General features: G+C 42.0%; 6 protein-coding genes and 1 long non-coding RNA gene across 9 annotated transcripts in view; 3 read left to right on the top strand and 4 right to left on the bottom strand.

The window, feature by feature from the left end:
* Positions 1–2,269, bottom strand: part of LOC141631527 (uncharacterized) — a 2,277-nt gene extending 8 nt beyond the window's left edge. Inside the window, exons 1-2 of the mRNA XM_074444189.1 lie at positions 1,570–2,269; positions 1–838 (exon numbers count right to left, since the gene is read on the bottom strand). The exon at positions 1–838 is cut by the window's left edge and continues 8 nt beyond it. Coding sequence (XP_074300290.1) covers positions 244–838; positions 1,570–1,970 — 996 coding nt within the window. The 5' untranslated portion in view covers positions 1,971–2,269 and the 3' untranslated portion in view covers positions 1–243. The remainder of the gene's footprint in view (positions 839–1,569) is intronic.
* Positions 2,270–13,916: 11,647 nt separating this feature from the next.
* LOC141631522 (uncharacterized) lies at positions 13,917–19,095 on the top strand. 2 transcript variants are annotated; one of them, XR_012537648.1, is made up of 3 exons: positions 13,917–14,020; positions 18,667–18,850; positions 18,978–19,095. It is a non-coding gene; the product is annotated as an uncharacterized LOC141631522 (long non-coding RNA). The 2 variants fall into 2 exon arrangements; XR_012537649.1 differs by lacking the exon at positions 13,917–14,020 and adding an exon at positions 18,321–18,523.
* Positions 19,096–19,270: 175 nt separating this feature from the next.
* Positions 19,271–20,162, bottom strand: LOC141641754 (70 kDa peptidyl-prolyl isomerase-like). Its single transcript, XM_074450403.1, has 2 exons — positions 19,731–20,162; positions 19,271–19,288 (listed from the first exon to the last, which is right to left on the bottom strand). Exons 1-2 carry the CDS (start codon positions 20,160–20,162, stop codon positions 19,271–19,273), a joined length of 450 nt encoding a protein of 149 aa, XP_074306504.1.
* Positions 20,163–24,308: 4,146 nt separating this feature from the next.
* On the bottom strand, positions 24,309–27,327 carry LOC141643630 (tubulin alpha-2 chain). 2 transcript variants are annotated; one of them, XM_074452860.1, is made up of 5 exons: positions 26,909–27,159; positions 25,764–25,998; positions 25,296–25,666; positions 24,695–25,155; positions 24,351–24,612 (listed from the first exon to the last, which is right to left on the bottom strand). In XM_074452860.1, the coding sequence occupies exons 1-5, from the start codon at positions 26,999–27,001 to the stop codon at positions 24,471–24,473; spliced, it is 1,302 nt and encodes a 433-aa protein (XP_074308961.1). In that variant the 5' UTR covers positions 27,002–27,159; the 3' UTR covers positions 24,351–24,470. The 2 variants fall into 2 exon arrangements, with proteins under 2 accessions (XP_074308960.1, XP_074308961.1); XM_074452859.1 differs by having other exon boundaries at positions 24,309–25,155; positions 26,909–27,327.
* Positions 27,328–44,112: 16,785 nt separating this feature from the next.
* On the top strand, positions 44,113–46,288 carry LOC141641753 (uncharacterized). Its single transcript, XM_074450402.1, has 3 exons — positions 44,113–44,528; positions 44,932–45,556; positions 45,644–46,288. Exons 1-3 carry the CDS (start codon positions 44,113–44,115, stop codon positions 46,286–46,288), a joined length of 1,686 nt encoding a protein of 561 aa, XP_074306503.1.
* Positions 46,289–46,983: 695 nt separating this feature from the next.
* LOC141643628 (malate dehydrogenase, glyoxysomal) lies at positions 46,984–52,017 on the top strand. Its single transcript, XM_074452857.1, has 9 exons — positions 46,984–47,360; positions 47,557–47,775; positions 48,746–49,060; positions 50,213–50,302; positions 50,382–50,465; positions 50,979–51,014; positions 51,266–51,355; positions 51,583–51,677; positions 51,782–52,017. The coding sequence occupies exons 1-9, from the start codon at positions 47,289–47,291 to the stop codon at positions 51,852–51,854; spliced, it is 1,074 nt and encodes a 357-aa protein (XP_074308958.1). The 5' UTR covers positions 46,984–47,288; the 3' UTR covers positions 51,855–52,017.
* A 509-nt stretch (positions 52,018–52,526) lies between these two features.
* On the bottom strand, positions 52,527–54,476 carry LOC141643629 (transcription factor bHLH18-like). The gene is made up of 3 exons (XM_074452858.1): positions 54,016–54,476; positions 52,806–53,192; positions 52,527–52,722 (listed from the first exon to the last, which is right to left on the bottom strand). The coding sequence occupies exons 1-3, from the start codon at positions 54,388–54,390 to the stop codon at positions 52,660–52,662; spliced, it is 825 nt and encodes a 274-aa protein (XP_074308959.1). The 5' UTR covers positions 54,391–54,476; the 3' UTR covers positions 52,527–52,659.
* Positions 54,477–70,364: the final 15,888 nt, after the last annotated feature.

The raw sequence follows: 70,364 nt of genomic DNA, 5'->3' as shown, positions 1-70,364 counted from the left end.
ATTATTTATAACATTTCAAATCCGATCTAATACTGTACATACAATAAGGAAAATCGATCATGTCAAAATTTCTGATGAGACCATCTCACAATAAAAGTACCATCGTAATCTAAATCAAGACTGTAAACTCTACTCGATCAACCCTACAAAATTCCCAAAAAAACTGTCCTATCTAAATCTAATAATCTTTTTTTTTTTCATTGACGAGAAATCCGCAACCGCTACCTTATCCTAATTACACAATCAACGACTCAAAACAGGAGAATTATCCTTAGCAGAATGACAATGAATATCAACCCAATTACTCTCCCCATCAACAAACCCACCATTAACATTATCTCCACCACCTTTACCCACTATATCCCCAAGTGAATAAACGACGTCGTTTACACTCCACCCACCTTTAAGCAACTCAATAGACAACCCTCTCACGTGCCTTACAACACCCTCCTTACCACCACTCACGTGCCTCACATCACCCCCACCCCCGCCCCCACCATCCATCATCATCATCTCCCTTACATCATCCTCACACCATCCACCTTCCCTTAACCGCCACGTGACTTCTTCCATACACTCTCCTAGCTCTCCTCTCCACCACCGTCCTCTCCGCTGCCTCGTGTCGTTGTTCTCGGCCGCTTCCGTCCAGAATGATACCCTTCTGGCTGTTTTTGTTAGAGTGTTGTTGTTGCGGTGGAGTAGTTTGTCGTCGCTTTTCCAGAATTGTGGTGTTTTATAGAAGTCGCCTACGTCGAGGCTTAGTATTTGTATTTCTCCGCCATGCACGTAGATTACCGGATTTCCTGCTAAACTTGGCTCGCAAGGTACGTAGCAATGCCTGTTCGTTCATTACATTTCTTAAGATTTTAGTAAACAAAACGTAAAATCGAGTGTATTTTTCGTAAATAACTAAATAAAATATAAATTGGATTTTTTAATTGTGTTTTGGCTAGGGTGTACGGTAATGTGGTACTTAAAAAGGACTTTTCTTAGCTTAATCGATAGTGTAACGAGTACATATAATTTGGCTGGACTAAAATGACTAATACGGGGTACAAAAAAAAAAAAATATTCGCGATTTCTACGATTCTATAATTAAATATTTAGTGATCATATTTGATACTCCGTCCGATCCCTCCCTTTATCTGATTATTATCGTCTTTCTAACATGATAAAAATTACTCGTAAAACATTGTAACAAAATATTTACATTCATCATATAAATTTTTTTTTAAAATGAATACAAATGAAGGAAAAAAAACCGAGTTTTTAGTCGTGTTTTAGAGATTGTGGAACAAATTTAAATGCAAAACAAACTCAAATAATCTTCATTCTTTTTCGGATTAATAATAATTAACTTGATTAAAATTATGTTTTAATGCAATCTAATAAATTAAGTATAATGACAAATCACATCGAAATCACGTCAAATATGAGTTTCAATTCCTCCCTCTCGTATATTTTAATTTAAATCCTAAATTAAATAAATAAAACGAGAGGGTGGAACTGATTTGCACCTGGTGACATTATCTCGTTATCCATAAATTAATGGACCAACAACAACATTACCTAAACACAGGCACCAAACGCGGAACATTCCCTAAAAACTCCTTGGCCACCGCAACTGCGTCCTCGTCGTGACGAGGACGCGGTCCCCACGCGTCGGACCAAAAATTTCCCCGGGAAACTTCCTTAACGAGAGAAAGAACAGGAAGGGAAGATAACAAACAAAGCTGATGCCGTGATGAGGATCGCCAATTAGGAAAACCCGGTCCAACCGGCAACCCTTCGGCGAGAATAGACCGGAGGTCCGGAGGAAATGTAAAACTTGCTGTGGATTCTATCGTGGCTATTTCCGAGGGTTTTAGGCCTTCGGTTATGGTTACGGTTTCATTTAAGACGGATATAACTTCCTTTGCGTATGCTGCAAAGGAGAATATGACTTTACGTGGTTTTGTTGTTGTTGCCATGGTTGTTGAATGAAATGGAGAATTATAAGGAATTTGATATTGATATATTTTGTTGGTGTATTTATTTGTTTATTAATTTTTTTTTTAATTTTTTTTTTTGGTTGGGTTGATTGTTGCGGAAATGGGGGAGATGTATTTGAATTTGGATGGGAGTATATATATGTACATTAAATGGGAAAAAAATAGGTGTATAAGGAAAGAAATGTGATTGATTAATTATGGGATGAAAAGCATGAAATTCTTGCTATTTTCTGTTGAATTTTTTCGGTTTCTAGTTCCACCTTGATTTCTATTTTGGACTTGCGTAATCTCCCAAGTCTAAGTAGTCGGTTCGAGTTCGAATCCTCTCTCCCATTTTTATATCTTATTTTTTATCTCCTACATTAATCTTCTTATGTTTCACCCTTTTATAAAATATATTCCCTCCTAATCGCTCATATCTTCCCCCTTTCACTTTGCACAAAAATAAGGAATTGATTTTTTACCATACAAAACACTCTATCCCACATGCAATTAAATTCGGACTATCCCATTTTCTCCATTTGACACATAAGCAACAAACATTAAAAATAAGTATATAGATATTGGTCATGTTTGGTAAACAGCATATTGAGCGAAATTAGTAGATTTCGGCCTAATTAGTAGTTCGACCAAACAATCTACTATTTTCGTGTGTTTGGTAAACGGCGTATTCTGATAGCATATTAGTCAGAATCTACTATTTTTGATGATGGGGCATATTCTGCACCGCTGACCAAGTCAACATATTAAGCAAGGTCAAAGATATCCACAGCAAAGTCAACGACTCAGACAGCCTAGTCGATGAAGCCCATCGGCCTGTCACCTGGGTCTCGGCCTGGCAACCCGCCAGCCGGGGCACATATCCGCGTACTCATATCCAAGACCCCTCGGTCGGCCTGCCATAGGTCCATCGGACGAGGGTAGAACGGTCTTTCCACCTGCTAGTCACTTGGCCACTTGGCCACTACGTGACAAAAGGTGAAAGCCTATAAATACTCCTCAACCTTCATTGAGGAAAGGATCCACAATTTAACCTAATAATCACTATTCATCTGGTAATATCTTCCTTATCTCTCTACAATACGCATTTAGCCAAGTAACAACCACTTATCCCTCTAAGTTAACTGACTTGAGCGTCGGAGTGAGTACGCTCGGCCAAAGCCGAGCCCTCAGTTTGTTCATCGTTTCAGGAGACCGCAAGGAGAATTCAAGCAAGGACGTCATTCTACAAGCTACGAGTGGTAACACTTATCTGCTCTGGAATTACACCCGGAACAATTGGCGCCGTCTGTGGGGAAAATCGACACTAGAAGCTAGTCACTTTCATTCCCAAAAACAAAACAAAAAAAACACAAAAAACCCACCCCAAAAGCTAAGAAGATGTCGAAACAACAAGAGGTAGTCGTGACCGACGAAACCGCACTCTACCAAGATGATACCTTTCACAATTCTGGAGTCGTGCACCCCTCCACCGGCGGAATAATCCAACCGGAATTCGGGATGCCGATAATACCAGATACGCCGCTGCCCGCCAACCAGGTCACCATCATGGGACACGTGGTTGACGTAGCAAAACTGAAGATGCTCCTGGACCTAGTTGGGAGTACGCCACCACACCGTCACGCCGACAAGAGCGGCGGAAACCATCCAGGAGACCAGGGCCCAAAACGTGACTCCGAGAAATTTGAACGGAGCACTAGGAGAAGCCGACCCTACCAAGACGCCAGAGGAGCCCAGATTGCTAGTGGTGGACCTGAGCCCTCCCCGTATTCACGCGAGGACAGCGTCGCCACAGCACCGACGAGACCTGCCTCAGAGAAGCCAGAGAAGTCCGACCCAGCAGAGTCGGAGAAGTAGCCCGAGTCGGAGAAGGAGTCCTTCCCGCTACGAGGAGAGGAGCCGGACCAGAAACGCAAGGAGCCGATCGCCGCGTGTCATTCGACACGTGGTCAGACAGCCCCTCAGTGCTTATATCCTCGACACCGCCGTGCCAACTAAGCTGAAATTGCCGGTGTTCACATACAAAGAAGATAGTGATCCAACCGACCACGCCGAGGCTTTCGAGTCTTACATGTCGGTATGGGAGCAGCCCGACGAGGTCTGGTGCCGAGTCTTCCCAACAACTCTGCACGGGATGGCTCAAAATTGGTACAAGGGGCTTCCCGACGGTTCAGTATACTGTTTCGCCGACCTAAAGGACGCCTTCGTAGCCCAGTACTCTTGCAACAAGAGGAGGGCCGTGGAAACATCGGACCTCCTAACTATCAAACAGGAGGAAGGCGAGTCTCTACGAAGCTATGTGAAGAGGTTCGACGGCAAGGTTCAGCGGATTCGGGAGATTAATCCCGAACTAGCGGCCTTCGCACTGATGAAAGGCCTCCCAAGGGGAGACTTAAAGGATGAGCTCATCAAGTACGGGGGTTTGGGCCTAGACGCCGCTAGGAAGATGGCCGACCAGGCCATCAAGGTGGAAGACTATCACAAGACCTGGGTAGGCCCCAGCGAGGTCGAGCCCTCGAAAAGAAGAGCCAGGGATGACAACCCGGATGAAAGACGTCGTGACAATAACGGGTCACGGTCCGATGAGAGACGCCGTGACAATAATAGGCCACGGTCGACGATCCGCCAGAAATGGACTCGACGGCGCCGGGGAGTTCGGGAACGTTTTACCAAAGGCATTAGCATGATAAAACCCCTCTGGTTGTATCGGCCGCCGAGGTCTTCACCCTGAGCAAAAAGGAGGGCCAGACATGGGAAAGGCCCCCCAAGCCAAAGGGGGACGGTGACACGAGCCAGTACTGTGAGTACCACGGCCACACCGGTCACCTCACTGATAACTGCCGGCATCTGAAGAATGCCATTGAAGAGCTGATCCGTAAGGGTAGCCTCGGCAAGTATGTTGCCAAAGGCCAAAAAACTGACGCCAGCGGTTCAGATAAGAAATCCGTCTTTCAACGGATAGGAGTGATCCATGTAGTCATCGGGGGCAACGAGAACGGTGGGTCGGCTCACGGGCACAAGCGGCACCGAACGAGCCGTATCGGGCCATCAACTTTGTGCCCAACACAACGATCCCCGCTTCCAACATTCCCGATATGACTATTGGAAGGAAGGACTACGAGGGAGTCATCGCCCCTCACAAATGACCCACTTGTAGTCAACTTGGACATATCCAACCACCTGGTCAAGAGGTGTCCGATTGACACAGCGCCTACACGAACATCATGTTCGGGAGTGCTTCCACGGCCTCGGCCGAAAATCAAGGACTTGAGCCCCCGCACCCACCCACCGTACACTTCTCCGGGCCGGCCCGGTACCCCCGGGTTCAATCAAACCCGCCGTAATGCTCGGCGAGGGAATGCGTCTAAGAATGTCCTAGCCGAGTTCGTAGTCATTGACGGCTCGTCCGCCTACAACGTTCTCATAGGCCGAGTCACTCGAGCGAGGCCGACGCAGGATGTCCATCCGGCCCCGACACTAATGTATGTCTCGGACCGTGGGGAAGCGCATAAGCTCGTCTCCAAGGACGAGAAGGACGAGGTGGTCAACGTCCAGATATCTGCCAGGGATGCAACATGAAATCCCTCAAAGTGGCAAAACAATCCAGAGAGGGGGAAAAGCCCATCCTTACAACAGAGGGCGACCTCATGGATGCAACCGACGGTGACCGGACAGAAGGAGCGCCTCTAATGAGGCATTAGGAAACTGGTAAAACTTGTATAGCGGCGGAGGTGTCCAAAACAGCTATGGGCACCCCGACGCATGTTTATGTATAATGTAAAATCGACCAAGTCTTCCATCAAAATGTTCATTTTCCCCATATCCATTTGCAGGAAGAAGACGCCGGCTCATACTGTCATACCGACAAGAGCGGCAGTCTCTGCCAAGAAGCCGACGCCGGCTCACACTGTCATACCGACAAGAGCGGCAGTCGTTATGAAGAAATATAGCGCCGTCGCAGTCACCCCAAGTAGTAGACGCTTCGGCAGTCACTCCAAGTGGTAGACGCCACGTAACACGCTACCAAGAAGCCGACGCCGGCTCACACTGTCATACCGACAAGAGCGGCAGTCGTTATGAAGAAATATAGCGCCGTCGCAGTCACCCCAAGTAGTAGACGCTTCGGCAGTCACTCCAAGTGGTAGACGCCACGTAACACGCTACCAAGAAGCCGACGCCGGCTCACACTGTCATACCGACAAGAGCGGCAGTCGTTATGAAGAAATATAGCGCCGTCGCAGTCACCCCAAGTAGTAGACGCATCGGCAGTCCTCAAGTGGTAGACGCCACGTAACACGCTACCAAGAAGCCGACGCCGCTCACACATCATACCGACAAGAGCGGCGATCGTTATGAAGAAATATAGCGCCGTCGCAGTCACCCCAAGTAGTAGACGCTTTTGGCAGTCACTCCAAGTGGTAGACGCCACGTAACACGCTACCAAGAAGCCGACGCCGGCTCACACTGTCATACCGACAAGAGCGGCAGTCGTTATAAAGAAATATAGCGCCGTCGCAGTCACCCCAAGTAGTAGACGCTTGGCAGCGATCCTCCAAGTGGTAGACGCCACGTAACACGCTACCAAGAAGCCGACGCTCACTCACACCGTCATACCGACAAGAGCGGCAGTCGTTATGAAGAAATATAGCGCCGTCGCAGTCACCCCAAGTAGTAGACGCTTCGGCAGTCACTCCAAGTGGTAGACGCCACGTAACACGCTATCAAGAAACCGACGCCGGCTCACACTGTCATACCGACAAGAGCGGCAATCATCCTCAGGAAGCAGACACCGTGACAGTCACGGCTAGCGCAGTTTATTCTCGCAAAAGCAATCAAAATGCCTTAGAAGCGTTCGACACAGTTGAGGTACGCACTCTAAACTGCCTCGGCCAAGCCGAGGCGGAAACAAAAGAGACGCTCAATTAATAACGTAAGAGGGCAACTCAGACGAAGACGAGAAAAGACCTCGGTCAAGCCAGAGGCAAAGTGAAAACGCTAAAAACAGTTGAGACGCTCAACTATTAGCGGAGGAGTAAGAAATGAGATAAAGACCTCGGCCAGGCCGAAGGCAAAAGAAACGAACTCTTATTAAAAAAGATAAACAAAGGTTACGGTGAAGAGAATACGAGACGACGGCGTCCCCATAGGGATAAGCCAAAACACAACCTACCAAAGTTGTACAAAATACAAGGAGAGAAAAGCAAAAATTACAAATATGTCATTTGGAGCGCCAAAAGATGGCAGGAAGGAAGGGCTTAATAATTGGCTCCCGAACAGCTGAAGCTATCCGAGACGCCGGGTGAGCCTGGTGACAACCGCCCGTCTCCCTATGCCTGTTGCTGCTCGTCATCAGCAACGGTAGCCGCATATTCTTCGATGGGCAACCCAGCAGTCTTCCCAGTAGCCTCAGCTTCAGCAGCCTCAGCCTTAGCCTCGGCAGCATCAGCTGCCCTCATTCTCTCGGCTTCCTCCTTGGCCGCCTTAGCCTTCTCAGCAAGAGCTGCTCTCTCCGCGGCCGCCTCTTTCTCTATCCTCGCCCTCACCGCCTCCTTGGCCTTCTCCGCCACGGCTTTCTCCTTAGCTTCGAGCTTGTCGTCAAACAGCTCGTCAAATCTGCCCCACGGAAAGGAACCATCAAGAGGGAAAAGCTCCCCAATCACTTCCCTGGCAGCTCCTTCGGCCAGATCCCGGAATTCAGCGCACATGTTAGGGAGCATGACGGTTTGGAGCATCTCAACGTCCTCCTCCTTTTGCCTAATGATGGCCTCTTTGCTCCGAACCACCTCCCCCTGGGCCTTAAACAGGTCCCTGGATTCGTTCCTCTGCTGGAGGTAGAGGTCGGCGTGCCTCTGAACAAGGTTACACTTCTCCAGCAGCTTCGCAGCTTCGGCCTTGGCTCTCTCAGCAAGGACCTCCTTTTCAGCGTCCTCCCTGAGTTTTCTCTCAGCCAAGAGCGCCTTCTCGGCGTCTCTCCTAAGCTTCTGCTCATTGAGGAAATCTAGCTTCGCCGACACAGCCACCCGCTTAATGGCATTACGCTCAAAAACAGATTGAGCCACGGTTTTCTCCTGCTCTATGATACGAGCACCGGTCAGCTCGTTCCACCTCGCCAGCTCCTTGATCAGCTTCGTGCCTTCCTCTATAAGCTGGGAGACGGAAACCTTCTGGGATGAAGAGACGGTGGTGACGTTTTGATCACCAGCCTGCAGCTGGGAAAGGGAAACCTTCTGGGATGAAGAGACACTGGTGACGTTTTGATCACCAGCCTGCACGGGTTTCTCCTCCACTTGCTGCCCAATAAGAGCAATGGCCGACAGCGGCTGGTCTGCAAAAATTTAATGAAAGCATCAGTGCCAACGCGTATTGACATGCCAGAGAGCCTGTCATCAGAAGCACCTAATGAACCGACTAAATCTGAGCCATAGGATAAAGTCGTACCATGCTTGGCCTTCTTGGCCGGAGGACGCATTTCCTTGCCAGCGGTAGAGGCTGTCTCCTTCCTCTTACGGACAAGGGGAGATTCTTCCGCATCAGAGTCCTCCCCATCAGTAATATCCACGATCTCCTTCTTAGGGGGGATAATGGGAGGTGGAACCGGTGTCGACGCTGTCGCCGCCAAAGACTTTGTTTTCCGCGTCCGGCGCGCCATGCTGCTAACAACCTTCGCCTGGGCCTCCTCCATGTTCAAGCCCTTCAGCTGTTGTTCCATGAGATCATTCGGCGACGTCCTGCGGTCATGGGCTAGAGCCTTGGGATGCAAGTTAGCAACAGTTTTATCTTTGTGCAGCCCCATTCTCCGGAGGATATCCTCAGACAGGTCCGGTCCAAAGTGGTCTGCGAAAGAAACAAAGCAAGAGTTAAGTAAAAGAAATAAATCGAAATTCGAGAAACAGGAACATTGAGAACGGTGATGGGCCTCACACCGACCCCACTCACCCTGTGCTAGGGCCGGTATGAGGCCGACATGGCAAAGCGGCTCATCCTGAAGAATGATCTGCATTGGGGGGATCCATCTTTTCGGCACCCCACTCTTGTCCGCCTCGAAAAGCCTCATCGCCAGCTTCTCATCCTCCTTAAGAGGGACCTTGCTGGCATCCATTTTAAGCTTCTTCCGGGTGACCCATCCGTCATGCTCCGCCTCCGCCTCGCACTCGCACCGCAAATTAACTCGGTGCTGGAAGGAGCGGGGCAGCGGATAGTCATCCGGCACCCTAACGTACACCCACCGACCTTGCCAGTCCTTGCAAGAAGAAAGTTTGTCAACAGAGACATAACCCTGCTCCATTTGCACACTGTACCATCCGACGCGGCCAGAGATTGATGGTTTGAGATGGTGAAGCCGGCGGAATAAATTCACCGTTGGGGCCTCTCCCTTGAAGAGACAAAGCCAGACAAAGCCGACTATGGTCCGCATAGCCAACGGATGCAGTTGGGCAACGGCAACGTTCATGGCTCTGATGATGGCCATAACGTACCCATTCAGCGGAAACCGGAGCCCGTACTCCAAATGCCGCATGTATACGCCGGTGTAGCCCGGTGGAGGGCAACAGACGGCCTGACCCTCCTCAGGGATAACAATTTTGTATCCCCTACCAAAGAAAAAATGGCCTTCGAAAAGTTTCTCGCCGGAACAACTGGCGAGCTTATGGGTCCAAGCACGGTCGAGACGGACCTTACAGGCGTCGCCGTGATCCATAACGTACTGCCTCCCCTCATTAGGACGAGCCCTTTCCACATCATCACCAAAATCATCACCGAAGTCACCGACATCATCATCATCCTCCCATTCCTCCAGAATTTGAGGATCAACTTCAGGAGAAGGGGACCAAGAACCCCCCGGCGCAGAAGTACTAGTCCCGGCGTCAGCAGAAGACATGTTCGCAACAATTACTAACAAAATAAAAGAAAATTTGTTTGTTTACCTTGAAGAAAAACACTCGCCGGATCAAAAACTCGGAAGATTAGAAGAAGAGGAAGCCCTTGAAAGTTTAGAAAGGTGATGATTTTGGAGAAAATTTGAGAAAATGAAATTGGTGGCCAAAATCACGGAATAACTGCCCTATTTATAGGGAAAAGCCCATGAGGAAGGACCAATCAGGGCACAGCCCATAAAGCGCCAGCCAATCAGCGATCAGACACGCGTCAGACATGCAACCACGGAATGTCAATCGTTGCAACAGTTGAACGTCAATCAATGCAACAGTGACCAAGCGTCTTCAACATGCCCATTCACATCTCTTCGCCTATTCATCTTCCTCAACAAATTCCTAGGTTTCTGCTCTCCGTCGGCCGCATGATCAACCAAGCTAGGAAGCACCGGCCTGGGGGCAATCAAATACACCCGGCCCTCTCAACCCTGGTCTCGGCCAGCGTCACTTTCTTTTCCACATCAGATGCCCTTTACACATCCATGTGGAGGGGGGATATGGTACGGCCCAACAAGAACCAGGCCGAGATAGAAGAAGCCGATGCAGGAAAAATTTTCAGAAATTACTTATGCAGAATATACGCTCAACATACATCGGGCCCATACCACGGCATAGACTACGGGGGGGCAAATTGATGGGGCATATTCTCGCACCGCCGACCAAGTCAACATATTGAGCAAGGTCACGATATCCACAAAGAAAGTCAACGACTCGAGACACCTAGTCGATGAAGCCCATCGGCCACACACTGGTCTCGGCTTTGTGGCAACCCGCCAGCCGGGGCACATATCCGCGTACTCATATCCAAGACCCCTCGGTCGGCCTGCCATAGGTCCATCGGCCGAGGGTAGAACGGTCTTTCCACCTGCTAGTCACTTGGCCACTTGGCCACTACGTGACAAAAGGTGAAAGCCTATAAATACTCCTCAACCTTCATTGAGGAAAGGATCCACAATTTAACCTAATAATCACTATTCATCTGGTAATATCTTCCTTATCTCTCTACAATACGCATTTAGCCAAGTAACAACCACTTATCCCTCTAAGTTAACTGACTTGAGCGTCAGAGTGAGTACGCTCGGCCAAAGCCGAGCCCTCAGTTTGTTCATCGTTTCAGGAGACCACAAGGAGAATTCAAGCAAGGACGTCATTCTACAAGCTACGAGTGGTAACACTTATCTGCTCTGGAATTACACCCGGAACATTTGAATATGCTGCTAATAGCAGGCTTATTGCATTAACATATTCACTTTATTCATGATATCATTCTAATTATCTTAAAATCTGCTATTTATCAAACACCCTTTTTTAATTCTGCTGATTTGTTTAATAGTCAAACCTCTATTATTGAAATCTGTTAACCATATTCTGCTAACATGCGCTATCATGAATCTGCTTCTGTTGTTTGTCAAACAGTGCCATTATCAAAGGATGAGGTGTTAAAATATTAAGGTAGTGGGATACAAGATGGGACACGAAACTGGAACAGAAGATCTGAATTGTAAATTTGGACCACATATAACATTCCAAAAAAGGAAATAAAGAAGAAAATCCGACTAGTTTTGGAAAGGAAAGAGGGAATAAATGATTGACTAAGAGGGAGTATTTATTTATTTTTAATGTATAATGCTTATGTATTAAATGTAGAGATAGTGGAACATAAGATGAAACACGGAAATGGGACAGGAAGTCCGAACTCAGTCTAACAAGCCAAGCACGGTGCTGGAGTACTCCCTTTATTCAATTGAATTTCATACGTTTAATTAAAATAGATCTAACCTACGGAGTAGTATATTGCTCCTTTCACAATCATTTTATCATTTATTTTTGAGGCATTAATTATTTATAAGTAAATAGAATATTTAAACAATTTTCAATATATTATTAAAAATATAGATCTAACCTGCAGATTAATGTTTGTATACATGAAATATAAAGGCATAAATTCTAGTCTTTTCATATTAAATGTTGTTTTCCTCATTTGTGATGGCGGTCTATAAACAGAAACAGTAAATGACTTTAGTCTATAAACAGAAACAGTAAATGAATTTAATGATTAAATCTTAGATATCTGCCTTAGACTTGGGACAACCAAGCTTATCGTTGGACACAACATAGCATACATACTTTAATTACTCACCTAATCTTTGTTATGTCTTGTAATCAACTATAGGTAGCTAACAATTACATTGGATCTTATGGAGTTAAGGTCAAGTTTGTACATAAATTATGCCGCTCTTTTGGAAGGCAGACATAGTCCCTTGATTAATTTATGTAATGACGTTTGATTATGACAAGGTTTTGCTGAATATCATGCGTATTAACCTAATCAATCATGAATCATCGCATATTCGTATGAATCATCGTAAATCTAACGGAATTGATTTGGAATTTTATCGTTGTTTCAAGTTTGTGTTCTCTTTTTTTATTAATAAGTTAATAGTAGTTACAAATCTTACATTATCGTATATGGATGATTTTTTTTTTTTTTTTTTTTTTTTTTTTGACAGCAGTAAAGAAAATGTTCTTACAAAGTACCTACCCGACTCTCGGAGTCGGATTTATTACTACATTATTAGGAAAAGTAAATAAATTACAGATGGGGTTGACAACCAATAAAGGCTTCTTAGCGGGACGATCAGAGCTGGCCAATTGAGCGAACAATTCTTTTCTCTTCTTTAACAACTGAGCCTCAGAGGAGTACCAAGACACACTTACGCCACGAGGACGTAGAAATTTATGGGAGAGAGATCTACTTTTTGAGAAAGTAGATAAATTGTGTCTTGGAGTTTCCTCCCCTTTACTTTGATTCTTCTTGGACGTGGTGATTCTCCGTCTCTCGTGCACATGATGAGTAGAGGGGTACCTGCAAAATAGAGGAGTAAAAGGGGCGCCTGATGGCTTCTCAACTGAGAGAGTCTTACACTTCCTAGGAGAAGCAAAGAAAGACGAAAAGTCGATGGTCATTAGAATCATCCCGAGCTTGGGAACATGAGTACGGGAGGAGGGAAGTTGTCACAAATCGAAGATGCGCAAGACGTCACGGCCTCGGTAGTGGACGAGCTCAAACTTACGCTAGGACTATCGTTTCAACCTTGATAACATCGGAGGGGGTAATGTCTTCCTTCTTTGCCCCCATCATCTTAGAATTTCCCTTTTTAGAACCTCTCCTCTTTTTCTTCTTCCTCTTCTTCTTCTGGTAACATTGTTCCTTTATAGAGTCTATCTCCTTAGCAGTCTCACACTTAAGGATTCGAATTGTTAAAGTTGACAAATCACATTTTCGGTAAAAACTCACCGTTTTCCCTTCCAGCAACTTTTGATAAGAATTTGCTGGGATCCTTAAGGTAGAACTACCACCTCCCTTTTTGGAGAACTGGAGAACTGACTTATTAGCACATATACTTTGAACTTCCGTCTCTTCCATATTCACACTCTCAGTATCCCTTATACTCACATCACTTTGCTCTTCCATCACCTCCGTAGCCACGCTTTCACCACTATCATTTATACCCACACCAGACGCCGAAACATGAACAAACTTCTTGTTCTTCTCCACGCAATCTTCATTAGCCACCTCCAGCATTCTTTTTCCATTTTCCTTTATGAGAAGGTGACCTTTTACCACCTCTAATTCCCTTAACACATCCTTATTACTTGGTTCTACCCACTACAAGAAAACAAGACAAAGGCGACAGACATGCTACAGTCGCCAATTTGGCGACAGAAAAAAAAACTCGGGCGACCACTAGCCGTCGCCAATTTGGCGACTATACCTTTTTATCCAAAAATCCGTATGAAATCCAAGGGCGACACAATATTATCCAATTTGGCGACCGAAAACAGTCGCCAAATTTGGCGACCATTACCCGTCGCCAATTTGGCGACCAAAAACGGTCGCCAATCGTCTGTTTATTTTTTTTTTTTGCCAGTTTCTTCACCCCGTCCCCTTCATTCACTCTATCATCAACTTAAAAAAAAAAAAAACGCCCAGAAATCTGACGACCCGACGCCACCACCAATACAACGACCACCGGACGCCACCACTCGCCGCCGCCATCCGCACACTACATCACTACCGACCCTTTGTTTTTAATAAAGGTTTGTTTTCGACTCAAATCGATTTAATTACTTCAATCCTTCATATTTTGTTTAAGTTGTGATCCTTATTTAGTATCTAGTTGTAATTTATACATTAGTGATGCTTATTATTGTATGTAGTTGTAATTTAATTAGCATTTTTGTTAATTAATTTGAGTTAGGGTTAGAAATTGGGGTTTTTGTTAAATTAGTAATGTGATTTGATTAGGGGATGTAATTGAAGGTAATCGTGATAATATTAGTATTATTGAAGGTAGTAACTTAGTTTTAGTAATATTGAAGTAGTATTGTTGAAGGTAGTATAGTTTTATGAAGGTAGTATAATGTTAGGATTGTATAAATTTGCCTTATAATTAACCAAATTAAGTTAGAATGATTTAATTAGCATTTTTGTTAATTAATTTGAGTTAGGGTTAGAAATTAGCATTTTTGACAACTTGTATAATTAACCAAATTAATTAAGTTAGAATGATTTAATTAGCATTTTTGTTAATTAATTAGCATTTTTCTTGATAGAATGAGCATGATGTATAAATTTGTTAAATTAGTAATGTCATTTGATTAGGGGATTGTATAAATTTGCCTTATAATTTTGACAACTTGTTTAATATATAATGACCTAGTACCCGTTCAAGAATTACTCATTAGGAGCAATTCTTGAATAGTCCCCATTTTGGGACTGTCTTTGTACGTTTCAAGTCACTTAGATTATAAACACATAGTTGTGATTTTATTAATGAGAAAAGAATTTGGTTGTAAATTTCTCCAATGTTCTCTGAATACATATGTGGAATATGTATCTTTTCCACATTGTGTATTTGGAGAACTAAGGGGAATTGCTGCCGAATTTTTTTCTCATTAATAATTCACAAATGTGTGTTTGCTAGTGACTTGAAACGTACATTGATGGGTTTAGGTTGGAGTGATAAGGACCCAATTGAAATCTTGAAATTAGCATAAAATGGAGGATGAGATAACCATTGCTTTTTTTGTTGAAATTAAATATTATTATTTAAAATGGTTAGTTTGCTATATATTGCTTATAGATTAAAATGAAGAGATCTGAACGTAGCTGGATGTACGAAGAAAGAGTAGATAAGAAGAAACGTCCTATCGCTAGATTTGTAAAGGGTGTTCGTGAATTTATTGAATTTGCTAGATGTCAAGATTCATATGATTTGGAACAACATAAACTTAGGTGTCCTTGTACTAAATGTAAAAACTTAAAATATTTATTTGACATTGAAGTAGAAGAGCATCTTGTTACAAATGGTTTTTTTCCAAACTACTACAATTGGATCTCCCATGGAGAAAAATATTATCCCGAAGAGCCTCAAATCCAACAAAATGAGAACCCATATAGAGAAATGGTACTTGATGCCTTTCAGTCTAATGATTTCATTAATGACGACCGTGTACCAATGATTGATGAAGAACAACCAAACCCAAGAGCAAAAGCCTTTTTTGACATGCTAAGTGCTTCCGAAAAAACATTATATGAGGGGAGTAGAATGACATTGTTACAAGTTGCATCCAGGATAGTTTCTTTAAAATGTGAGTATAATATGCCATTTAAAGCCGTTGATAGTATTGCTACGTTGGTTGAGGATGTTATACCCGATAATAATGTTATGACCCGAAATTTCTATAATACCAAGAAAGTGGTCAAAGGTCTTCAACTTCCACATGAAAAGATTGATGCATGTCCTAAAGGATGTATGCTTTTTTGGAAAGATGATGCTTTGCTTGACAAATGTAAGAAATGTCAAAGGGATAGATATGAGACAAGTGAAGGAAATATTGTTTTGAAGGGGAAGAAGGGTAATAAAAGGAGTGGAAAGAGAAAGAAACCAATATCAGAAAACACATTAATTTATTTTCCATTAGCTCCTAGACTTCAAAGAATGTATGCCACGAAAAATCTTGCCAACCAAATGAGATGGCACAAAGAAAATCCTCGTACACCAGGAAAGATGTGTCATCCGAGTGACGGGGAGGAGTGGAAGCGTTTTGATAGGTTATATCCCGATTTTGCCGAGGAACCTCGCAATGTGAGACTTGGCTTGTGTACGGATGGGTTTGACCCTTTTGGTCAGTTTGGTAGAAACTACTCGTGTTGGCCCGTAATGACCACGCCGTATAACTTACCTCCTTGTTTTTGTCTGAAAAGACAATTTATTTTCCTCTCTTTACTTATTCCCGGTCCTGATAACCCAAAAAACCATCTGGATGTTTATTTACAACCGTTGGTGGAGGAACTGAAGTATTTGTGGGAAGTTGGTGTAGAAACATTTGATGTGTCGAAGAAGCAAAATTTCCAACTAAGAGCTTCATTGTTATGGACTATAAATGATTTTCCCGCATATGGTATGCTATCAGGATGGGCAACCGCTGGGCGAAAGGCATGTCCTTATTGCATGGATTGGAGTAAAGCATTTTATCTTCCTAATTCCAAAAAAATTAGTTGGTTTGATTGTCATAGATGTTTCTTACCGGATGGACATATTCATAGAGAGAACAAGAAATCTTTCTTAAAAGGTAAGGAGGTGCGTGACAATGCTCCGGTTCGACTCCAAGGGGATGAGATATGGGAGGCTGTACGTGATTTGCCAACAACTGTCGATGGGACTGAAGAAGAGTTTAAAGAGTTGAAAAAGAAAAAAAATGGTTGGTTTAAAAGAAGTATTTTTTGGGAGCTTCCCTACTGGAAAACAATGTTGATCAGACACAATTTGGATGTGATGCACATAGAGAAGAACTTCTTTGAGTTACTTATTCATACGATTATGGATGTAAAAGGAAAGACACGTGATGATATTAATTCAAGAATAGAATTGAAGAAATTTTGTGATCGTCCTAAACTTCATATTCGTAAGGATGGGGCTAAACCAAAAGCCATATTTACTCTTGACAAAGCTCAAAGAAAGGTATTGTGCGATTGGATAGGAAACTTGAAGTTTCCCGATGGATATGCATCCGATTTGAGCCGTTGTGTTGATTTGAAGGAACTGAAGTTGAAAGGGTTGAAAAGTCATGATTGTCATGTTTTCATGGAGCGCTTATTACCCGTGGCTTTTAAAAATTTACTCCCGACTACAGTTTGGAATGCGATTCTGAGAAATAAGTCAATTTTTTAGAGATTTATGTTCCTCCACGATATCAGTTGAGGACATGAGTCGTTTAGAAGACCAAATACCAGAAATTTTGTGTAAACTTGAGATGATATTTCCGCCTTCTTTTTTCAATTCGATGGAGCATCTACCTATCCATTTGCCATATGAAGCTAAAGTTGTTGGACCCGTCCAATATAGGTGGATGTATCCTTTCGAAAGGTTTCTTAATCATGTGAAGAAAAAAATTGGTAATAAAGCTCGTGTGGAAGGTTCTATATGCAATGCCTACCTAACGGAAGAGATTGCCAATTTTTGCTCTCTTTATTTTGAAAAACATATTGAGACCAAAGCAAAATACTTGAATATTGATGAAGCGGATGAACTAGACACAAGTATACCCAAGTGTTTCCAAATGCGGGATGAAATAGGGTGTTCATCACCTGGGGAACAAGATTTCTGGATGACAAGGAGTATAACCGTGCCCACCTTTATGTACTATCTAATTGTGAGGTTTTGGAGCCATATGAAGCTCAATTTGTGACAGATTTCATTAAAGAACACCCTAATGTGAACAGAGAGGATGTTTGGCATAAGCATGAGGATCAATTTCCAGCCTGGTTTCGGAAGCAAGTATGTAAGCTAAATATTCAAGATGATGTGATAAGAAGCTTGGCTTTGGGTCCTTCTCGAAAGGTTGTGACGTGGAATCGATATTCAATTAATGGGTTTAAGTTTCAAACATTTGACTATGGCAAAAGTAAGGCTAAATGCAACTACGGCGTTACTATTTCTTCTCTTGATGGCAATGAATATTATGGCATATTAGAGGATATCTTTGAGTTGTGCTACAATGGCCGGGATCGGAGTTATAAAACCGTCTTATTCAAGATTCAATGGAGGGATAATTCCGTAGCTGGAACGAGAGTCCATGATCGTTACAAACTCGTGGAAGTGAATCATACTCGAACCTACTCTCAATATGACCCATTTATACTTGCACAACAAGCTCATCAAGTTTATTTTGCATCTCTTCCGAGCACAAGTAATGATAGACAACAAAAGCAATGGTGGGCCGTTTTTAAAACAAAGGCACGATCGGAAGTTGATACATCTTTTTCCAAGAAGAGGTTGTATCGAAAACAGTTTTGTCCCAGTTGATCATGATGAAATTATTTATGCAAATGAGATAGAAGCGGAGGAGGAGTTAGAAGAGGAAGAAGAAGAGAATGATAAGGAGAGGGATGAGATAGAAGAGGGGGAAGAAGAAGAAGAGGAGGAGGAAGAGGAAGAAGAAGAAGAAGAAGAAGAAGAAGAAGAAGAAGAAGAAGAAGAAGAAGAAGAAGAAGAAGAAGAAGAAGATGAGGATGATGATGATGATGAGTAAGAGAAGGTATTGAAAGTATACATATCAAAATTTGGAAACAATTATTAGCGTTTTTTTTTTTCTTTTATATCTTTTTATTAGGTTTTATTTTTTTGTATCTTATAATAATTATCCTGTAATATTTGCTAACACTTTTTAATCAATTGTAGTACACATGGCTCGTGGAGGAGGTAGGCAGCGCGGAGGCTATAGTGAGGGAGGTAGTAGCTCCCGAGAGCAGGAGGAGGACGTTGACCGTTCTACTACGGAGGTGAGTGAGGAGGAGGAGGAGGAGGAGGTTGGTGTACCCCGACATACTGACGGCAGGATGATCCTTGATCCGAATGGTCTATGGTAATTTTTTATTCATTCTATTTTGTAATTTTTTTATTTAGTAATAAATGACTTTTTTTAGACATATGTTAATTATACATTATTTTTTATTCCTATATAATTATGTTTTTAACATGTTTGATTTCAGGTTTAGAAGTCAAACAGTTGTTCGTGGTGTGACTAATAGCACCCAAGAGAACATGACACACGGCGTTACTTGTTGGAGTAACGCTAGTGATGAAGATAAGGAGATGTGGTTCAACAACTTCCGGGTTTAGAGAACATGTTATTCCCGGATAATGTTAGATGACCAAAACTCGTAGAACTCGTAGTTGTGTGTATGAAACTTGATTTTATTTATCAAGTTTGGTTGTGTTGGCTTCCCATGTGTTCTCTGCTGGAAGTGTTGGTTTATTTGCAGGTTTTACGTATTTGGCTAGGTCAAAAACGATTTTTAGGCTAAAAAACATGTAAATTTGGCGACGGATACTGGGCATTTGGCGACGGGAAACCGTCGCTAAGTCTCTGATCATGAATTAATTTTAGGGACATTGGCGACGGAAACAAGGCATTTGGCGACGGAAATCAGTCGCCAAAATGGCGACCAAAATCTGTCGCCAAAATGGCGACCAAAATCTGTCGCCAATTATGAAGATATGGAGATGACGTGGATTTTAAGAAAGCGACTAATGGCAGTCGCCTTTTTAGCGACTAATGACAGTCGCCAATTTTGGCGACGAATTTCGGTCGCCCGCCTTAAAAAAATTACGTCGCCAAAATTGGCGACGAAGGCCTGTCGCCAAAAGCGACTAAACCTAGCTACGAAGTGCGGGCGACGGGCCTTAGTCGCTTTATTCTTAATGGCGACTGTTCTCAGTCGCCTTATATGGTCGCCAATTACCTTATTTGTTGTAGTGACCATTAAGGCCTGAACGAGATCCAATTCAGCTTTCGAAAACCTTTTCAACTTCATAGAAGCAACCGCCCTACGAAAAAGTGCCTTAACATTACGAGGGAATGTATTCAAAATCATGGAGCATAAACCCGAGGCAGCTCTGTATTCCTCAAGTTTCAGGGCACATACAGCCATATTAGACATAAGAGAAACTGCAAGGTCAGATATCGATTGAATATCTTCACCTCCAATTTCTCCCAAGCTCAGACTAAGTAATTTACAAGCTTCATCGTAACACTCCGCGGCACTATCAAAATCATTTTGCCTAAAAAGACCGTTCCCCTTATCTTTAAGCTCCTTCACCTCAGCTAAAATTAACGGAGCTGACCCCTGCAATTTCATAAAGTAACCTAACATCCTATCCCCATTATTCTCCATAAACCCATCGCTGACATGGGCACTAGCAAAAGCTCTACAGATCCTAAGAAGGGAAACAACACACCAAAACGACTCAGGAAAACTGGAAAAGAAAGAAACCCCTCGACCGTGAACAAAACCCAGCAACCAGACTGAATGAAAAACCCAGGAAAACTATTGATGGACCAAATTCCTGTTCAGTCAGCAATCGGGATTACTGATAGACAATAAAACAGAACACCAAGCATGTACGAAGACGATCAAAGAAGACGATCGAAGAAAATGGATCCCCCGTTGACTTATCAGCCACGGATTAACCAACAAAAGCGAGAAAACAGACGATTTAACAAAGGCGATAAAGGAAACAAACCCGAATCCTAAAAAGACGAAAATCAAGCATGTACGAAGACGATCAGCTTGATGCAGGACGGACCCGAACCCCAAAAACAAACACCAAAAAAGACGATCGGAGGAAAAGCGGTTGCCGGTTGTTGCAGGCGGACGACTTAGCGAAAATCCCCAAAACCCCAGCCGCGATTGGATGAAAACAAACACAAACGATCAGCTAAAGCGAACAACTCACCGGATGACAGTGAGGGGAAGATTATAAAAGGTTGAAAAAGCCTCGCCGACGACCCAAAGAGGCGACCGGAGAAGCCACCGGCGAGGAGGAGGTCGATATTTGGGGGATTTCTATTTTAGGGGTTTTTTTGTTTTTTCTCTCTCTTCAACACAACACCAGGTTAGAACTTAGAAATCATTTATATATGGATAATTTTTATATGTCAAATAACCCTAAGAAAGTCATTTTATAAATCTCACGATTTAGACTCATTGTAAAGACACTTCAAAACAACTTAGATTGCACATCATTATATTTATTTTTATTGTTTTGCGATGTATATTATTTCCATCGCAAAACTATGTTTTTGTGTCCCGTATTGAAAGAATCTGCATTACGTACCTACCAATGAGAAAACAAGGGCTATCTTTATCTTCTACACTTAATCCTCTTATTATATTTACCCAATTAGTTTTAAGTATCAATGCTTACTCACGTGTGACTGTACTCTCTCTAAAAACCTCCCTCCTCTCTCTAAAAAAAAGAGAAACCCTAAATTCTCTTTTCTGATTCCGCCGCCTCTCCTCACCATCCACCTTCTCCCTTCTCCCCCTACCCATCGCCGGAGATGGGGTCATTCCTTGACCCATCTCCGGTGATTAAACACCTCTCATCATTGTTGCGATCCCCGTTGGCCTGACTTCGCTCCTCCCTGTCGTTGGATCGTTTTTTCCGTCTTGTTTGTACGGTGGCTTCGCTGGGTTTTCGTGTGGTTGGTCTGAGGTCGGTCCGTTCCAGGTTCCCCTGTCCTGTCATCGAAGTGGTGCATGCTTTCCAGGGGTGTTTCCCCCTCCCTCGCCCCTTCCCCCACCCCTGGTTCTTGTTCCGGTGGCTTGAAGACCATTGGTTGTTGTTGTGTCTGGTCGAGGAGCATCGCTCTTCTTGGTGGTACGTTTGTCTGTTAATGGTGGTGCGTTTTTCTGTTAATGGTGGTGGATTTGGGACGATCTGGTGTTTCCCCTCCCTCTCCCCCCCCCCCCCACACCAGATTGGTCCCTTTTCCGGTTTCCTGTTGACGGTCTTTTGTGTCTCTGTCTGGTTTGCATGCCTGCCGATGGTCATGGGGGGGTTCGCTTGGAATTTGGAGTCTCAGTGGGTTTGTGTTTGTTGGGTGAGCCGTGTCTTTCGTGGACGGTCAGATGGGTCCGTCTGCTTTTGTTGGAGTGAGATTTGTATGATGGGGTCCTTTTCTTTCTGTATGAGGGGTGTTGGGTAGGGTGGTCGTTGGGTCTCCGAAGGTGGTGTTGGTTGGGGTCGGAGGTGGTGGTCTTCTCGTCTTTTGAATGATGTTTCCTTCAATTTTCCTGTCTTGTTTTTTTATCCTAATAACCTCCTCCTATAGGAGCCTTGATCGTCTCTTTAGTGGTAAGTCAAGTCCCTGCTACGGTGTTGGTGTTGAGGTGCTTCTGTCTCGGGGGTTCGTGTTTCACATTGCATTTTGGATTTCTCGGTCCGTCTGTCCTACGATCAATGGGTGCGATCTCTAAGGTGTAGGAGATGTTTCTCCGTCGATGGCAGATTTCGTCTTGCCTCTCACCTTTTCTTTCTACGTTCTTTTCGCAAGAGCGTAAGTACACCTCGTTATTGTCATTCCGGCGTGAGTATGTATTGTCGGCATTTGGAGATCTTCTGTGCTAATGATGATGATATCAGCGTTCGTGACCAAGATGTCGTCTCGGGCCATTCTACCATCGTTCATCTTGCTTATCTTAATATCGCATCTTTTCTTTTTTATAAATGTTATGTTTTCTCGATGTATGGCTTTGTAGTCCTAGATCTAGTTGTTAAGTGTCTGGTGCTACCTAGTCGGATAGCTTACTCTGTATTGTTTACAATAATATAAGTTATTCATCCTTCTGTCAAAAAAAAAAAATTAAAAAAAAATGCTTACTCACGTGTCAAATGAAAAACTAGTGGGACACGAGAAAATGAAACAAAGAATCCGAACTCATTATAATAGAAGGATTGGTTACTTTCATTGTTCGACTTTATGACATAAGATTCTTATGAGGGTAGTGTGATATTGGACTGGGCTGAGGTTGAGAGTTTGTCGTTTTCTGATCCACCAACGAGCAAAAAAGAGCTTTGTTAAACCCAATTACCACACGAAAATGTAATACTTTATATTAAAATGTTAACCAACTCTCCTATTGAACCGTCCTATAACATAGAACCAGCCCAAAAGAAGAGAAGCCAAAAGAAAATAATTATATTTATTTATATTTTAATTTTATTTTAAAGATCCGACATTTTATGATAAAAACTAACATATCTATATGTACAATTTATTAATATAAAATTTTAGGTTATCAAAATAAAATTATTTCTTACAAGTTTATTAATTAATTTATTTGGACTTTTAGTTATTAAGCTTGTCTTATAAATAAAGTGGTCTTACACAACAATTTGGGTAAAATGTTTTATATTACTTTGTAGCATTCAGCAAGTGCGGTATCAACTAACAGCTCCCTCCCACTCGCTCGTTCTGAGAGATTACAAGTTTGTAACGGAATAATGCCGTCGTCACAAATAACATTTTGCATTGTTGATGAGGTTAGAGATTTGGATTTGACAGAATCCTAAATTCTAAGACCATCCGCAATCGTGAAATTTTCACCAATTTTTACTCTACATTTTTTCACCTTATTTCTTCTTAATTCACCATCCACCTCACTTATCCACTCACCACCAAAATTCACCAAAAAAACATCAAAAATATCAGTTAGCCTTGCTGAAGATGGGTCAGAGCAAGTGACGGGTAATGTCACTCACAAAACGGATAGAGGGACAAGATGGGGCATCCCCATGTGCTTCCCTCTCTCCTCTATTTGGGTCATTTGTGAGAGAAAATGGTATCCGTCACTAGAAAGTGACGAATACGTGCCGTCTTCAATGAGATTTTGTGCAAAAATATACCCACATCAACAAATACTCAACTTCCCTTCTTTTTCATACTTTACTATACCCCACACTATTTATATCAAATTTCCTATATCTCACACATATTTATTTAACTTCATTATCATTATTTGCAATCGTATAGATTTTCTGGTTTTATATTTTATTATTTTTTATCGTTATTATTGTAAATTCGAATTTCTTTTTTTAAAACGATCTTTTTTGCTTTATAAATTAAGGTAAATTCGAAATTCTCACTTTTTTTTACAATTTTCAAAATTCAATATATAGATATTAGGCTCATTTTATAAAAGGTCACAAAAATATGAATTATGGTTATTTTATTTTTTATAAAAAAAATTAAATAAATTAGTTATACTCAAAAATAAATGTAGTATAAATTCATTGCGAAGCAAAATAGTTGTTGGGTTTGTTCCACCACGTGGCAAGCTTCTATTGGTCAGCAAAACACCTCACTTTTCTATCCATGTAATTTTTTATTCACTTGTGGGCCTACTCTGTGGATGGTCTAACCCTGTTCTCTCGCCTGTTTCATCTGTCACATGAACGTCAAAATTCGCACAACCCGATCAGAAGATAGACTCCACAACGAGGAAGATCAAACAAAGAACACAAAGAGCTGCTCATAACAACCAAATAAGCAATTCATAGCCTTGTATAAGAAGAAATTATCCAAGGACCAAATATGGCATATTACTCAAGTCTTACGAAAATAAAAACAGTGCACGATACAACAGCACAATACGCTGGGAACAAACAAAGAAGCAATAACAGGTAAACCCTCCGGTTCAATTTTGGATCAGAGTTGAGTAACTACATTTAGTCCTCATACTCGTTCTCATCATCATCCTCGGCACCCTCAGCACCAACCTCCTCATAATCCTTCTCGAGAGCAGCCAGATCCTCACGAGCCTCCGAGAACTCACCTTCCTCCATACCCTCGCCCACGTACCAGTGGACAAAGGCCCTCTTGGCATACATGAGATCAAACTTGTGGTCAATCCTGGAGAACACCTCTGCAACACTGGTCGAGTTGGAGATCATGCACACGGCCCTCTGGACTTTAGCAAGGTCACCACCAGGGACAACGCTCGGGGGCTGGTAGTTGATACCGCACTTGAATCCAGTAGGGCACCAGTCAACAAATTGGATGGTCCTCTTGGTCTTGATGGTGGCGACAGCAGCGTTCACGTCCTTGGGGACAACATCACCACGGTACATGAGACAACAAGCCATGTACTTTCCGTGACGTGGGTCACACTTTGCCATCATGGATGAAGGCTCGAAAGCGCTGGTGGTGATCTCAGCCACTGAGAGCTGCTCATGGTAAGCCTTTTCTGCAGAGATGACGGGGGCATATGAGGAAAGCATAAAGTGGATCCTTGGGTATGGCACCAAATTGGTCTGGAACTCGTTCACATCCACATTCAGGGCACCGTCAAACCTCAAAGAAGCAGTCAGCGATGAGATAACCTGAACATTATTTCCAAAATACGTTAACTCGGGCAAATCATAAATGACCGGACGCTCAACCAACAAAAACATGACTTAATTACAGTGCTCCTGCAAAAACATGACCCGAATGACTCGATTGATGGTTTAATGATTGGTACCTGAGAAATAAGACGGTTAAGGTTGGTGTAAGTGGGACGCTCAATGTCAAGGGAACGCCTGCAAATGTCATAGATGGCTTCATTGTCGAGCAAAACAGCGACATCAGTGTGCTCCAAGAGGGAGTGGGTGGAAAGGACACTGTTGTAAGGCTCAACAACAGAGGTAGAGATCTGGGGTGATGGGTAGATGGTGAAACCCAACTTGGATTTCTTTCCGTAATCAACAGAGAGACGCTCCAACAGGAGGGATCCAAGACCCGACCCAGTACCTCCACCAACAGCATTGAAAACAAGGAATCCTTGAAGACCAGTGCAGTTGTCAGCAAGCTTACGGATACGGTCCAAGCAGAGATCAACAATCTCTTTGCCAACTGTGATTCAGATACCAAAACAAGCATTAGTTAACAGAACTGACGAAATTCCAGACGAGGAAGTTTATTAGAAATTACAATCTCGAAGGATACTCACTGGTGTAGTGACCACGGGCAAAGTTGTTTGCAGCATCCTCCTTGCCACTGATGAGCTGTTCAGGGTGGAAGAGTTGACGGTAAGTTCCGGTCCTCACTTCATCAATGACTGTGGGCTCAAGATCAACAAAGACAGCACGGGGAACGTGCTTTCCAGCTCCAGTTTCACTGAAGAAAGTGTTGAATGCATCATCTCCTCCTCCAACAGTTGTGTCACTTGGCATTTGACCATCGGCCTATTAAACCGAATTTTAAAACAATGATTAAGAAATGAAGGAAGAATACAGCTCACACATAGATCTGACATAATAAATAACAATCTATAATACAAAACACTCCTATTTAGACGTAATCATAGCATTACTATTCACTAACATCATCTGCATCAAAACTATCATACTCCCTGCCTCCAGATCAAAAAATCGCCATTTAAAAGTCTAATCGCCACAAAATTAACTATACTCATCAGCACTAACTCCAGTAGCAACATCAATCAGATTAACAGCTTTAGTAATTAAAAATATTAGGTTATTTAAGTAAATATCACTGTAGATCTGATCCACAGAAAACTAAAAACATTAAATCACAATTATCCGCCGTTTTATGCAAAATCATCCGTTTTCAAATCAAAATCATGATTCAAACTCATTATATACCAGATCTGTAAATGATCATAACGATAAATTATCTATATCGCCATAGCTACTGAAATCATTTTAATGTCTGATTTCCCGAAAATATCTAGTGTATACATAACATTCGAATATAAACCTTGAAATTATGTAATCAAACGAAAACGATAGATCTAATCGCCGAACGAAAACAAAACATCGAAACAAAAATGTTGAAATTATAAAGAGATTCCTAAATTCCGAAATCAACAGATCTGAGAAATTAAAGTACGGATCTACGCATTAAAATCATAATCAAAACGACGCCTCATTATTCAACTACGATCTATCGTAAATCAATCGAATCGGCACATAAAAATCAACATTTATCAAACTAAACGAATTGAACAAACATAAAAGCAGCAATCTAACGAATTCATTTGTTTACATTTTATTCTTTTTTGCACATACTTAAATTAAAGGTAGACAAATGATTGAGACGGAAAGAATAAAAGCCGAAAGAAATCGAAAATACCTGAATGCCGTGCTCCAAACAGTAAAGCTCCCAACAAGCATTTCCGACCTGAATACCGGCTTGACCGATGTGAATTGAAATGCACTCCCTCATTTTCGATTACTACAAAAACGAAATTACCAAATCCTAGATCTGAAAAATGGAAGCAAACGAACAAGGAAGGCGTTTATGAAGACGCCTTCTTTGAGAACTAAATCTGAGAAATGAAAAGAGAGATTGAGAGAAAATGAAAAAAGAGAGATTTGCGTTTTGGGAGAGCTGAAGGAGATTGTGTGGTGTTTTATACTGTGGAGGTAATCAGGGTTTCTTTTTTTAACTATGGTTACAGGTTGGATTGGTTGGCTGCCAGTTGTTGTGTTGTTTTATGTTACAGGTTAACGGTTGGATTTAACCATGGTTAATTATTTTTTGGGGTGGTTGCTTGTTTTGCGGGGGAGGAGTGGGGGAGATGTATGTTTTTTGTTTTTTCAAATTTTGAATTTTGAAATTTTGGTCATGGGTCGTTAATATGAGTGTGGGCTGGATAGTCACCGACTGGTAGCCCATTGGTCTAACTCCGTATAATCCGCTCTATTTAATAGGTTAGGCTCGGATTACCATACTTCAGTCAGGTAGTTTATGTCAGCTCTATCTTTATTAAAAATAAAAAGTGGATTTTGTCTGTTTGAACATGACTCGAGCTTTACCAGCTCGGTGGCTCACATGTGTAAGTCCATTATCGAGGCCGATTAGAAAGGCTTCGGCTTAGGTTGAAAAACCACCAACTCTATTCCAGCTCCCACACGGTTAAATTGCATATTAGGTTTTTGACTAGCGATCTATCTATGATCAATTATATTTTATTCCAATGACGATGAGTATCTCAGTCATACCAACATAAGGGGAATTACGCCCTACCATCACTCGATTGTTATCACCATCACCAAGTGAGCCAAAATTCAGATAATGAGGGAGAGCCTTATAAATACTCATACTCAAAAGGTAATTATTTCACTATCGATAAAATCAATTATCTCCCTTAACACAACAAGTATTAAACATCGTTAACCAACGTGTGATATAGACATCATAATAGTTGATCGAAAAGACCCCAATGTATGGGTTGTTCATGAGGTAGGTCTCTCACTTCTTATCAAGCCAAAGCAAGGAAATAAGTTGTTTCATACTATAATGTGCTTATAGCACACTACTACAAATATAGGCAATAACAACGCCCCCATTAACAACGCATATTAACGCATTTTATGTAATACCGTTGTTAATCAGGTTAGTATATTTTGGCGCAATTCTATGAAAAGTAATAACAACGGTTATTTCTTTAAAACCGTTGTTATTAGTAATCACAACGAGTTTCAATTTAGAACCGTTGTTAATAGCTGAAAAGTTATAACAATGGTTATTTATTTAAAACCCTTGTTATTATTTTTAACAACGGTTTTTTTGCATATAACCGTTGTTATTACTTTTAACAACGGTTTTTTACATATAACCATTATTATTGCTTTTAACAACGGTTTTTTACATATAACCCTTGTTATTACTTTTAACAACGTTTTTTTTTACATATAATCCTTGTTATTAGCTTCGCACCAAAATATTTTCATTGTGGACAAACAGATCCCTTATGTTTCTTTCCCTTTCTACTCTTTATTAATCTTCAACCTTCGCATCTTCATCTCTCTCACACTAAAAAACAAAACCTCTCACACAATACTCACTCAAAACCCACCAAATCACCCCCAAAACACTCAAAAATTCTCCCTAACTCAATTTACATACTTATAACCCATTTTCCAACCTTCAAAACTACCAAAATCACTCAAAATCGACTTTTAGAAACCTAAGGTTTTAAAAATACGAGAGCAAGAAATTGATTTTTTGGTTTGATTTTCGCCTTATTACTTCGATTGTTAGGTATGAAATACTAACCTACTCGATTTATTTGTCAACACAAAATTTTAATAATTGCACATCTATTTTATTTCCCATTTTATTGTTGTTTGATTAACCCTTCTTTATCTCACCATCGACCTCACTCTCCCCTTTATCAATTATTCATTTTACACTATCAATTACCCTATTAAATTTTAGGATTTTGTTTGATTTCATAAGGATCTCATCTTTCAGAGTATCCATGAAGGAATTCAGATCTAGAGGTATTCTTTCTAACCGTAATTGCTTCGCCTATTTTGATTTTAAAATCTCTGGTGCCTTGTTGAATTTTAGGTTTCGTTTGATATTTGTAATTTTTTTACCGTCTCGCATTATTCTTATGCTTGGAAATTTTTACATTGTAGTCTTGGAGTCTTGGAGGTAGTATGCTAATATGCTCAGCTGATTTAGAAGGTCAAACATGGTGGAAGTTTGTACATTGTAGTCTTTTACCGTCTTTCTTGTCAGGTAATCTCGCTCAATATATGGGCTCCTTATTTAATGATCATATTGTTTGGTGGACATGATGCTTCTTTTTATACTATTGTTCGATTATAGATGATTAATTTCAGAGGTGCGTGAAATGCTATGTATTCCTTCCTTTTCACGAAGATACTAAACTGTGACCTCTTCATTTTCCCCATTTCAGCGGTATTACCTAGCATTGGGATTGTAATATATGCTCTTATTCAGGTTAACATCTTAAATTGACCTCTTCTTTAGAGAAATTGATCCTGCAGGTAGTAATGATTCTTTGCACGAGCAACTCGATCGACAAAAAGCGACGAAAGCCACTTCGTTTGGTAATTATCACTACTTTTTTTCACTAGAAATTATGTTGTTCATATATAGTTTACAATAGTGCAAAGTTTTTAATTGCTAAGGATTCGCAAGACTCAGAATATTTTGTCTTTGGAATGTTATAGAACTGTTTAATTTATTTGCTGCATATCAACAAGTCTTTCAACTATAACTAATTTGACTCAGTAATTTAGTCCATCCACAATATCCATTATGGTTTGAATCTTCTTCCAAATTTTATGAAGTTAAGATGGATCAATGTTGTTTAGGTTACTTCAGCTTCAAGTGTTTGGGTTCACGACTTTTAGTTTTATGGCTAAAGATGCAATATATGCTCATTTTTTGCTAAACTTGTGAAATTTCTATGTTGTGTTACCTCACTTTGTTCTTTTTTATTTCTCCTTCATTTTTAATTTCTGCTTTATTCCTTGATTTTTGCTACTAAACATTCATTTTCTGTTGTTTGTATGTTAGACTTTTGGTGATTTTCATACATTTTCCTCAGGTATCTTCCTCCTTTGTTTTTCCTCCACTTATTGCTTTCATCCACTTCTCATATCTACGTAGGTTTCCCTTTTTTATTTCCATCATCTTAATTTAAATGTATCATTGCAGATTTAAATTTGAGAGTGTCAATTGAGGAGATGAGGGATGTTAATGAGGTGTAGGCTTACCAATTATTTAGGGAATACGTAATATTGAATAGTTTATTCATTAAGATGTTATTGTTATGTTGGATGTGATACGAGGTTGATATTAGTTTGTTGGAGTTGTATTGTTGAATATTTTATTCACTAAAGTGTGCATGCGTAGTAGTAGAGTCGTAACTCTCGGATGTAAATGGATGTTTGAATTGTGGTATTAATATTTTGAGAAAATCGTTGTGCTAGTGAATAAAACTTTGCAGGTGTTTAATTTTGGGTTAATCAATTTAAAGTGAGCTTTTGTTGTATGTTGATACTGCTGCTGTTGTTGATACAGGATTTTTAATGCACTAATTTTGTAAATTTTTTTAAAAAAATAATAAACATCAATAACAACGGTTATATGCCAAAAAACCGTTGTTAATAGTCAATTTTAACAACGGTTTTTTTAACATATAACCGTTATTACTTTTAACAACGTTTTTTTTAAATATAACCCTTGTTAAAAGTTTTCACAATTTTGGTGGGAAACATACAACAACGGTTTTTTTTATATTATAACCGTTGTTATATCTTTCCCACCAAAATTTTGTCAAACTTTCCACAACGACTTACTTGCAACAACAACGGCTTTTAACCGTTGTGAATAATTTCCACAACGGTTTTAGTAAATAACCTAACCGTTGTAAATACCTGTTACAACGGCCGCTTTTAACAACGTCCGCTTTTTGTTTTAACAACGGTTTTTACCCGTTGTGGCATGTTTACTATTCTATAGTCAATCACAAATATGATACAATGTACTTAGAGCAAAAATCATCATAACGAGCAAAACACTTATTTCTTGTATATGTACATCATTGTATTTTTGTACACTTTTCACGAGGAGTTTACTAGATTTGACACTATTTTGAAGAAGCTGACTTTTGTCTCATCTAAAGCAATGTTGTAATACTATTCCATTGATCTAAGAAAGAAATCTAAGTATAATTGACCTCAACATCTTGTTTTTTACAAAGTAATTTCCTTAACAAAATTTAATTAGTGTAAGAAATTCAGTTGTTTAAAGGTGATGGTAGTACATATACAAGAATGATAGGTATTCCACTTTGGTGGAAACTTTTTTTGTTAATAGAATGATAGGTACTCCATTTTTTTTAAAAAAGAAAACATAGTTATTTGTTATTTTTCTCTTTTTTATTTTCTTATAATTTATATAATAGATTAATTGATATACTGTGCAAAGTTTTAACTTGCTTGATTGACCAATAGCATATTTATTTGTCGGCTTGATATTAATAATAAAACAAAATTAACATATTAAGACCCTCCAACCTTCATTATCTTTTAAAATTTGTATAAATATAATGCATATCCAATAAATTTTCAATAAACTAACAAGTTTAAAAATAAATACTGTATTTGATTAAATTATAATTACTGATACAAATCACGCATAAATTTTGATTGAATAGTACATAATTATATATTTTATACGAGTATGTAATAGTATATAAAATTATGAGGGGCCCTGAATATGACTAATAAATTTCTTCGAGTTTTTTTTTTTTTTTTTTTTTTTAAGACCCCTCTTCCTATAACGTAGATCCATGAATACACTTATAATAAAATGGTCTTGTAGAAGAACTCACTATATTATTTGACACGTTCACTTATTGTATATTCATTAATTCTAATTGATCTTATCACAAGTTACAAGTATCTCTGTGGCAAGTGGCAAGTGGCAAGTGGCAAGTGGCAAGTAACAAGAAAATTGGGTTTCATGTCTCATTCCATACGACTATACAATGTATACATAATGCTTCAACGCCAAGCAAGTTACAATTCCTCACTGAAAATCACCATCTCGCATGCAAAAGTAAAGAACACACCATGTGAATGATTTGTGGAGCCCAATTTCTCTCCATTTCAAGTTTCTATCAATGACCCGAATCGCATTTTGACAATATCTAACGGTTCTAAATTTACATATAGAAATAAAGGAAAATGAGAATGAAAGGAAACATTATTATTTAAAGAGATTGTGAGAGGAAATGGAGAGGATCAATTTCCTAATTTGTGATAATTGATAAAGAAAGAAAGAAAATTACAGAAAATGATTGGAAAACATATACTCCCTCCATTCAACTCCACTTTGCAAGTATTTCTTTTTCATCCATTCAATCCATTTTACATATTTTCTTATTTGGCTAAGAAAATGATCATTCTATCCTTATTGAAAATCTATATTTACAAAAAATGGCATCTATACGACTATACCGCGCATTAATCCACCATAAAACCCTACCTTTATATTTTTTTTTAGGATTAATTAATGGGAATAATCCATCTTATGGGGTGCCCTGCAAATAACACTCTCTCCTTTAAGTTATTTGAATTTAATCTCTCCTATCCCCTTTCCTTCCCGGAACAAACTTACTCAATTTTTTCACCGGAAACACTAGTAGAAAAACCCCCTATCGTGACACAGTTATCATGGCGGTTCTAACAAAACCGCCGCAAAAGGCACAAAAAAAAGGTGGGAACTAAATTTTTATGGTATAAGAGGTCTATTGTGGCGGTTTAAATGAAGAACCGACGTAATAATAGAAGCTATTTATGGCGGTTTTAAATTGAAAACGCCACCATAAGTTCTTTGTGGCGGTTTTATTAACAACCGACGTTATTAACGATGTTAAAGATAATGATAACTGATCTAGATTTTTTAATAAAAAACGCCAGCGTATATATTTGTGGTGGTTGTAATTACAACTGATGTTAAAGATAATCAAAATTTCAGACTCTCTTTCGTATTCACATTACACATTACTCTTCATCTCCTTTATCACTAATTCACTATAATTCCTCCAACCTCTATCAGACTCACGACTCTCACCCTATCTATAAACCCTAACCCTTTCGACTACCGATGTTTACTTCTCCATCAGCATCGACCGCCGCAACCTTTACTCTCCATCAGCGTCAACGACCGACATTCATCTTCCTTGGTAGCGTTCCTCCCGATTTTCAACAGGTTGCTTTCCTCTCCATCCTTTTTTTTCAATTTCTTTGTTGATTTCGTTACTGATTTGATTTATTATCATTAATGTTATTTTGTGCTTAATTATCTGATGAATTGTTGAATTTTGGGGGGAAGGTGTAAACCTAATTTGGATGAATTCGGGTTTTGATTTGGGGTGAATCACTTGTTTAACTTGGATTAATTCGGTGTTTATAATTGTTGATATCTTCTGTTATCTTGTGCAGACTTAATGTCAATCTCTGTCAAAGTGTGACTAGAAGCATTAAGAACTGCGTGGTTGTTGTCATAAGGGGATGCCATTTGCTATGTGCATGCTTGTTGAAATGCAAATTGCAATTCTATTTTTGGTTGTAGGTCACCTACATGTATTATACAGGTTGTCTAGAGGTTTTCAACGGAAATTTTTCTGATGTAAGTACCTTTTTCTTTGTACAGACAATATAGCTTCAATATGGAAATCAAATAATGCTTATTTGTATGCTTGTATATAACTGATGTCAGCAAAGTTTAGCAATATATTAATATGCTATAGACCAAATTGTTCTTTGGTGAAGTATATATTTTGCCCTTGTCTACATTAACATTCGTTGTTGGTAGACTGGTAGTCCAATGGGAAAAAATTATGCTTTGTAAAATAGCGTATATCTTATCCATCTCCTATCTTGCAGCAGGCTGATGCGAAACTGTCTTATGCTCCGACTCATTCCCATCTTCATCATGAGACCAAATAAGGTGCATTATGGATTTCTTGTTCTCTTCATTTTGCTCATCTAAATCAGTTTTGCTTCATGAAATGTTTTTATTTACGCATTAGATGACAGATTTGTTTTCTTAAGTAATTATTTGAACAACCGCTTCGATAAAAAAACCTGGATGCAGTAGCGATATAGGTAATTAAGAAGTGATAGACATGGTAATATTTGCTTAGCGTAGCTTTGACTGGTATTTGGCCAAGACTCTTCATTAAATGGTTTCATCTCTTATTATAGCTTGCCATCTAAAGTTACTAAACCCCAAGTTGGAATTTGAATTTCTCTAATGGATAATCTGAGGAAACATTGTAGTTCCTAGTATCATCTTTTTTTTTTTTTTTTTACATCCGAAGGTGTGATGGCATCTTGGGGTATGGAAAAGGCATTTTTTTTAAAAAAAAATTGTCACAAGTTTGTCTTTCTCCTTTAGTTACTAGTGGAAGTTTATGTTTCTAAACATTGAGATTAACGTAATTAGCAAAGCCTCCAAAGGATTTGAGTTACTTTGTTGTCTGAATCTCAATGACTTCGACTTGATTGCTCTCTTCCATACGATACTGGAATGCCCCATATTGTCCTGATTATTACTTCAGTGAGTACCTTGGTGAGTTATTTTGTTATATCTTGATTAGCAAAGAATTATGTCCTGGCATCCTGGGGTTTCGGCATGCCTGATTGTAGACTACGGTGTTGAGCACCAATTCGAAGGCAGGTGTTGAACGATCATGGTTGCTTTCTGTAATGGTTGAATTGTTTTTATTTAATTTGGGTGAAGAAATAATGTGTTGCGGTTGTGATATCGAGTGCATAACCATGTTGTAGGTCTTTATGCTACAGACAATATGCTAATATCACGATAAATTTAGGATGATTATTTGAACTACCACTATGTTCATTGGCTCATTAACATGAGATATTGAGATACAATACCTGCTGCTTGCTCGTTGCACTTTACGCATGACATGACTGCTACTTTTTTTTTTATCATTCTGAACTTTTGTAATATCAAATTGATCATGTTTGCTTAATAACGTTTAGTTTTATTTTCTTACTGTTGGTTTCGTTAATACATCATTGCAGATTTAAGAGTGTCATCAATCGACGATGTGAAGGATGTTAATGAGGTATGGTGCTGCTAATAAGCTTAATGAAATCTTTTTCTCTTTGTGATTACTGATTCTAGATTTTTATTTTTTATTTTTGTGACTGACTACTGAAATTTGAAAAATAAATCACAAGACGTGTTGATGACATTTGAGCAGGGGATGCACTTCAACCCTTTTAATTCTCGAAATAACAAGGTGATGCTGGCTATCGCCTGTTAGTGTTCGATGCTGCTCCTAATTGTTGTCGTTGCTGTTGTTGCGTGTCAACTGATGTCTGTTGTATGCCTGCAGGTTTTGAGTACCATTAATCACCAAGTTTTGTCATGGCGGCCATCACTTGGATGTATAATTTTTTAATACCGACATTATTGTTGTGCCGAATAATATGCAAAGTTAAGGTTTTGGTAGTTGGCAAACTCCCCTTAGATTTTGCTCGAACATTAGGTGTTAGCTGAATATTAGATGATATCTGTATAATGGTGCACAATGGTAGAACCATGGAATTGTTGTCGAGTCGTGACTTTTGTTGTGCTTCTTATAGTGTTGTTGTACTATGATGCAGATTGTCTACAGAGCAACCATCGACTATCAACTGATGTTTGATTGAGCCCTCTATCGTGTGATGATGCATATCACCTTCGTCATGTTGCTACTGCTGCTGCGTCGTCTACATTACTTCAGCAATTGTAGGCTGTGGATTCTTGATTTTTTTTGCTAGTTGGGTGTAGCTTGTACGGTGCATACATATCTTTTAATTGTTCAATTCAGGATCAAGTAATTATTTATACACTTGGATGTATAACGTTTGAACACCGATGATATGAAAGATTTTGGTAGTTGGTTGCATTCTTGTGTATGTATTGTTTGTTCATTTCGATATCTGGATTGTCAAATTTATTGGATGTTTCTGCAGAAATTTAGGTAGCAATATATTTTTTTTAAAATATACCAATTTATGATGGCGGTTCTCAAGTTAGAAACGCCATTATAGGTTTGCCTATTATGGCAATTCTTAAGTTAGAACCGCCGCAATAGATAAGGTATGGTGGCGGTTCTAAAATAGAACTACAACAATAGATAAGGTATGGTGGCGGTTCTAAGTTAGAAACGCCATAATAGATAAGTTATAGTGGCGGTTTTAAACTTAAAACCGCCACTATAGATAAGATATGGTGGCGGTTCTAAAGTTAGAACAACCGTCGTAAAGTTTATACGACGCCGCGATATACGACGGACCCTGAATCTATTAAAACCGCCACAAAAGGTCATTTAGAACCGCCACTGTAGGGGTTTTTTCTACTAGTGAAACATCAGGTCACCTTATCCCTCTGGCCCTCCCCTTCCTTTCTTTTCTTGTTATACGTCCTTCTTTATTTTCATACTTCATTAACACCAACCACTTCTTCAATCTCCAATAACACTAGCCAGTCCACCTTTCTCCTCACCACTTCGTCATTCCTCATTCTCTACTACCCATCATCCGCCACCCCACCAGAAGCAACCCTCGACGGCGTACTACCCCACCCACAATCTATCTTTGATGAACCCAATTGAGTGGTTGTTGTCGTTGCTGCTGATTTATTTACCCCTGTTGGAAAATGCGGAGACGGTATCCGGCGAGAGGTCGGCGTTTCCATGATTGTTCCTTTCGGCCGAAATCAATGGCCGGCGTAAAGTATCCACTGTTGGTATTATTTTTTGTTCCTTGCAGGATTGTTTTGACACATAATTTCTCCGACCGTTGAAGGGGTGGATGTAGACAGTTGCGGTGGTGGTATTGGGATCGAGAGGGCCTAGCATACCTGATTCGGGTCCGAGCGAAATTATTATTATGTGATATTTTGATTGATTAAAATCCAAGGCACTCAGTTATTGTGCAATTTTTATGATGTTGAGAAACAATGTGATATACACAAAGGAAAAAAACCCAAAAAAGTGAGATTGATGAAAAAATTGCAGAAACGGGTATTGAAGGAAAAAAAAGATGAAGAAGAAAAAGAAAGACAGCTAAGAAGAAAAAAATGTAGAAATGCGTATTGAAATTGAAATTGAAGATGGGGATCTCATGAAAGAAAAGGAGAAAGTTAAGGATGCGAGTCGTTAAAATTAATTGTAATTTACAATAGCTGAAATTAATTCATTTTTGTTGCCATTGATGTCGTCAATCAATATTAGCTCGGTTGCCCCCTGTCGTGGTTGAATCCGTCGCCTTTACCTCGTCAGATGGTTGTGGTATTGGTGGTATTTATCCAACATTGAGTGATTTTTAATCAAATTATCATCAAATTATATAGTAGTAATAATAATAATATAAGAATGTGGTGTGATGATAATGTGCAGTCGCCGACAAATGAAGAAGAAGGGCGGTGGCGTTGAGGAGGGTGGTGGAGTGTTGGTTGTTGATGAATTGGTGGTGGAGTGTTGGTTGTTATTTCTAACCTAAAAATAACACGGGTGACCTGTTATTCATGTTTCCGGTCTCCTGAGAGTGTTATGCGAAGAATGATGAATAGGATGAACTTAATTGGAATTACTGATAGGATAGAGTGTTATTTGCAGGACATCTATAGGACGGATTATTCCCATGAAATAAACCTTTTTTTTTAAATATTTTTAACCTGTACATTAACTTTCCCTATATACTTTTAATAATTTTTTTAATCCGCTTCTTAATACACATTCAAAAAGCAAACTTGCAAAATGGAGTTGAATGAAGGGAGTACATGCAACTGATGCAACACTCAATGCCATATTGCCATCTTTTTGTCTTCCAAGATCAAGGCAACTATTTTAAATTAGTTGACCCATATAGTTTGGGCTTATGCATCTAGCCCATACCAATATTTCAGGATCCTTTTTCAAGTTCAAACCAAGTGCTAAACCTGCCTGCTAAAGATTGTCGACAATAATCAAGAGTTCAAGACCCTTATTGTCGACAATTTTAATGAACTTCCAAAACTACCCCTCCCACACACTCCCCCTTATATTTTTTCCGTCTTGTTTTGTTTTCGTAAAAAAATAATTAATAATTACTAATAAACCCCGTTCGGGGATAGTTCGTTTTATTTTAATTTATTGAAACTTATTTTAATTAGCGATTATCGATCCACGCACTCAAAACTAATTTAAGACGGAAATTAATAATTTTTTTTAAAAAAAAAAAAATTGTTGAAAAAGGGCGTGGATGAAGAAATTTTTCGTCCAGACCAAGGTCCGGACAAAGAAATTTTTCGTCCAGACCATGGTCCAGACAAAAATATTTTTCGTCCAGACGGAAAATATTTTCGTCCAGATTTCCAGTCCGCATTTAAAAATATTTTCGTCCTGGAACTTTTTTTTTTTTTGTCGGACTGGGAGTGACGAAAATATTTTCCGTCTGGACGAAAAATATTTTTGTCTGGACCATGGTCTGGACGGAAATTTTCTTTGTCCGGACCTTGGTCTGGACGAAAATGTTTTTCGTCCGGATTTTTTTTTTTTTTTTTTTTGAAAAAAAAATCATTTTCTGACTTAGATTAATTTTTGGTGCGGTAATCGATAATCACTAAGTTCTCGTTCATGTTGTTAATTACAAATCCCGCTTTTTTTTTTTTTTTTGAAAAACCGTCTTTTTTTTTTGTTTGAAAGATTTTAGTGAGACGGAAATTGACTTGTGTTTTAGTGAGACGGAAATGGAGTTATGTTATGGAGGGCAAACTTGGAAATTTACATTAAATGTCGACGATAATTAGTAAATTGTCGACGATATATAGCAGGACCCTTTGGAAAAGGAAGTGTCTAAGCAAAGGTAGGTTAGTCCATAAATAAAGAGGACATTGACCCACTATTGCACCACAAATTGTATCGTTGGAGATTCTCGAACTTGAGTTTGACCCTGTTCGTTCTAACTTAATTTCAACTCATTTCAGTTTAGCTCAACTTTATTTAATTCAGCTTCGTTCGGATCAACTTCATTCTGTTCAACTCAGCTCAGTTCAGCTTATTTCTTAACAAATTAACTCTTATTTCAGCTTCATTCAATTCAGCTCAATTTCATTCAGTTCAATTCAACTCAGATCCATTCAGTTCAGTTCAACACCTTTTAGTCGGAAAAAACACGGCCTTTATCAAAGCAAAATGAAGCATATAAGGTGGGTATATTGTTGCAACACAAAATCTCATTTGTGACGGCACGTATCCGTCACTTTGGAATGACGGATACCATTTTCTCTCACAAATGACCCAAATAGAGGAGAGAGGGAAGCACATGGAGGTGCCCCCACCTTGTCCCCCTATTCGTTTTGTGAGTGACATTACCCGTCACTTGCTCCGACCCGTCTTCAGCCAGACTAATTGTTGTTGCAATGTAGTTTCACATTGCAATGTGGTGTATTAGATCGTCTCTAAAGTTTTAGCTAATAGGCTTAAGATTTTTCTTAATGATATTGTGTCAGAAAATCAATCGGCTTTCACCCCGGGTAGGCTTATTACGGATAATATTCTTGTTGCTTTTGAAATTTTTCACCATATGAAGAACACAAGAAGTAATGGGGGTCATATGGCCTTAAAGCTCGATATGGCTAAGGCATATGATAGGGTTGAGTGAGATTTTTTGGAGAATGTTTTGCTTACGATGGGTTTCAATGAGGCTTGGACCAACCGTGTAATGCATTGTGTACGATCGGTCTCTTTCTCGGTGCTCGTTAATGGCCGGCCTGTAGAGGCTTTTGTCCCTCAACGTGGACTTCGACAAGGGGATCCACTATCTCTATTTATTTATCCTATGTGCCGAATGTAACAACCCGGATTTTTAATGACTTAATTAAGGGATAAAAGCGGAAAAACCCCAAGTCATTGCTATAAAAATGAATCCAGATCGTCATGGATCACTTACACATGACTAAATAATTTAGTCGAGATATTTAATTACGAAATTAAACCAACATTGAAAGCTCCTCTCATTACCCAGAATGCCCCTTTAAGGGTGTCTCCATCTAACTTATTCTTGGTACCTGAAAAACATTTAAACAAAAGTCGCTGAGCGACAGTAACCTAACCATTCTCCTATCATCGCCTTAAACATTCAAAAGCAGGCATGCGAATGGAAATGGAATGCATAAATAAGAATCACGTAAAGCATATATCACATAAGTTCTCTTATCACAACATTCTGGATATTCAAATGATACAACAATATTACTCAAAGAAACCATTTTAGTAATACAACAACACTTAACAAAGTTAAGCACATGTGAGCACAACAAGTCCCAATCATCAGACATGTGACATTATTACCTTGATCGTTCTTTATCGTGCAGTAACATTATTCATCATATAACAATTTCAACGGTAAATCCAACAGGCATCATGTGAGTAAAAACTGTAGTCATTTCTTTAAAACGGTTTGTTTTCTAACAATTAAGCACGGGACGTGACTAATAATGTCACACGCATACTCACGGCTTGCATCTCACCTTAAGTACGAATGTGAACATCAATCCCGCCAATCATACCGATTCTAGGAGGTTTACATCTCACCCCTAGTGCTCAGTAGGACCGGACAACTAAGTTGACTTGGTTTAACAACCGAACCGTGGGGAAGAACAGATCGCTAATGGATGGTCTCAGAGGTCCCATTTAAGTGACATGTCCCATACACTTCGAGGCACCAAGACAATCGCAACCGTCAAGGTCTACACACGATCGCAACCGTGAAATAATAATTGCCAAGATATCCGAAAGGTAGTAAAGCCGATCAAGCTCCCGTCAATATATGCGCATATACCCACTCCACAACTTCTTGGAACACGCAGCTCCTCAGTGGCAGCTGGTCGACTACTATCCTAACGACAATCCCTCCACACGCAGCTTCGGGATGTGCTGTCCATACTTGTATAGCATAAGCTCTCTAAGCATTCTTCCATCACGTCGATCCCTAAACCTTACCAAGGTAGCGCCCAACATATAGCACGGAAGACTCAAACTTGTCTCATAGAGACGATGATACATCGATATGCGGACCATCTCAACATATCGACAATACAACGGCACTTGGCTCAGAGGTCCCATTCAAGGGGCATACCCAAGTAAACCGGGGAAAGATTCCATGGCTCAGAGGTCCCATTTAAGAGGCATAGCCAGTTACTGTTCATCGATATTCTCTCAACGGTCCCATTTAAGGGACATGTCCCAGAGTGCTAGAAACTTTTGAATAAGAAACGTAAACATACATAAAATCATCTTGCTTTATCTTTTCTGAAATCTTTAGGATTTGGCAAATCTTATTTGGAATTTATTATCTCTAAATTCGTTATTTGAGGAAGGTATTTAGATTTTTACTATAATAAGCTTAAGTTTAAGCTTCGTTTTTAAAGAGCTTATTCAAACTTCTTTGTAATAAAAGTTTTGTAATTTAATAAACATTTTATGTAAATCATTTGAAAATACTATTAAATCATTTCAAATATTTTTACCGACTATAGGTGTAAAACTTTTATAGAAGATATGAATTAAGTCACTTATTTATTAAGTAACTTTCTTTGTAATTGGAGAAACGTTTAAATCACGTAAACCATCTTGGTTTGAAAACGTTATGGAATGTTTTTAATTTTCAAACATTTAAAAGAGTTTTTATTAAACTTTAATATTTAACAAAATTTAAACTTATCAATTCTAGCCTTAACTGTATTTAAAGAGGAAAGGTATAATTCTTTTAGGCTAGCAGTTAAGAGCTAAAATGTTTGTACTCATATAAAAGTCAACATCTCAATAGACTGCGTACTTACTAAATAAAGTGAGTGCAAAAAAAAAAAATCATAAGGTAATCATATCGGAACACGCATCACACGACAGTAAATAAATATAGCCAATTAAGATATTACTCAATTATATTTTCTAATCATGTTTCTAGGTGAGAAAATAGCACAACGATTAAGATATTACTCAATTATATTTCCTAATCATGTTTCTAGGTGAGAAAATAGGACAACGATAAATCACTTGTTATCATTAAATTTTAACATACAAATCCAACGAATTGAGTAATTAACTAGCGCATATGTATATTTCATGCCATTGTTAATAATTTAGCGGTCTAGTATTTCTACTCAATATTTAATTGTCAACAAGTTACATAACTCATATTTAAACATATTCATTCACATTAGCATATCGAGTTTTGTAAAATTAAGGAGGGATAGAAGAAGGTCGGGTTACCGAAGTTAGTGAAATAAGAGAATGTGCTTATTAATCCGATTTAATAAGAAATTAATCGTTATTAATAAAGTCACAAGTCCGTCTTAAATCCGTCATTATGGCCAAAGAAGTCCAAAGCCGAAACCCGTCAGTCAAACCTCGCATAACGAATGTTTAAGTTAGAAAATCGGGTCAACCCGTATCATTTAAAAGAAGGAAAAGGGATGATATAAGCTACTCCGTATAACGTAACTCCAGCTGAAAGAAAATCCCCAAATTGATTTAGGGATTAAGGTCACCAACTTGAAACCTGCGGCGGCATCGATGGCAAGGGACGGCACAACAACAAGTGACGATGGCGACAAGGAACAGCAAGCAAGGCGGCATCAGGTGGTTTCTACGGCGGCTCTGCAGCGGCGGTCGAAGAGCAGAACAAGGAGGAGAGCAGATCAGAAAGGCGGAAGCAAGGGAAGGACGAAAAGAAAAAGACGATCAAGGAAGGCTGACTTACGGTGGTCGTGATGCTTCAACGGCGACGAGGATGAGGATGTGGGCATGGTTGATGGTGGTTGAGGCGGAGGTGGAGAATGTTAGCGGCCCCAGTCAGTCGAAACAGGGAAAGACCAGGAGACACGCAACAGAGTAAAGCGACGGTCAGAGTTCGGGTGGTCCGAATTTGGTGCTCCGGTGATGGTGGATGCCGAGGTGATGCACGAGCAAGTGTGAGATATGATTAAGAATCTGATGGTGTGATGAATGGTGGTCGTGGCAGTGCTCGGTGACTGACGCCAGCTTAACGACGATGGTGGATGGTCGTGCGGATGGTTGACAGAGGCCAAAAGCCATTGTTTTCTGATTTCGAATCAGAGGAAAAACAGAAGGATAGGAGGACAGAGCAAGGTGTAGGTCAGAGTCGTGAAAGGTGGTCGATGAGGGTGGTTGGTTGGTTGATAGTTTATGTGTTGGCTTGGCTTCTGGTTTGGAACAGGGACGGAGAGCAGGGGTAGGAGAACAGAGGTGAGGGGCTCACAGCGGTAGTGAAGGCGAGTTGGTGTCGGGTCGATGTTTTGTTACATGAATAGGCGTGAGTATTGGATGGTGACGGAATTGGTATTGACTCGGATTAGGTAGTCTTATGAAGGTAAGAAATGGTGAGGCTGATTATTACAAGGTTGTTGATCAGGATGATTGTGAAAGTGTAAAGGTAAAAACAAGATATAGGAAGAAATACTTGTGAAGTTACAGGAGACACGTGAATTATAGATGGCATGTGAATGTGTATAGTGGAGATGACAAAACTACATGCAGGGAAAAACAAGAGGAGCAAGGTTGAACATAGACAAATGTTTGATACACTACAAAGTGAGTAATGTAAAAGTTTGGAGTGATGTGAAGAAACATTATCAAATAGGGCAACGATTGTCATCGTATTTTTATTCAAGACAAGCTTTTGATTATAATTAAAATAAACGAAATCATTTATAAAAATTTAAATTGAGAACAAATATAATTGGGAAATTATAAAAGTAGTTTTAATTATAATTAAATCAAATTAATTTGTAGCAGTTTAACACGGGGTGTTACGTTATGTAAATCTTTTAGATCAAAAGTAAGATTAACGAAATTGCTTGTAAGATGTATGAATAATTCAAATTAAAATGGAAATAGGACGAAAATAATTTAAAATATGCGTGGAAAAATATAAAAACAAATCTATATATAATTAAGTCAAATTAATCAGTAGTGATTTAATATGGGGTGTTACACCGAAGTCTTATCTAGTATGATGCGTAGGGCTATGGAATCCGGGGCTATCCACGGGGTTCGGGTTGCTGCCCAAGCACCGTCTGTGACTCATTTGCTCTTTGTCGATGATAGCTTGTTCTTTACACGGGCCAATGTTGCTGAAGCCGTCCGTATAAAGGATATTCTCGCTCGTTATGAGACTGCCTCAGGCCAGATGGTCAATTTGGGGAAGACAACTGTGTCCTTTAGTCGAGGTACTTCTATGGTGAGGAGAGTAGCTGTAGCTGAGGTTCTTGGGGTGCGGATTGTGGATGTTCAAGATAAATATCTGGGCCTTCCAACTATGGTTAGTCATTCGAAGAAGGTGATTTCCATGGTGATCAGAGATAAAATTTGCAAGAAGTTACAAGTAAGGTTGGCGAGGTATGTTACTCTCTAAAGCAGGTAGGGAAGTTTTGATAAAGGCAGTGGCCCAATCTATTCCCACATATGCAATGAGTGTATTCAAATTACCGGTTAATTTTTGTGACGAACTACGATCTCTTGTCTCGGGTTTTTGGTGGGGCTCGGATAGAGGGAAACGAAAAATTCCGTGGGTGGCATGGTCGAGGTTGTGTGAACCGAAGTGTAAAGGAGGGCTCGAGTTTCGGGATTATATGAGCTTCAACAAAGCTTTGCTTGCCAAGCAAAGTTGGCGCCTATTAACTAATACGGACAGCCTTATGTCGAGAATTATGAGAGGTAAATACTTCCCCGAATCATCGTTTTTGGATGCCTAGTTGGGAGCGAATCCGAGTTATACTTGGCGTGGTATTTGGGAGGCTAGGGAGGTGTTACACTTGGGTATTCGATGGAGAATTGGGGATGGGGCGAGCACAAGGGTGTGGGCTGACCCATGGATCCATGGAACTCAAACTCGGAGGGTTATTTCACCTAGAACGAATGCCAGTGAGGATATTCTTGTAAATGAACTCATGAATGAGGAAGGTACGGGATGGAACGTGGCGAAGGTTGGGGAACTCTTTCTGCCTTTCGAGCAAGAGAGGATCCTTAGGATCCGTATTAGCGATAACAAGCCGGTTGATGGATGGTGCTGGGACCCGGAACGTGATGGTATTTATACAGTGAAGTCGGCTTACCGACTGTTGTGTGCTGCCAATGACGATGCTCCTGGGCAGTCAAATGATAAAACCGAGCAAGCTCTGTGGAATAAGGTTTGGAAAATTGACGCACTCCCTCGCATTAAAATTTTCTTCTGGCAATTATGCCTTGATGCCTTGGCCACCCGTGCCAATATTGCAAACCGGTTGAGAAATGGAGCTGATCATCTATGCCCAGTTTGTAACGGCTTTGAGGAGTCGTGCTTGCATCTTGTCCGGGAATGTGGGTGGGTGGATTGGGTCTGGGAAGGGGTCGGGATGGAGTTAAAGAAGGGCGTGGGGTTTGAGCGGGTGAGGGAGTGGGTGGAGGACGAGTGGAGGGAGTGGAGCGTGAGAGAGTGTCTTACTTTTATGACGGGGTGTTGGGCGATTTGAGAGGCGAGGAACAAGTGGGTTTTTGAGGGCAAGGTGATCCAACCAGATGCTGTGGTGAGGAGGGTGCGTGGTCTTTTACGGGAGATGTTGGAGGGACAAGGAGCTAATGGAGGTGGTGCGGCTGGGGAAAGTGAGGGGCATAGCGAGGCAGGGGATGGTTGGGTGAGGCCAAGGGTGGGGGAGTTTAAGATCAACGTGGATGCAGGAGTTATTAGCGGAGTCGGGACCGGTTGGGGAGCTGTTTGCCATGATGAGGGGGGTGGTGTGGTGTGGGCTGTGACGGAGCAGGAGGTTGAGGAGCGTGATCCGACGGTGGCAGAAGCATTAGCCGTTCTTGTAGGAGTCCAGGAAGCTAAACGACGAGGCATGACGAGGATTGTTGTGGAAGGTGATTGCTTGAGTGTTATTACCGATTTGCAGAAGCGAAAACAAGGCCGAAGCGATATCTTTTTTATTTATGACGAGATTTTTAATGTTTGTTCTTCGTTTGAGAATTGTGTTTTTTCTTTTACTCGTAGGAACTTTAATAGCGTAGCTCATACTTTAGCACATATCGACCCATGGCTTGTTGGTTGTCGAAGATGGGACGAGGATGTGCCTCACAACGTTGCTGTTTGTATCGCCAATGATCTTTTATCTATGAAGTAATACCCTTTCGGGTTTTTTCAAAAAAAAAAAAATTAGCTCAAACGCGACAAGGTCTCAATAGTTTCTTCTATTTCTATTCGATTGAACTTTGCATTTTCGAGTTGATATAGTGACATAATAGTAGATTTTAGATGCGTAGACGAGATATATTTTGGTTCACGTTACCATGCCTTTGAGTGATGCTCCACCTTAAAGGGGCTTTTCATGTTCAATACGCAAATTACGATAATGCCATACGCAAATTACAATATACTCATAGCCATATACTTATAAAGTTATAATGTTATTTACTTTAAGTTAATTAAGCTATTAAGATTAATATTCAATTAGACACATAAGACTGACTTCCATTCAAAAGTTTGGTATCAAAATATGACTACTTTCACCCACCATTAAAAGTCATAATCCTTCCTTTAAAATCCTCATACAACCAAACATCCTTAGATCTCGCATACATGAACAACTTATCTTACCTTACCTTACCTTACCTTACCTACGTATTGACCCTAAGTATGAATCACATATCCCGTATTTTACTTCTAGGCGTCTAGCTCTAGTCATCGAAATAATGAAAACCTTACCTAGAGTTCTACCGACATATCTTTTTTGACCACAAAACCGTTAACAAATAATCCTAAGTAACAAAATCAGACCGGTACATAATTCCAATCTAAAATCGTCTCGTATAAGAATTTGTATTGACAAAATCTAAAATTCTTGTAACCTTGGAAGAAATAAACCATGAAACACATTATCAAGAAAGTGATGACAAAGAAGATGAAATTGCTAAGAACCATAAAATTTTGGAAGGCTGAAACCACTTTGGACTTGTTACCCTTAACACTCCTTTCAAAACACACAATAACTCATAAGGATAAGAAAACTGGCCCATACCATACCCCTTCACCATTAATTATTTCCCAGATCATCTCTAAATAAATCCCCAAATCAATTTCACCAAGAACCCTAAATCAATCAACCGATTGATCATCAATCAATCATGCAGAGCACTTCCGAAGCTAATCAAAGAATCGCCCGAATCGCCGCTCACCTCTCTCCTCCCAATTTCCAGGTTCTAATTTTTCCCATTTTTCTTCCTTCCATTTTTTTTATTTAATTATTTAGTAGTTTCATACGTTTGTTCGATATATGTGAGGCGTATTTTAATCAAATGAATGAAATTTGCTTGAACGGAGGGAAGGAGGGAGGGAGTGATGATAAATTATTGTGATGATGATGATGATGAGGTGTAAGAATTTGATTGGCAGGTGATGGAAGGAGGATCGAACATTGGTCGGGCAAATTGTCGGGGAAAGGGGGCAGCACCGGGATTCAAGGTGGCGATACTTGGCGCAGCCGGTGGAATTGGTCAACCATTGTCAATGTTGATGAAGATGAATCCACTTGTTTCTGTTCTTCATTTATACGATGTCGTTAATACTCCTGGTGTTACCGCTGATATTAGTCATATGGATACTGGTGCCGTGGTATGTTACCAGTGTTTCTATTTTTGGATTGAATTATTTGGAATTGCCCCATTTACTTTCGATAATCGATATTCTAAAGTGTTGACTAGGTAGATCATTTGATAAGTCAAATTGTAAGTTGAAAGACACTTTAGATGCAAAAATGTTGTCAAGTTTAGAAATAGAGAGTTTCATTTGGATATGCCAAATAAAGAAAATGGGGGTAGTTGCCCATAAGGGCGAGGAATCGAGTGGTTAAAATTTGGGTGAAATTCCCTAGGTTTTCTAGTTTGACTCATCCAAGAGCAATCTTGTCGGTTAGGTTTATGCCATGCCTTCTAGACTTTGAGGAAGGCAGCGATTGCAGGTTAGCTAATCATTTCAAAAAAAAGGGAAAAAAGAAAAGAAAATGGGGATAGTTTTTTTCGGGCCTACTTGAATCTATTGAGGGTAAGGTTGCGTACGTGTGAGTGATAGACATTCATCTGCTCAATTGAGATGGAAAAAAAAAGAGTGTTGATGGACTGATGTTAGAATTTCTCGAGTGTGGAGGGATAATATTTAAGAGATGATTGGTTGATGTTAGATTAAGCTCATAATGATGCAAAAATATATAATTTGCATTCACTTCTATCTTAGCCTGGAACGGTTTTCTTGAATTTAAAATGTAGGGCAACAGAGTTTCGCTTTTATTTGAAAGTATCTGTTAAAGCAATAATATTTTACCACTAAAATCAAATTTGGTCAATAGAGATGGCATGGTGACATTACTGACATGTAGTTAGAAACATGGAACAATCCTAATTTGTCCCACTAAGATTAAGTTCCTCGTAGCAGGAATTCACCTTTTCAACATTTCCTCTCTACGCAGACTTGTTTCTATTCCCTGCCTTCGTTCTGACAATTATATTTATGTCAATGTAAATCCCTATAGACATTGATTAGCTATTTTTTTCGTGGAACTTGAACTTATTTGTGTGTTACATTGTAGGTACGTGGGTTCGTTGGGAAAGATAAACTAGACGAAGCTTTAACAGGAATGGAATTGATCATCATTCCAGCTGGGGTTCCAAGAAAACCAGGGATGACTAGGGATGACTTGTTCAACATCAATGCTGGAATTGTTAAGACACTTTGTGAAGGAATTGCCAGGTGTTGTCCTAGAGCAGTCGTTAACTTGATTAGCAATCCTGTGAATTCTACAGTTCCTATTGCTGCACAGGTATTCAAGAAGGCTGGTATCTACGACCCAAAGCGCCTGCTTGGTGTGACTATGCTTGATGTTGTCAGGGCCAACACTTTTGTGGTATGCTTTCATCTCTCTAATTTCTGTCAAGTTTAGACAGTCATGAAACATTCTCTTTTCTCTCTATCATGTGATTGTTGTTACAATCACATCTTCATGCTTCAGTTTCTTGTTTCTTGTTACTGGTTCTTCTGATTTCCAGTTCCCTCACCTGTTCTTGTTCAGCCTTATAAGTTATGGGTCAAGTGCACTGCTGCACACTCATCAGACATTAGTGCACTTGATATGAACCATAATCTAAGCTTGACACGCTATGCATGGTATACTGAAAGTGTCACTCAGCTGAATGGAGTACTTATACCTAATCTTCTTTATATTTAAAGACATATTTTATGTATAATTAATATTATTACTTTTTTTCATATTTCCAATGGAGCCGAAGACATTACTCTTTGGTTCTGGGTTATGATGGAATAAATCAAAATGGCTCACTAAGGTGGCTGTTTTTTTTTTTTTTTTTTTTTTTTTTTTCCATCTTATGAAGTAGCGGTCCTCGATGCATTTCCCGATGCAATTTTCATCTTGGATCATTCGGAAACAACTTCTTTGTGTTGCTAACACAAGGCTAAAGCTGCGTACATCCGACCCCCCCCCCCCCACCCCCCCTTCCCTCCAATTTGTGGGAGCCTTTGAGGCACTGGGTTAATGTTGTATTAAATATTATGGAGTACTGTATTATTTTTTTCGTTTTCTGGATATTTGCCTGAGCTTCACTTAATCCATCTCAAGCATAATACAGTTGTTTAGAATGGACACTTTAGTGTAAGGTTGATGTGATTATTTGTAATTTAAGGTTAACTCAATAGCAATATTTTATGCTTCATCGTGCAAGTATGGACATCATCAGAACATTTCAGATGAGATTGAAGCATTGAGACTTTCTTCAATTTTACTGTGAAGAGAACGGCTTCCATTTGTGTATAAGATGTTATATCGTACTGGCTTCTTGACCAAAATAAGGATGTTTCTTCTGATTTGGCTTTAGTGGTCCATAAGAAAGCATTAGTTGACTTCTTACATCTACCCCTTTTTACAGTTGCTCTCATCTCTGGTTTCTGAATTTCTGATCATTTTTGATGAAATAAACTCACTTTGTTCGGGTTTGATGGTATCTCATGCACGAGCCTTGATTTTTCTATCTTCCTTTTCCAGGCTGAAGTTTTGAACCTTGATCCCAGAGAGGTTGATGTTCCTGTTGTTGGAGGCCATGCTGGTGTTACAATTTTACCTCTGTTGTCCCAGGTTTGATAATAAAAATGCATATTCTGCTATGATTCTGTTTACTGAGATTATTATATTTATTTATTTTCCCTGCATACAGGTTAAGCCACCTTGTAGTTTCACTCCCGAAGAAATCAATTATCTGACCGACCGCATTCAAAATGGTGGAACTGAAGTTGTTGAGGTTTGTATCATTCCCTTAACTAGGCTTCACATTTTCAAATTTTGACAGCTGTTTTTCACGCTGTGTGTCATAGTTTACCACTTTACCCGATTGTTTTATTTAACTATAGATAGGCTATTCTTGTAGTAGATCTTAAGTAGGATTTCTTCCCCATTGAATATTGATTTAGTGATTATGGCTGAAGTTATAACCAAATTACTGTTCTAAATTGGAACAATCTTGATTTTCGCAACTAATCGCTGTAGTAAAACACTGTAAAAGTGTATTCCTGGTGGGCCGGTGTCCCATTGTAGTCCGACCTAAGTTTATATGACAAAAACTTTCATTGCTTCAACTTTTCTCGGAAGTTTTGAAGATATGCGAAACGTTTTAGATTCGGTTAGCATATTATACTCCGTATTTAATTTGTCAGTCCTATACGAGAATCAAATTTGTTGTTAAATCATGTTAGATTGTTAGGTTAGCTTGTCGTAATTGTCTCTCTGGTTTTGATTATTATACTGTCTTTTGCAGGCAAAAGCTGGAGCTGGATCAGCAACACTATCAATGGTTGGTCTTTTTGAAGTTTCTTATCTCCAAAAATGATTTGCACAGTGCAGAACCAAACTTTTCGAAAGCGATTGTGACAACTTTTGACTTTTAACTACGATGTCCAACATAAATTGTTGCCTGACAATGCTAATAGTGAGAGCCATCATAATGGCACATTACAAACTTTGTTTGAATAAAAGTACTCTTCTTTGTGTCTAGAAGCTATTTCACTCTAATACTTAAATCTGATGGGTTTCTTCAAACTCCAGGCATATGCTGCTGTCAAATTTGCTGATGCTTGCCTCCGTGGCTTGAGGGGAGATGCTGGTGTAATTGAGTGTGCGTTCGTTGACTCTCAGGTATGCTATATTTTCCATTTTTCCCCTTATATCTCTTTCTTGTGCACTGCCATACTTGTGCACTTACTCTACCAATAAGGTCTTGGTCTAGAGGTTAGAACTGAGGCCATGTAGAGACGATAGGTCCCATGGTTAAACTTAGAAATTCCGTTGTTGGTGAAATTATTAAAATCCACTGGGAAGTTTACATTGGATTCATGAGGCAGTAAGGGCAATATTTGTTCCAGGTGACGGAGTTACCATTCTTTGCCACGAAAGTAAGGTTGGGTCGAAGTGGAGCTGAGGAGATTTTCCCACTAGGTCCTCTAAATGAGTACGAGAGGTATTTTATTACTTTACTATGTTTTATATTTGCCTTGTTTGTTTCTTGCATTTAGTTTCGTTTGGTTTGTGTAGTTATTAAACTTTTGCCCGTGAATATGATAGGGTTGGCTTGGAGAAAGCGAAGAAAGAGCTAGCAGTAAGCATTGAGAAGGGTGTTGCATTCATGAACAAGTGATTCGCTACTCTCCTGTTTGTCTAATGTATTTGAAATAAACAGTGTATAACTTTTTTTTCCCCTGTCGTACATAATTAGTGTATAATCATGATAAATCCGTGTAAAAGTTAATACTCATAAGGAAGGTCATCTTGTTTTCTGGCTCTTAAGGCTATTTCTTTCACACTGCTGGCAAATTCCACCATTTCTGTAGCTCGAATCTCCTTCAATCTCATTTACTTTAAAATTCGTATAAAAGTTGCTAATCCAAGGACAAAATCCGCTTGTGTCATAAAAACTGGGTATCCGAGGGCCAAATGACATAATACTTGGCCTGGCTTTTTTCGGGATCAAAACTGGGTTTTCGAGGGCCAAATGACATGATACTTGGCCCGGCTATTTTCTACGTCGTGTGCCAGTTGGACTGCTGTCAACTTGTCATGGCTCAGTCCAATTATTGCCACCCAAATTACATCTGTGACCAACTGTCCTTTCCTTTGTGCAGTCAGAGTCTTGGGTCCTAGGCATCGTACGGTTCGAATGGCTTGGTGACTCGGTACGGCAATTGTAAGACTGGACTTATTGAATTATCCGCGATCAACTAAAACGATACTGTTATCAGCTAGGTACGATTCACAATCAAATAAAACGATCCTACTGTACTACATAAAACCGTCCTTGGGAGAAAAGCACTCAAAAAATTGAAACTATACTTGAACTTATTGAATTTGAAGAGGAACGTATGTTTATTGCATTCAAAAATCAAAAGTACAGATTTTGAAATTAAAGCCGGAATGAATCGGAGATTGCAAACTCCTACAACACATCAGAAGATTGAACGTAGATTTGCAACAACATCTTCGGGCCTCATGTCGAAATCCGGTTCCATCTGAAGAATTGACAATGTATAACCCATATAAGTCTCGAGTTCGTAATATATCTTAATCACCACAGTTTAATGAGTAAAATTACCTGAGTCACGATGTTTATATCAAGAGTAGTATTGTTGAAAGGCATGCTATTACTGGTGGTCACTAACAGATTGAGATTTTCAATATGATTCATAATCTTAGGGAGAACACCAGTTTGCATTTGACAACGTATCTTAATCACCACTGTTGTGCCGAGAAATCGAGTTTCGATCTCAGGGAGTTGGTCATCATTTGTTAGACAACTAGCAGGACTGCTATGGCTAGTCGACGAGTGGCTTTCATTTTCGACTGTAGTAACTCGGGATTTCCTTACCACCACCACTGAATCAACCGCCTTCTTAGCATTTTCCTCCTCTAGGATTTTCATTTTTTCCTTGAGTTCCTTCATGTGGGTTATAGCTTCACCAAGAACTGAGGTTTTATCCATCTGAGCAAATTAGCAGAACAAAATAGGCACATAAGCAATTCATTACGTTTCTGGTTAAGCTAGAATAACCTCTTTTCCGTCGTTACATTTCAGGTACCTTATTTGGTCAAAATAGCTTATTTGACCAAAATTTCAGGTAGCATATATTTTTGTATGTGTTTGGCAAGTACCTTATTTGCCCAAATAAGCTACCTGAAATGAAATGCTACCTAGGGTAGCATTTGGGATTTCAGGTAACTGATCCTAATTTATGTTCTATTTTTGCTCCTTTAATCTATAATATTAAATAGTTATTATATCTTTTTTGTCATTTCATCAAAATAAGCTATCTTTTCAGTTAATTTGGCAAACACATTTTTCATATAATCAGTTACTTTATCAGCTCTTAATTTTCAACTACCTTTTCAGAATTCAGGTATCTTTTCAGTTAGTTTTACCAAACAAAGCCGTCCCACTTTTCTCTCTGTATTAGCCTATGGTGAGTTAATGACTGTCGTTCTGTTTTCATTAAGTCGGGATGGCTTGTATGTCGGGTAATTTTAGGTTTGGGTCATTATTGGAGGGTAACGGTCAGTTTGCGATAATAAACATTAGGATCGGGTCAATTCAGGTTTCAGGTCATCAATTCGGGTTCTGGTCGGGTCAGTTTGGCCAAGTTTACTTCCCTTCGCTTCAGTGAATTAGTCTCATTTGACTTTTCTTTTCGAATTAGCCTAGGCTTACAAGTAGACCTGTCAAATCCTACCCGACTCGAAAACCCGACCCGACCCGTTTTCCAGAAACCTATAATGAAAATTGTATGGAACAAGTCGAAGAAGAGTACCTTTTTAAGGCCAGGGATAAGAGCAGATAATGCAATAAAGCGCTGACTAAGGTTCTGACGACGTTGACGTTCAGCCATGATATGGTTATGACATTCATCAGGCTCCCTCCGAGGTCGGTTAGTCGTTTTGGTGGTCCCACGACGTGGACGCTTCTGGCTTACATCAGCATTGCTGGGACCGGATAAGTAGTCAGTAGGCTGTTGTTGTTGAGGAACTACTGTTGCTGCAACTGTTGGTGAGTTGCATTCTGAGCCTGCTGAAAGAATGTAGCTCTGGAGCTCCGGATCCTCCAGAAGACCCGCCATGTTTTCGGGTTGATAGTCCACTAAACAGTCTCCTACGAACTCTTGTAATAGCACTGGATCATCATCCATGTTTTCCTAGTGATAAGAGTAACTCTTCAGCATATTTGCTGTATAATTTTTTATTTGCAACGAGTGATGTATCAAAAGATTAGTGGAGTGATATATAGAATAACACACAAAAGCCGGACAAAGCTAGTCTTGCTTAACACCCTCATGCTTTTCGATTTTCTATGGTATACCCCTACATTTTTGAAATTTTATGGTGTACCCCTGAACTATATACATTAGTCTATACTATGCCCCTATTTAATGTCTTTGATGTGTTAATTTCTTAATTAACCTATTAAATCGTTTATTTAATATTCCAATTACACGATAGCCTACTCATTTACTTATTAATTTGCCGAATTACCCATTAACCCACCAAATAGCATACGAATCTAACTAAAAATTCATCAAATCTCCATTATTATTTCCTGAATTATAACTGAGGTTTTTAATAGTAACTTGTGCTTATTAAAAGTTGTTCCGGGTGTAATTCCAGAGCAGTGTTGTTTACCACGCGAGCTTGGTGAATGGATGTCCTTTCTTGCCTTGACTCTTCCTCTCGGTCTCTCCTGAAACGATGAACAAACTGAGGGCTCGGCTTTGCACCGAGCGTACTCACTCCGACGCTCAAGTCAGTGAACTTAAAGGGATTAAGTTGTATGTTACTTGACAAAGTATATTGTAGAGAGATAAAGGAGTTTATACCAGATGAATAGTGAGTTTTAGGTTAGATTCTGGATCCTTTCCTCAATGAGGGTTGAACAGTATTTATAGACTTTCACCTTTTGTCACGTAGTGGCCAAGTGGCTAGCAGGTGGAAAGACTGATCTACCCTCGGCCGAGGGACCCATGGCAGGCCGGCGGGCCCTGTTGACTCCATGCCGAGGGGTCTTGGATATGAGTACGCGGATATGTGCCCCGGTGGCTAGTTGTCACACAATGAGACCCAAGAGACAGCCGACAGTCGCGTCGGTTAAGGTCAGTCTAAGTCGTTGACTTCTTTGTGGATATCTTTGACCTTGCTCGGTATGTTGACTCGGTCGGCGGGTGCGAGAATATGCCCCATCAATTTGCCCCCAGCGTAGTCTATGCCGTGGTATGGACCTTCGATGAGTGTTGAGCGTATTCTCGCGCAAGTTCAAATTTTACTCGCCCGCTTCTTCTACCTCGGCTTGGTTACGCTTTAGGCCGTACCGTATCATATCCCCCCTCCACATGGATGTGTAATGGACATCAGATGTGGAAAAGAAAGTGGCGCTGGCCGAGACCGAGGTTGTGGGTGCCGTGTGCTTTTGATTGCCCCCAGCCGGTGCTGCCAAGCTTGGATGAATCAGCGGGCCGTTTGGCAAGTAGATACCAAGGGGCGTGTTGAAGAAAATACGTCGATTGACATTCTGTCAAGGAGCGTGTTGAAGAAGTTTTGTAACTGTTTGTCGATTGACATTTCATGGCTGCATGCTTGACATGTGTCTCGTTGTTGATTGGTTGACGCTTCATGGGCTTTGCCCTGATTGGTCCGTCTTTGTGGGCTTTGCTCTATAAATAGAGCAGTATGCCCCTTAATTTTCCGCACAAAGTTCATCTTCTCAAAAAATTTTCTTTCTTAGATTTTCAAGGGTTTCTTTCTCTTCTAATCTTCAGAATCGTTACTTCGGCGTAGCACTTTTTCTTCAAGGTAAACAAACAAATTTACCAACTTTTTAATCGTTTTAAGTTTTTGTTGTGAGCATGTCTTCTGCTAATGCCGGACCTAGTAATACTGCGCCGGGGGGTTCCCCGTCGCGTCTTGATGAAGAGGAGGCACTAGCCGCCGTTCCGCTAAGGTCTGGGGGCCCTAGGTCTCCTTCCCCTGAAGTTGATCCAAAAGCTCTGGAGGATTGGGAGGATGATGATGATGTTGATGATGACGGTGATGATGAGGAAAGGGCTCATCCTGATGACGAGAGGCCGTACGTCCTGGATCACGGCGACGCCTGTAAGGTCGGCCCTGACCGTGCTTGGACCCACAAATTTGCCGATTGTTCGGTCCCGACTTCTTCGAACATCATTTCTCCTTCGGCAGGGAGTATAAGATTGTTATTCCTAGAGAGGGTCGGGCCGTCTGTTGCCCTCCTCCGGTCAGATCGGCGTATACATCAGACACCTGGAGTATGGGCTCCGGTTTCCTCTGAATGAATACGTTATGGCCATAATTAAAGTCATGAACGTCGCCGTGGCCCAACTGCACCCGTTGGCCATTAGGACTATAGTCGGCTTTGTGTGGCTCTGCCTTTTCAAGGGGGAGGCCCCAACGGTTAACTTATTCCGCGGCTTCATCACCTTCGGCCGTCGGCCCCCGGTCGCGTTGGGTGGTACGGCGTGCGACGGAGCGGGTTACGTCTCCGTTGATAAGCTTTCTTCCCGCAAGGACCGGAAGCCGCGGTGGGTGTACGTTGAGGTTCCGGAGGATTATCCATTTGCCCGGTCCTTCCAAAGACCGCGTCAATTTGCGGTGCGAGAGTAAGGGGAGCATGACAAATGGGTCTCCGGAGTAAGCTTAAGATGGACGCCACAGGTCCCTCTTAATGCGGATGAGAAGCGGGCGATGAGGTCATTTGAGGTCGAGAAGAATGGGATGCCGAAGGATGGATGCCCCGACGCGATCATTCTTCAGGATGAGCTGCTCTGCCACGTCGGCCTCATACCGGCCCTCGAACGGGGTGAGTGGGGTCGGTGTGAGGCCCATCTCTGCTTTTAGTGTTTCTGTTTTTTGAATTTTGATTTATTTCTTCTACTTAACCCTTGTTTCGTTTCCTTTGCAGACCGTTTTGGCCTGGATCTGTCTGAAGATATCCTTAGGAGAATGGGACTTGGTAAGGACAAGCAAGTTGTTGATTTGCATCCTAAGGCCCAGACCCGTGATCGCAGACCGGCGCCAAATGATCTCATGGATCAGCAGCTGAAGGGCTTAGATACGACGGCGGCCCAGGCGAAGGTTGCTGGTAACATACCGCGCCGAACGCGGAAAACAAAGTCTTCGGCGGCGACGGCGTCAACATCAGTTCCACCTCCACTCCCTTCAGTCCAAAAGGAGACGGTGGAGATCGTTGATATTACCGAGAAGGAGGTCACCTTGGCAGTGGAATCTCCTCTCTTCCGCAAGAGAAAAGAGACTGCCACTGCCGCTGCTGTTGTCGCTGCTGCTACTGCTACTACTGCTACCGAGGCCGGCAAAGAAATGGGTCCTGCGGCCAAGAAGGCCAAGCCTGGTACAGATCTATCCTGTGGCTCAGACTTAGCCGGTTCATTAGGCGTTCCTGATGACAGGCTCTTTGGTATGTCCATGAATGTTGACATGGATGCTTTGATTGAATTTTTTGTAGATCAACCGCCGCCGTCTCCGGGACACCTTTGTTGAACGGCGTCTTTGAGAAGCGAACTGCGCAGACAGGTGGTAAAGATGCCACCGTCGTCACCTCCTTCCCGAAGCCTACCCCCGCCCAGATTAGGTCGGAGGGCCTGAGTTTGTCCAGGATGCTGTCGAAGTGGGTTGAGGTGGCCGGTGCTCATATTATGGAGCAAGAAAAGGTCATGGCTGAAGTTGCCCCACAGCTTGATCGGCTCAGGCTCGAACTTGCTGCTGCGGAGAAGGAAGCTGAGAGGGCCAAGGCTGAGGCTGAAGAGGCGGTCCGTGCTGAGAGAAAACTTAGGGAGGACGCTGAAAAGGCAGTCCTTGCTGAGAGAGCCAAGGCTGAGACTGCAGGGGCTGAAGCCGCTAAGCTGCTGGAGGAGCGTGACAAGCTTCAGGCCGTCGCCGACTTCAATGCTAAGAAGAGGGAGGAATGGAGGTCCATGTTTAAGGCCCAGGGGAAAGCGCTTCAAAATAAGATAGCTATCATCGCCCAGAGGGAGTTGGACATTGAGACGCTCCAAAGCGAGATTCTTCCTAACATGTGCGCCCAATACCGGGACCTGGCCGAAGAAGCCGCCAGGGAAGTGATAGGGGAGCCCTTTCTTGATGGCTCCTTTCCGTGGCAAAAATTTGACGAGCTGCTTGATGACAAGCTTGAAGCTAAGGAGAAGGCCGCGGAGGCGAAGACCGCTGAGGAGGCAAGGGTGAAGAAGGAGGAAGAGGAGGCCGCGGAGAAGGCGGCCCATGCTGAGAAGGCGAAGGCGGCCAAGAAGGAGGCTGAGAGAATGAGGGCAGCTGAGGCTGCTGAGGCTGAAGCTGCCAAGACAGTTTCTGGGTCGCCTACCAAAGTTGATACTGCTGACGTCGCCGATGGCGGGCAGCAACAGGCATATGGAGACGGGCGGTCGTCACCAGGTTCACCCGGCATCTCGGATAGCTTTAGCTGTTCGGGGGCCAATTATTAAGCCTCTCCTCCCTGCCATTTTTTGGCGCTTCAAATGATATGTCTATAACCTTTTGTTCTTCTTTTCCTTGTTTTTTGTAAAACTTTGGTAGGTTGTGTTTTGGCTTATCCCTATGGGGACGACCGTCGTCTGTATTCTCCTTACTTGTAATCATTTTCAAACAAAACTTGTTTATTGGCCCTCGGCTTGGCCGGGGCTTTGATCACAATCCTTCACTTGTCTTCTTACGTTATTAATTGAGCGCTTTTTTTTCGTTTTTACCTTCGGCCTGGCCGAGGCAGTTAGAATGCGTATCTCAACTGTGTTTAACGTTTTTTAAACATGTTGGCATATTGGTCGCTTCTTCTTTCACTCTCGGTCTGGCCGAGGCGTCCGATTTGCGCTTCCCAACCGCCGTTGTGAACATGTTAGCGTATCGACCGTTGTGTCCCCTGCCAGGCCTTCGGTTGGCCGAGGCGGCTAGAGGTTACGGCTCGACAGCGTTCGTATCTATAGACATATTGATCGCTTCCTCTGCCAGGCCTTCGGTTGGCCGAGGCGGCTAGAATTGCGTCTCAACTGTACTTATACGTCCCTAAGGCATGTTGGTCGCTTTCGCGAGTATCAACTGCGCTGGTAGTGACTGCCGTGGCGTCTACTTCTTGGGGTGACTGCCCGGCTTGGGCCGTGGCGTCTACCTCGATATGACTACGGAGGGGATAAACACTTTGATGGAAAACTTGGATGATTTTTCATTAGATATAAACACGCGTTGGGGTGCCAACAATTGTTTTGGACACCTCCGCCGCTATACAAAGTATTTCCTGAGATTGTCAGTGTTCCAATGGTTCATCAAAGGCACCCCCTCCATGTCTGTCAGCCGGTATGTATCCGGCCTCATTTCTTCAACCACTTTGTAGGGACCCTCCCAGTTGGCCGTCAATTTACCATGAATGTTTCCTTTGTTGGTGGCGGACGACTTTCTTAGGACTAGATCCCCTACTTTCAAGTCCCTTTTGTGGACTCTTCGGTTGTAGGCTCTTCTCATTCGGTTTTGGTATACTGCCAAGTTGAGGCGTGCTGTATCTCGGCTTTCTTCGACCAGGTCTAGGGAGGTTCTCAGACCTTCCTCATTTTCAACCGGGTTAAAGGTGGTCGTTCTGAATGTCGGCACCGCTGCTTCAATTGGCAGGACTGCTTCGGACCCGTAGACTAAGTGAAATGGACTGTACCCCGTTGCTTCTTTCTCCGTGGTTCGAAGGGACCACAGGACGCCGGGTAGTTCATCGGCCCATCTTCCCTTTAGGTCTTCAACTTGCTTCTTCAAACCGTTGAGGATTGTTTTATTGGTCGCCTCACTTTGTCCGTTGCTCTGTGGGTGGCAGACGGAGGAGTATGCAAATTTGATACCAAGTTCTTCCAACCAGTTCATTATTGTGTCACTCCAAAACTCTCGGCCGTGGTCAAATACCATGACTTGGGGTAACCCAAAACGAGTTATGATATTTTCCCAGATTACCTTTCTTACGGCCGCCGTGGTCTTCGCAGGTACCGCTACAACTTCAACCCATTTGGTGAAGTAGTCAACGGCGACAATCAAGTACTTTCTTCCTCCGGATGCCGTTGGAAATGGCCCTAGTAGATCCATCCCCCACTGTGCAAAAGGAAGGGGACTAAGTACCTGCAGTCTCGGGAAGGTGCATGTATCACCGGAGCATGCATTTGACAGTTGTTGCACTTTTTGGTTTTGGCTCTGGAATCCTCAAGCATGGTGGGCCAGAAGTAGCCGGCTCGGAGAGCTTTGTGGGCTAGTGTTCTTGCCCCCATGTGATGACCACAGATGCCTTCGTGAATTTCTGTCAGTATTAGCTCCGCGTCGGCTGGGCCGACACATTTCAAGAGTGGCCTTACCACGGACCTCCTGTATAATTCTCCTTCAAACACCAAGTACCTTGCTGCGATCCTTTTTATCTTCTGTGAGAGACTGCGGTCCTCCGGTAACTCATTCATGAGTTTGTACTTCAATATCGGAGTCATCCACGTTGTCTCGGCCTCTATGTCGCCCACCATGCCGACGGTTTCAGTAATGCTTTTGGCATTCCTGATGTCCCCCAGCACGGTTCGACTGACATTCTTGATGGTTGAACTGGCAAGCTTCGAGAGAGCGTCGGCTCGGTTGTTCTCGAGACTGGAATGCATTGTATCCGGAAAGATTTCAATTTTGAAGTGTCAGCTTTTACCCTTTCCGGGTATCTTACCATCCCGTCGTCTCGAGTCTCGTACTCTCCTCTGATTTGATTAGCCACTAAAAGTGAATCTGTTTTCAAAATGATGTGTTCCGCCCGCGACTCTAGCTAGCTCGACTCCGATTATCACCGCCTCGTATTCGGATTCGTTGTTTGAGGCCGAGAAGGTAAATTTCAAGGCGTACTCAAACTCGTCCCCGTTTGGGCTGATGATAAGGATGTCGGCTCCTGAGCTGTTCGTCGTGGTGGACCCGTCGGTGTATACTTCCCATACTCCGGGGTTTGGCTCTTCTTGATATGTGCACTCGGCCAGGAAGTCTGCAAGTGCCCGTCCCTTTATCGAGGGCCTCGGCTTGTATTGAATGCCGAAGCCGGATAGCTCTTGCCCATTTGATGAGCTGCGGATTGTTCAAATTTTTCCAATGCCTTCTCCAATGGTTGGTCGGTTAAGACCGTCACGGGATGTGCGTCGAAGTAAGGTTTCGGTTTCCTTGCGGCAACGACGACAAAGAAAGGTCGCTTTTTCGATCGGTGGGTAATTTCTTTCGGCGGGCAACAATGTATGGTCGACAAAGTAGATCTAACGTGTTCTTTGTTTGTCTTCTTCTCGATGATCACGGCACCGACCGTGGCCGAGGTAATCGCTATGTATAGATATAGCGTCTCCCCCAAAGATCGGCACGGACGGGGGTTGAGAGAGTTTGAAGATGAGCTTTCGATTGCCGAAAGTCGTGCTCTGTTCCTCCCCCCAGCTGAAGTCTTTATTCCCCTTTAACACTTTGAAGAATGGGGTGCTCTTGTCGGCTGACCGAGAGATAAAACGGGCTAGAGCCGCCAGCCTGGACAGGATTTCTAATGCTTTTCACACAGAATGGTAATACGTCATTAATGAGTCAGAATAAATGTCAAAATACAGATTATTGATTGTGATAAAGTTAACTGAGGTCATGATGGAGAAATAAGTAAGAAGTTTAGGGGTATAATGTAGAATATAAAAAATGTAAGGGTACAACATAGAAAACTGAAAAACTCGAGGGTACACCGTAGAATATCCCTTATGTTTATTATATTACTATTATATTATTATTGTTTTTATTTTTATTTTTATATTTAATATATTTATTTATTATTATATTATTATGATTAATGACAATATTAGTAGCATTATTATTATTATTATTATTATTATTATCATTGTAAATTATATTTATTATTTTATTAATATATTCATTATTATTAATATTATATTTAATATTGTTATATTAATAATTTATTATTATTATTATTATTTATTGTTATTATTATTTATATTATTATTATATTATACTTATCATATTTATTTTTTAGTTATTATTATTGATATTATGTTATTATTAATAATGCTATCACTTATATTAATAATATATTATTATTATTACTACTATATTTATTATTATATTACTATCTTATTTTTTATATATCTTATTATATTTCTATTAGATTATATTAATATATTATTATTATTATTATTATTATTATTAATGAATAATCTTATTATAATATTTATTATAATTATTGGTATTATTATTATTATTATTATTATTATTATTATTATTATTATTGTTCCGGGCGTAATTCCAGAGCAGGTATAGTTACCACCCGTGGCTTGTTGAATGATGTCTTGAGTTGGGTTCTCCTTTGGTCTTAATCGTTCCTCTCGGCCTCTCCTGCAACAATGAACGAACTGAGGGCTTGGCTTTGTGCCAAGCGTACTCACTCCGACGCTCAAGTCAGTAAACTTAAGGGATAAGTTGTTACTTGGCTGAATGTATATTGTAGAGAGATAAGGAAGATATTACCAGATGAATAGTGTATTTAGGTTTAGTTGTGTATTTGTTGGATCCTTTCCTCAATGAAGGTTGAGGAGTATTTATAGGCTTTCACCTTTTGTCACGTAGTGGCCAAGTGGCCAAGTGGCTAGCAGGTGGAAAGACTGATCTACCCCTCGGCCGAGGTTTCTATGACAGGCCGGCGGGCCCTGTTGACTCACCGCCGAGGGGTCTTGGATATGAGTATGCGGGTATGTGTCCCGGCTGGCAGGTTGTCATGCCGAGACCCGGTGACGACCGATGGGCTGCATCGGCTAGGCTATCTAAGTCGTTGACTTGTCTTTGGGATATCTTTGACCTTGCTCAATATGTTGACTTGGTCACGGTGCGAATATGCCCCATCAATTTGCCCCCAGCGTAGTCTATGCCGTGGTATGGGCTCCGATGTACGTTTGAGCGTATATTCTGCGTAAGTAATTTGCGGAAAATTTCTGCATCGGCTTCTTATGCGGCGACTTCTCTTACCTCGGCCTGGTCTTTCTTAGGCCGTACCATATCCCCCCTCCACATGGATGTGTAAAGGGCATCCGATGTGGAAAAGAAAGTGACGCTGGCCGAGACCAGGATTGAGTGTGCTTGGTTGTTTTTTTATTGCCCCGGCGGCGCTACTTAGCTTGGTTGACCATGTGGCCGGCGGAGAACAGATGCTTGGGAATTTGTTGAGGAAGGTGAATAGGCAAGGAGATATGAATAGGCGTGTTGAAGACGCTTGGTTACTGTTGCATTGATTGACGTCTAACTGTTGCAACGATTGACATTCCGTAATTGCATGCCCGACACGTGTCTGCATGCTGATTGGTTGACGCCTCATGGGCTGTTCGCTGATTGGTCCTTCTTTATGGGCTTTTCCCTATAAATATGGCAGCTATCCTGTGAAATTGGCCACCAATTTCATTCTCCAAAATTTTCTTCTCTAAACTTTCAAAGGCTTTTTTGTCTTCGATTTCTCAGAGTTATTACTCCGGCGATTGTTTTTCTTCAAGGTAAACAAACAAATTTCTTCACTCCTTATTTTGTTAGATAATTATTGCTATTATGTCTTCTGTTGAGGCCGGGACTAGCACTTCTGCGGCGGGGGGTTCCCCGTCGCGTCTTGATGGGGAGGGGATACTAGACGCCATCCCGATAAGGTTTGGGGGCCCTAGGTCTCCTTCTCCCGTAGTCGATCCACCAATTTTGGAGGGACGGGAGGATGAGGATGACGACGCTGATGAGGATGAGGGGATTCCTTCTGACGGTAGGAGGCTGTCTATCCCGGATCATGGCGAGCCCTGCACGACTTGTCTTGACCGTGCTTGGTCCCATAAGTTCGCCAGTTGTTCCGGCGAAACATTTTTCGGAGGCCATTTCTCCTTCGGTGAGGGGTACAAGATTGTTATCCCTAAGAAGGGTCAGGCGGTCTGTTGCCCTCCACCGGTCACACCGGCGTGTACATCGTGCACTGGAATATGGGCTCCGGTTTCCTTTGAATGAACACGTCGCGGCCATTATCAAAGCTATGAACGTTGCCGTGGCCCAACTGCATCCGTTGGCCATGAGGACGGTAGTCGGCTTTGTGTGGCTCTGTCTCTTTAAGGGGGAGACTCCTTCAGTCAACTTGTTCCGCCGACTTCATAGTCTTCGGCCGTCGATCGCCGGTAAAGTGGGATGGTACAGCGTGCAGACGGAGCCAGGCTATGCCTCCGTGAACAAGCTTACTTCTTGCAAAGACGCAACGGCGATGGGTGTACGTCCAAGTGCCGAGGACTACCCTTTGCCTCGGTCTTTCCAGAACCCTGTTTACTTTCGGTGTGAGAACCGGGAAGAATACGATAAATGTATCTCCCGGGGTAAGGTTAAGATGGATGCTTCGATGGTCCCTCTTACTGAGGATGAGAAGCGGGCGATGCAGCTGTTTGACGCTGAGAAGGGATGGCTGCCCCCGACTCAGATTATTCTTCAGGATGAGCTGCTCTGCCACGTCGGCCTCATACCGGCCCTCAGCCAGGGTGAGTGGGGTCGGTGTGAGGCCCATCTTTGCACGTTATGCTCCTATTTTTAGAGCTATGTTTTATTTCTTTCATGTAATTCTTGTTTGGTTTCTTGCAGACCGGTTCGGCCAGGATCTGTCCGAGAGTACCTTGAAGAGGATAGGCCTTGATAAGGACGGGAAGGTCGTTGAGCAGCATCCTACGGCTGAAAAAGGTGATCGTAGACCGGCTCCTAACGAGCTCATGGATAAGGAGCCGAAGTCGCTGGATCCGGCGGCGCCTGACAAGGGTTCTCGGGGCGTGCCAAAGAGAACAAAGAAAGCGGCGTCCGTGTTGGCGGCGACGTCGGGCCGGCCTACCTCTTCGACCCCGGTGGTTCAGAGCCCGTGGAGGTCATTGATATTACTCGGGGGTCGGTGACCGTTCTTTGAGGAGCCACCGCTTGCTTCCACCGTTGCTTGGGGAGAAGAGGAAAGAGCCACCGTCTGCTTCCACCGTTGCGGAGAAAGACCGACTCACCGGCCCTCGAACGAAGAGGGTTCAAACTGCACGGATCTAACTTGTGGTTCGGATTTAGCCGGTTCGTTGGACATCCCAGATGACCGGCTTTCCGATGTGTCAATGCAAGGTGACATGGATGCTCTGTGTAAATTTTTTGTAGATCCTCCTTTCGGCCGCCGCTCTCACCGAATCGGCAAAATAGGGAAGCGACTGAGAAGGCTATTGAGAAGGCGGGTGGCGAAATGTCATCGTTGACTCCTCACCAAAGAAATTTCTCGCCTCCGAGCTTGTGGCGGAGGGTGTGAAATTGTATAAGAGGTCGGCGAGGTGGACCCAACAAGCCGCTCCTATATCACGGAGCGGAGAAAACCATGGCCCAAGTGCGCCACCGATCGCGAAGCTTAAACTTGACCTCTCTCGCCGCAAGGGGGAAGCCGCGAAGGTTAAGTGATCTCTTCGCCGCCAAGAAGCGCGTGGAAGAAATTGAGAGGTTGCTAGCGGCCGAGAGGGCCAAGGTTGAGGAAGGCGACGCCGCCACCGCCAAGATGATGGGGAGCGGGACAGTACAAGGACGGTTATGACGCCGTGGTTGCCAAGGGGAAAAGTGGAAGGATATGTTCCACAACAGGCGGAGGCGCTCGGGGACGCGCAGCCTCCCTCGCTCAAAAGGAGAAGGATATTGCAATGCTTCAAGATGATCTTCTCCCTAAAATGTGCGCCCAATTCCGGGACCAGGTCGAGGAGGCGACCAGGGAGGCAATAAGAAAGCTCGTCCCCGAGGGCTCTTTCCCGTGGGATAAATTTGAGCAGCTTTTGGACGAGATGGCTGATGCTGCGGAGGCAGCGGCTACAGAGAAGGCGGAGGCGGCGAAGGCGGCCTATGATGCCAAGGTGAAGGAGGGTGACGCGCTAAAGGCACTTGAGAATGTCGAGCCCTCTTCCGAGCCAGCCACCGAGGCTGCTGCTGCTGCTGATGGGAGGACAAAGAACGAGCATAGGGAGACGGGCGGTCGTCACCAGACTCACCTGGCGTCTCGGATAGCTTTAGCTGTTCGGGGGCCAATTATTGAGCCTTCTCTCCCTGCCATCTTTTGGCGCTTCAAATCCTAAGTCTGTAACCTTTTGTTTTTTTGTTTCCTTGCTTTTTGTAAAGCTTTGGTAGGTAGAGTTTAGGCTATCCTTGTGGGGACGGCCGTCGTCTGTACTCTCCTTGCAATTATTTTCAGTAAAGTTTTATCTGTTCGGTCCTCGGCTTGGCCGGGACTTTGATCACGATCCTTTACTTATCTTCTTGCGTTATTAATTGAGTGCCTTCGTTTTTACCGTCGGCATGGCCGAGGCAGTTAGAATGCATATCTCAACTGTAACGTCTTTAGCATTTCTTCTAGCGTACCGGTCATTGTGTCCCCGTCGCTCTCGGCTAAGGCCGAGGTAATCGGGGTTATGGCTCGATAGCAATTCTTCTAGCGTATCGGTCATTGTGTCCCCGTCGCTCTCGGCTAAGGCCGAGGTAATCGGGGTTATGGCTCGATAGCAATTCTTCTAGCGTATCGGTCATTGTGTCCCCGTCGCTCTCGGCTAAGGCCGAGGTAATCGGGGTTATGGCTCGATAGCAATTCTTCTAGCGTATCGGTCATTGTGTCCCCGTCGCTCTCGGCTAAGGCCGAGGTAATCGGGGTTATGGCTCGATAGCAATTCTTCTAGCGTATCGGTCATTGTATCCCCGTCGCTCTCGGCTAAGACCGAGGTAATCGGGGTTATGGCTCGATAGCAATTCTTCTAGTGACCGCCTGGTGGCAATTATGGAGAGGACAAACACTTCGATGGAAAACTTGGGTGATTCATTTGCTTGTCATGATCGTGCGTTGGGGTGTCCACAAGGGGTTGGACACCTCCGCCGCTATACAAAGTATTTCCTTAAGTTATCGGTGTTCCAATGGCTCATCAAAGGCACACCTTCCATGTCTGTCGGCAGTATGTGCCCGGCCTCATCTCTTCCACCACTTTGTAGGGACCCTCCCGGTTGGCCGTCGACTTACCATGAATATTTCCTTTGTTGGTGGCAGCCGACTTTCTTAGGACTAGGTCTCCCACTTTTAGGTCCCTTTTGTGGACTCTTCGGTTGTAGGCTCTTTTCATCCGGTTTTGATATACTTGCCAAGTTGAGGCGTCTTTGTATCTCGGCTTTCTTCGACCAGTCTAAGGAAGCTCTCGTGCCTTCCTCGTTTTCAATCAAGGTTAAAGGTAGCCGTTCTCAATGTTGGAACCGTCGCTTCAATTGGTAGGACCGCCGGAACCGTAGACTAAGTGGAAGGGGGTGTACCCCGTTGCTTCTTTCTCCGTGGTCCGAAGGGACCACAGGACACCGGGTAGCTCATCGGCCCACCTTCCCTTGAGGTCTTCGACTGTCTTCTTCAAACCGTTTAGGATTATTTTGTTGGCCGCCTCCGCCGCCCGTTGCTCGTGGGTGGCGGAGACGGAGGAGTACGCAAACTTGATGCCAAGCTCTTCTAACCATTCATTATCGTCGCTCCAAAACTCCCGGCCGTGGTCAAATACCATAACTTGGGGTAATCCGGCGGGTTATAACATTTTCCCAGTTACCTTTCGACGGCCGCCGTGGTCTTCGGGTATCGCTACGACTTCAACCCATTTGGTAAAGTAATCAACGGCGACGATCAAGAACTTCCTTCCTCCGGAGGCCGTTGGGAACGGCCCTAGCATGTCCATCCCCACTGCGTGCGAAAGGAAGGGGACTAAGCACCGGTTGTAGGTCTCGGAGGGTGCGTGTATCACCGGGGCATGCATCCGACGGTTCGTGCACTTCTTGGTCTTTGTTCGAATCTTGAAGCATGGTGGGCCGAGTAGCCAGCGCGGAGAGCTTTGTGGGCTAGTGTTCTTGCCCCATGTGGTGTCCACAGATGCCTTCGTGAATCTCTGTCGATGCTCGATTTTGCGTCGGTGGGGCCGACACACTTCAAGAGTGGTCTTATTACGGATCTTCCGTACGCTCCCCTTCGAACACCAAGTACCTGGCCGCGATCCTTTTTATTTTGGCCGAGGGATTGCGGCCCTCGGCAATTCACCCGTAAGTTTGTATTTCATTATCGGAGTCATCCACGTTGTCTCGGCCTCTATGTTTCCCACCATGCCGACGGTCTCAGTGATGCTCTTCGCATTCCTGATATCTACCAGCACGGTTCGGCTGACATTCTTGATGGTTGAGCTGGCAAGTTTGGAGAGAGCGTCGGCCCGGTTGTTCTCGGATCTGGGAACGCATTGGATTTGGAAAGATTTCAATTTCGCTATGTCGGCCTTTACCCTCTCTAGGTACCTTACCATTCCGTCGTCCCGAGCCTCAAACTCCCCTCTGATTTGGTTAGTAACCAACAAAGTGAGTCTGTCTTCAACACAATGTGTTCTCGCTCCGGCAGCCCTAGCTAGCTCGACTCCGGTTATCACCGCCTCGTATTCGGATTCGTTGTTCGAGGCCGAGAAGGTGAATTTCAAGGCGTACTCAAACTCGTCCCCGTTTGGGCTGATGATAAGGATGCCGGCTCCTGAGCTGTTCGTCGTGGAGGAGCCGTCGGTGTAAACCTCCCATACGCCTGGGTTTGGCTTTTCTTGATATGTGCATTCGGCCAGGAAATCTGCAAGTGCTTGCCCCTTTATCGAAGGCCTTGGTTTGTACTTGAATGCCGAAGCCGAGAGTTCCACCGCCCATTTGATGAGCCTGCCGGATTGTTCGAATTTTTCCAAAGCTTTCTCTAATGGCTGATCGGTTAGGACCATCACGGGGTGTGCGTCGAAGTAGGGTTTTAACTTCCTCGTGGCAACGGCGACGCGAAGGCTCGCTTTTTCAATTAGTGGGTAATTTCTCTCGGCGGGTAACAACAGCGTATGGTGACAAAGTAGATTGGTCTTTGTTGCTTGTCCTCTTCTCTCGACGATCACGACCGACCGACCGTGGCCGAGGTAATCGCTATGTATAGGTATAGCGTCTCCCCAAGATGTCGGCCGGACGAGTTGGGAGAGTTCGAAGGTGAGCTTTCGATTGCTCGAAAGCCGTGCTCTGTTCCTCCCCCCAGCTGAAGTCTTTATTCCCCTTCAACACTTTGAAGAATGGGGTGCTCTTGTCGGACCGACCGAGAGATGAAACGGCGAGAGCCGCCATTCTCCCCTATTAGCATCATAACCTCTTTTCGATTCCTTGGTTCCTAGCAGTCTAGGATTGCTTGGATTTTGTCTGGATTTGCATCAATGCCCCTGGCACCGACAAGTACACCGAGGAATTTACCCGCCCGACACCGGTTGCATTTCATTGGGTTGAGCTTCATCTTGTATTTCCTTAGTGAACAAAATGTTTCGTGTAAATCGGCCAGTGCTCGCTTGTCGGACTTGCTTTTCACAATAGCATCGTCGACGTAGGCCTCAATGTTTCGCCCTTTTTGATTTTGAAACACTTTGTCCACCAGCCTTGTATACGTTGCGCCGGCGTTTTTCAAACCAAACGGCATCATCTTGTACATGTATGTGCCGTTAGCGGTGATGAATGCGCATTTAGGCACGTCTTCCTCACCATGAATACCTGGTGATACCCCGAGAAGGCGTCTAGCGGCTCGGCATGGTGTATCCTGCCGTGGCGTCGATCAAGCTATCTATTCGAGGCAAAGGGTAACAATCTTTGGGGCATGCTTTATTAAGTTGGGTAAAGTCTACACACATTCTCCATGCCCCCGATGATTTCTTTACCATCACAACATTGGCTAACCACTCAGGGTAAGTGCAAGGCATAATAAAGCCCGCCGTAAGTAGTTTATCTACCTCGGCTTTGATGGCCTCATCTTTCTCGACTGAGGAGTTCCTCATCCTTTGCTTGACAGGCGAGCGGTGGGGAGTACGTTCAGCTTGTGAATAATTACCTCCCGGCTCACGCCCGGCATCTCGGCCGAGTAGGCGAAGACGTCCTTATTTTTCCTTAGCGAGTCCAGGAGTTTGGCTCGAATTTTGGTTCCAGTTGACACCGACGCGGTCACGGTGCGGCTGGGTCAATCTCCACCTCCTCTGTCTCTCGC

The sequence above is a fragment of the Silene latifolia genome, chromosome 2, assembly GCF_048544455.1.
Source record: "Silene latifolia isolate original U9 population chromosome 2, ASM4854445v1, whole genome shotgun sequence".
Taxonomy (NCBI): Eukaryota; Viridiplantae; Streptophyta; class Magnoliopsida; order Caryophyllales; family Caryophyllaceae; genus Silene; species Silene latifolia.
The sequence above is the reverse complement of the archived record's forward strand: the minus strand, read 5'-3'. Positions and strand labels throughout refer to the sequence as shown.

Coding starts and splice junctions, on each gene's coding strand:
- LOC141643629 (XM_074452858.1), bottom strand. CDS start 54,390: ATGGATGATGATCCAGTGCTATTACAAGAGTTCGTAGGAGACTGTTTA. Junction 53,193..54,015: donor TTATCCCTGGCCTTAAAAAG/GTACTCTTCTTC, acceptor TAATTTGCTCAG/ATGGATAAAACCTCAGTTCT. Junction 52,723..52,805: donor ATATAAACATCGTGACTCAG/GTAATTTTACTC, acceptor TCAATTCTTCAG/ATGGAACCGGATTTCGACAT.
- LOC141643630 (XM_074452859.1), bottom strand. CDS start 27,001: ATGAGGGAGTGCATTTCAATTCACATCGGTCAAGCCGGTATTCAGGTC. Junction 25,667..25,763: donor TGCCCGTGGTCACTACACCA/GTGAGTATCCTT, acceptor TCTGAATCACAG/TTGGCAAAGAGATTGTTGAT. Junction 25,156..25,295: donor TTAACCGTCTTATTTCTCAG/GTACCAATCATT, acceptor AATAATGTTCAG/GTTATCTCATCGCTGACTGC.
- LOC141641754 (XM_074450403.1), bottom strand. CDS start 20,162: ATGGAGAATAATGGGGATAGGATGTTAGGTTACTTTATGAAATTGCAG.
- LOC141643628 (XM_074452857.1), top strand. CDS start 47,289: ATGCAGAGCACTTCCGAAGCTAATCAAAGAATCGCCCGAATCGCCGCT. Junction 51,015..51,265: donor GATCAGCAACACTATCAATG/GTTGGTCTTTTT, acceptor TTCAAACTCCAG/GCATATGCTGCTGTCAAATT. Junction 51,356..51,582: donor GTGCGTTCGTTGACTCTCAG/GTATGCTATATT, acceptor TATTTGTTCCAG/GTGACGGAGTTACCATTCTT.
- LOC141641753 (XM_074450402.1), top strand. CDS start 44,113: ATGGGGTGTTACACCGAAGTCTTATCTAGTATGATGCGTAGGGCTATG. Junction 44,529..44,931: donor TTACAAGTAAGGTTGGCGAG/GTATGTTACTCT, acceptor TTGGGAGGCTAG/GGAGGTGTTACACTTGGGTA. Junction 45,557..45,643: donor AGGGCGTGGGGTTTGAGCGG/GTGAGGGAGTGG, acceptor GCGATTTGAGAG/GCGAGGAACAAGTGGGTTTT.